Source organism: Phascolarctos cinereus, unplaced genomic scaffold, assembly GCF_003287225.1.
Source record: "Phascolarctos cinereus isolate Bilbo 61053 unplaced genomic scaffold, phaCin_HiC Scaffold_5;HRSCAF=322, whole genome shotgun sequence".
Taxonomy (NCBI): domain Eukaryota; kingdom Metazoa; phylum Chordata; class Mammalia; order Diprotodontia; family Phascolarctidae; genus Phascolarctos; species Phascolarctos cinereus.
In genome coordinates this window covers 39,534,100-39,606,188 of record NW_027555958.1, presented here as the reverse complement: position 1 = coordinate 39,606,188, position 72,089 = coordinate 39,534,100, and the positions used below count along the sequence as shown (strand labels likewise).

The 72,089-nt window shown below is 39.0% G+C and overlaps 2 protein-coding genes and 1 pseudogene across 2 annotated transcripts; 1 reads left to right on the top strand and 2 right to left on the bottom strand.

Moving 5' to 3' along the window:
* Positions 1-9,788: 9,788 nt before the first annotated feature.
* Positions 9,789-12,028, top strand: LOC110192269 (C-C motif chemokine 13-like). The gene is made up of 3 exons (XM_020963334.2): positions 9,789-9,931; positions 10,658-10,769; positions 11,359-12,028. The coding sequence occupies exons 1-3, from the start codon at positions 9,856-9,858 to the stop codon at positions 11,462-11,464; spliced, it is 294 nt and encodes a 97-aa protein (XP_020818993.1). The 5' UTR covers positions 9,789-9,855; the 3' UTR covers positions 11,465-12,028.
* Positions 12,029-23,949: 11,921 nt separating this feature from the next.
* On the bottom strand, positions 23,950-26,212 carry LOC110192197 (nucleolin-like; annotated as a pseudogene).
* A 3,345-nt stretch (positions 26,213-29,557) lies between these two features.
* Positions 29,558-33,172, bottom strand: LOC110192271 (C-C motif chemokine 13-like). Its single transcript, XM_020963339.2, has 3 exons — positions 32,744-33,172; positions 31,387-31,501; positions 29,558-30,096 (listed from the first exon to the last, which is right to left on the bottom strand). Exons 1-3 carry the CDS (start codon positions 32,817-32,819, stop codon positions 29,907-29,909), a joined length of 381 nt encoding a protein of 126 aa, XP_020818998.2. The 5' UTR covers positions 32,820-33,172; the 3' UTR covers positions 29,558-29,906.
* Positions 33,173-72,089: the final 38,917 nt, after the last annotated feature.

Here is a 72,089-nt window from a genome sequence, read left to right as displayed (position 1 = left end):
CTGAGTGTGGGAAGGGAAGTGATCTATAACAGAACTGGAAAGGCAGGTTGTAACCAGGTTGTGAATGACTTTAAAACCCAGAGAATTTTTAATTTGATCCTGAAGATAATAGGGAATTTATGGAGAGCCATGGTCAGATTTGTGCATTAGGGGGGGAAATACTTTAACCACTGTATCAAGGACAAATTGTAATGGATTGAGAGACCTGAGACAGGAAGACCAATGAAGAGGCTTTGGCAAATAGGTGAGAGGTGGTAGGGTGTGAACTGGGATGCTGGCTATGTGAGGAGAGAGAAGGGTATGGATGGGAGAGAGCTTGTGAAGGTAGAAATAAGATTTGGCAACTGACTGCATATGTGGGGTGAGGAAGAGTGATGAGTTGAGAGAAATGTCAATGCTATAAATCTGGGTAACCCGGTAAATAGTAGTATTCTTGGCAGAAATATAGAAGTTCAGAAGAGGTATGGGTTTTTGAAGAAAGATAATAAGTTCTGCTTTGGATATATTTAGTATGAGATATCTATGGAGTATCCAATTCAAAAAAGGTGACAAATTGTTGAGAAATTAGTGATGTGGCTCTGGAGCTTGGGAGAAGTGAATGGAACTGCATCTATAGATTTGCAATCATCCACAGAGAGATGATAATTAAAGCAATGAGAACTCATGAGGTCACCAAGAGTACACAGAAAGAAAAGATCATACTTTCCACACTTACGGGATATGCAAAAGATTAACCAGCAAAGGAGACTGGAAAGGAACAATCAGACAAGTAGGAAGAGAACCAGGAGAGAACAATGTCATGAAAATAGAGAGAACAGAGAGGATATGGGAGGGGAGATTGGCTAGCAAAGACAAATATAGCAGAGAGGATGAGAAAGAAGATGAAGAATGAGAAAAGGCCATCAGCTTTGGAAATCTGTCTCTTTGGAAAGAGCAGTTTTAGTGTAATGATGATGTTGGAAGCCAGATTGGAGACAGTTTAGAAGCCAATGAAAGGAGGGGAAGACGAGAGGACAAGTATAAACAGTGTTTCCCTAGGAATTTGGCTGATAAGAAGAGAGGTATGTGATAATAGCTTGAGGAGATATTGGCATTTTGTGAAGGTGCTTCAAGGATGGGGGAAGAGGTAGGTGTGTTTCAGGTAATGGAAAAGATTCCCACGCTAAGTTCTACTATTATTTGTGAGTTTTGATTGCTTAGTTAAAAGCATTTTAAACATCACCCTCAAAACCAGTCAGTCAATAAGCATTTAAGTGCCTACCATGTGCTAGGGGTTATACTAAGCACTGGGAATGCAAAGAAACTCATAGGACAGTGCCTGCTGTCAAGAAGCTCACAGGGGAGAAAAGGAGATAATGAAGTCAGGAGCCCAATTCTGTCCGAGCTCCCATGGTTCTGTCTGATCTCACTGCTTTTGATCCTGTCTAGGAAAACAATGTGCCTGTGAGAGCTAGTCATTCTTCTTCCCATCTTTCCCATCCAGTGATACAGAGGAAGAACCATTCTCTTTGGGAAAGGGGATTCTAAATCACTGTTTCCTCAGTTTGTAGTCAATCCCAGAGCTAGATGGCTGATTCTTCACTTCAGCAGATTCTTCTAGGGATAGACACCAATTCTATATATATATCAGGATAGATAGATAGATAGATAGATGTAGGGAGGGTCTACCTACCTCTCCTGTTATTATGCAGCCTCTTCTCTTGCAAAACTGGTCTCTCCTAGTTTTTTTATATCTGTAAATGGAGTAAATTATATAAATACATGGAGTGAAAAATGGAGTAAACTATCATTCTCCCAATCATATAGTGTCTTAACCTTGGAGTCACCTTTTACCCCTCCTTCTCCCTTAGCCCTCATATTTATCACTCATCAAGTTAGTTATGTGGATTCTATTCCCATGTTATCTCTCCTATCCACAGCCTTTTTTCCATTCCCCCTGTCAACATTTATTGACCCCACATCTTTTCTACAAACCTTCTTCATCTTTGGCTTGGATAATTGCAATAGCCTCCTAATAGTTCTCTCTACCTCCAGTTATTGGTGCTGGACTGGATTTCTTAATGCATAGTTGCCCGCTATATCTTGCGCCACTGCCTTCTTGGGAAGCAGAAGTGACTTTAGATTCTGGAAGCTAATAGAAGTAGAGCACAGGTCCTCATTGCACTATAGGTGAGAGAGTGGGAAATTTGAAATTGGAATGCTTGGATTCAAATCCGACGTCTGACACTTGTGACTTGTATGACCTTGGGTAAGTTAATCTCTCTGGGCCTCAGCTGACATTAAAGAAGATGCTTAAAATGTTAAGATGGTAAATCGTCTATATTGCTGCTGCAGCCTATGAAACATGGCTCTTTTCTATCTGACTTGCAGCTGAAAACTTCTGTGTCAGTTGTGTACACCAATTATGTCAAACTCAAATAGAAATGGTAGTTACTGACTTATACATAAGGATCCTTGTGGTCCATATTGACTAAGAAAACCACACATGTTTGTTTATATACGTATGTGTCAGTATACACAAATATACATATATACACATGCATACATATATACATATCAATGCATTAAATTCAGACAGGAACTACATTTTAATTTTGTTTGGGTTGCACTCAGGAACATTATGGCCACACAGGCTGTGTTTGACAACTCTGGTCTATGACATTAGAATATGAGCTCCTTGACAGCAGTGACTGTCTTACTTCTCTATTTGTAATCCTAGTACTTTGCATATCATAAGCTCTTAATATATGCTATTTCGTCCATCCATCCACCTACTCACTTATTCATTCATTCATTTAGTTTTCTTATCTGTGCAAGCAGCAGGTTGAACAAGATGTCCTCTGTTATACCATCCATCTCTTTCATTCCTACCCTTTCCAAGCTGTAAAAACTTTGAATATGGGCTAGGTTTGAACTACCATCTGAGGGTCAACATAGCTAAGTTTGAAGAATCTCATCAACAAAATATTGACCACCAGGTGAAGAATTGTACATGCAGATCAGCTCCTGCAGCTGTCTCTTTAGAGATGGTAGGGTTTCAATGTGCCATGATGTCAGGGCTACTGGCATTAGTGCAATTATAGGTCTTTTGAAGTTTTGAGGCATGAATTTTGATCATGCTACTTGCTGCTTAGAAATTTTTGGTGGCTTCCCATTGTTTCCTGGAAAAAGGCCAATATCAATAGCCTGGCATTCAAAGCCCTTCAACATCTGAAATTATTTCATTTGAAAAACCCTATCTCAAACTTCTCCCCTTTGGCAAATCATTGCTCCCCAAGCTCCTCCCACCCTCTCCCATCTCTGTACATTTATTCAGGGTGCTTTTCTCTATCTCAAATTCCCTTTTTCCTCAACCTCTCATTTTTAAAAAATGTGTATTTAATCCTTAATTTACAATTACATTAACATTTTTAAACATTTGTTTTTTTAAAATTTTGTGTTGCAAATTCTCTCCCTCTCTCAAAGCCCTTTCCCATCCTTTGAGAAGGCAAGCAGTATGATATTGACCATACATATGAAGTCATGCAAAATACATTTCCACATTAGCCATATTGCAAAAGAAAATACACAAAACCCCCAAGAAAAATGAAGTGAAAAATGTCTGCTTCAGTCTGCCCTCTGAATTCATCTGTTCGCTTTCTGAAGGGGGATAGCAGTTTTCATCAGGAGTCCTTTGGAATTGCCCTGTATCATTTTCTTGATCAGAGAAGCTAGGTCTTTCACAGTCGATTGTCTTTGTAGTGTTACAGTGCTCTCCAGGTTCTTCTCACTTTACTATACATCAGTTCATATGAGACTTTTCAGGTTTTTCTGAAACTATCCTGCTCATCATTTCTATTTCCCCCCACTTAATAGTATTTTATTTTTTCCAATTACATGTAAAGATAATTTTCAACATTCAATTTTATAAGATTTTGAGTTCCAATTTTTTGCTTCCTCCCTCCCTCTCCTCCCTCTTCCCCAAGAGAGCAAGCAATCAGATATAGGTTATACGCATACAGTCATATTAAACATATTTCCATATTAGTCATATTGCAAAAGAAGAATTAGAGCAGAAGGGAAAAACCACAAGAAAGAAGAAAAAACAAAAAAAAGTAAAAATAAAATGTTTTGATCTACATTCAGACTCCATAGCTCTTTCTCTGTATGTGGATAGCATTGTCCATCATGAGTCTTTAGGACCTGTTTTAGATCATTGTATTGCTGAGAAGAGCCAAGTCCATCAAAGTTGATCATCACACAATATTGTTGTTACAGTGTACAGTATTCTCCTGGTTCTGCTCATTTCACTCAGCATCAGTTCATGTAAGTCTTTCCAGGTTTTTTCTGAAATCTATTTGCTCATTGTTTCTGATAGCACAATAGTACTCCATCATAATTATATACCACAACTTGTTCAGCCATTCCCTAATTGATGGATATCCCCTCAATTTCCAATTCTTTGCCACCACAAAAAGAGCTTCTGTAAGTATTTTTATACATATAGGTTTGTTTTCTTTTAAAAAATCTCTGTGGAACACAGACATTGTAGAGGTATGCTGGTATCAAAGGGTATACACAATTTTATAACCCTTTGGGAATAGTTATAATTGTTTTCTGGAATTGTTGAATTAGTTCACAACTCCATCAACAGTACACCAGTGTCACAATTTCTCCATATCCTCTCCAGCATTTGCCATTCTCCTTTTCTGTCATATTAGCAAATCTGATAGGTGGGAAATAGTACCTCAGCGTTGTTTCAATTTAAATTTCTCTAATCAATAGTTATTTAGATTATTTTTAAATGTGACTATTGATAGCTTTGATTTATTCTTCTGAAAAGTGCAGGTCCATATCCTTTGACAATTTATCATCCAAGGAATGGCTCTTATTTTTATAAATTTGACTCAGTTGGTTATGTATTTGAGAAATGAGGTCTTTATCAGAGAAACTAGCTGTAATTCCCCCCAGCCCAGTTTCCTGCTTTCCTTCTAATTTGGGCTACATTAGTTTTGTTTGTGCAAAACTTTTAAAATTTTATGTAATTAAGTTATCCATTTTAATTCTTGCTAAGTAATTTGTTTGGTCATAAACTCTACCCTTATCCATAGATCTGACAGGTAACATTTTTCCCATGTTCCCCTAATTTACTAATGGCATCACCTTTTATGTCTAAATCTTTTATCCATTTTGACCTTATTTTGATATACAGTATGAATGTTGATCTATGCCAAGTATCTGCCTACCTGCTTTCCAGCAAGGTAGCAATTTGTTATCAAAAGGTGAGTACTTGTCCCCAAAGCTTGGATCTTTGATTTTGTGAAACGCTGGATTACTAGGGTCTTTTACTATGGTGTATTGTGTATCTAATCTATTCCTCATTCACCACTCTATGTCTTAGCCAGTACCAAACTGTTTTCATGATTACCACTTTGTAATATGGTTTGAAATCTGCTAGGCCTCTTTTCATAACATTTTTTTTCATTGATTTCCTTGATATTCTTGATCTTGACCTTTTGTTCTTCCAGATGAATTTTGTTGATTTTTTTCTAGCTCTATAAAGTAATTCTTTGGTAGAATGATTGGTATGGAAGTGAATAAGTAAATTAACTTAGGTAGAATTGTCATTTTTATTATATTGGCTCAGCCTGCCCATGAGCAACTGATATTTTTCCAATTGTTTAGATCTGTCTTCATTTGTATGAAAAATATTTTATAATTTTATTCATGTAGTCCTTGGATTTGTCTTAGCTGGTATATTCCCAAGTATTTTATAATATCTGCAGTTAATTTAAATAGAATTTCTCCTTCTATCTCTTCCTACTGGGTTTTGCTGGTAATGTATAAAAATGCTAATGAATTATATGGGCTTATTTTATATTCTGAGACTGTGCTAAAGTTGTCGTTTCAACCAGTTTTTAATTTGATTCTCTAGGGTTCTCTAAGCATACCATTATATCATCTGCAAAGAGTGATAGTTTTGTTTCCTCATTGCCTATTTTTATTTCTTCAATTTCTTTTTCTTATCTTATTGCTGTAGTTGGCATTTCTAATGTAATATTGAAGAACAGTGGTGATAATGGACATCCTTGCCTCACCCCTGATCTTATTAAGAAGGCTTCAAATTTATTGCCATTACAGATCATGCTTGCTCTTGTTTTTAGAAAAATGCTAGTTATTTTTTGAAGAAAGGTATCATTTCTTCCCATGTTTTCCAGTATTTTTAGTAAGAATGGGTATTGTATTTTGTTAAAAGTTATTTCCTGCATCTATTGATATAATTATGATTTTTATTGTTTTTGTTATTGATATGGTCAATAATTTTACAGTTTTCCTAATATTGAACCAGCCCTGCATTCCTGCTATAAATTCTACCTGGCCATAGTGTAGGATCTTTGGTACATATTGCTGAAATCTCCTTGCTAGTATTTTATTTAATTTTTTTTTGAATCAATATCCATTAGGGAAATTTGTCTAAAGTTTTCTTTCTCTATTTTTGCTCTCCATGGTTTAGGTATCAAAACCATATTTGTGTCGTGAAAGTAATTTAGTAGGAATCCTTTACCTATTTTTGTCAAATAGTTTATATAGCATTGAGATTAATTGGTCCTTAAATGTTTGGTAGAACTCACTGGTAACTCTATCTGGTCTTGGGGAGTTTTACTTAGGGAGCTCAACTGTGGCTTGCTCAATTTATTTTTCTAAGGTAGGGTTATTTAAATTATGTAGGGTTATTTATTTTATTTCCTTTTCTGTTAATCTGGGCAATTTAAACATTTGTAAACATTCATCTATTTCACTTAGATTGTCCATTTTACTGGCAATCTAAGTGAAATAGATGTCCATTTTACTGGCATACAATTAGGCAAAATAACTTCTAATAATTAATTTCATCTTCATCTTCATCGGTGGTGCATTCACCCTTTTCATTTTTTATGATGGTGATTTCGTTTCTTTTTTTTTCTCTTATTTAATTAAATTAGTCAATAATTTATCTATTTTATTGGCTGTTTCATAAAACTAGATTCTAGGTTTATGTATTAGTTCAATGGCTTTTTTACTTTTGGTTTTATTAATCTCTCCTTTGATATTCAGGATTTCCATTTTGGTGTTTAATTGGAGATTTTTAACTCATTCTTTTTCTATTTTTTTTAGTTGCATGCCTAATTCATTGTTCTGCTCTTTCTTTTATTGATGTACACATCTACAGATATGCATTTTCCCCTGCTTTGGCTGCATTCCACAAAGTTTAATATGTCATTTCATTGCTGTCATTCTGTTTAATGAAATTATTGATTGTTTCTATGATCTGTTCTTTGACCCACTCATTCTTTAGGATTTGATTATTTAGTTCCTAATGAATTTTTAATCTAACTTTCCAAAGCCCTATATTGAATGTAATTTTTATTGTATTATGGTCCAAAAGAGGTGCATTTAATATTTATGCTTTTCTGCATGAGGTTTTTATGCACTAATACATGGTCAATTTTTGTGAAGGTGGAATGTACAGGTGAGAAAAAAATTATAGTCCATTTTATTCTTATTCAGTCTTTTCCAGTGGTCTGTCATCTCTCACTTTTCTAAAATTTTATTCATCTCCTTAATGTCTTTTTTATGATTAGATTTATCTACTTCTGAGAGAGAAAACTGAGGCCTCCCACTAGTATAGTTTTACTGTCTTTTCCCACCTGTAATTCGTTTGGTTTTTCCTTTAAGAATTTGGATGCTACAGCATTTGGTGCATATATGTTTAGTATTGATATTGCTTCATTGTCTGTGGTGCCTTTTAGTAAGATATGGTTTCCCTGCTTATCTCTTTTAATTAGGTCTATTTTTGCTTTGTCTGAGATCATGATTGCTACCCCTGCCTTTTTTTCCTATCTCAACCAAGTACAATAGATTCTGCCCCCACCACTTATTTTAACTCTGTATGTGTCTCTCTGTTTCAAGTGTGTTTCTCACAAGCAACATATTGTTTGATTCTGGTTTTTAATTCATTCTGCTGTCTGTTTCCATTTTTAGCCCATCACTGAATGAACCTCCCTTCCAAAGAAATTCTTCCCAGACTCCTTGTAGTCATCTTCATCTAGATTTCTTGTTCTTTCCCATGGATTGATGCCATCTTTTTTTTGCTTGATGACCCTTGACTTGGGGTCACAGATTTAGCAGTAGAAGTATCCTTTGAGATTGTTGAATCCAACACTTGTCTTTTTGTTTTAGGCTGAAACCTATGATTTCAATATTATGGGAAACTCCCCATGAGGAAACTCCCCCAGAGATTTAGATTGGCACCTGCTCCACAATTTGGTCTTAGAGAGTTGCCCAGGGCACTAAGAGGTTAAGTAGCTCGATCAGTTGGTATGTGTCAGAGTTGTTACTTTAACCCAAATCTTCTTGACTCTGAGACCAGTTCTCACCTTCAAACTAAAGGCTAAAGACACTGAGGTCCAGAGAAGTCAGACGACCTGTTCAACATTACTTAAAGAGTAAGTAGGCAGTGCTGAGATTCAAATGCCCAGGTCATATGACCCCTGGCCATCCCACAGAGACTATACGGAGAGTCAAAGCACCCTCTTTATCCCAAGGAACTCGGCATGTACTGCCTTAGCTCCTCTTTCCCCCAGAGAGCCCTACATCTAAACTTTTTTAGAATAGGGAACTGGGGCATGCTTTTATTCCCTCTAGTGTCCAGGTCAGAGCTCTGCACCCAGTGAGTGACCTTACAGGACCTGTGCTGGTACTTGAAAGATGCTGGAGGGAATAGATGGTTAGAGTTCCTAAGATTATGGACCAATAAAAGAGATGTAAAGCCTTAAATCCTTCGGGCAAAGGGACATTGATGAGATATATACTTGTTCTCTATCTCTACTTCTTAAAATACTTAGTCCCTTTTAGAGATCAGCTCAAGGATTATTTCCTGCTTGAGACTTTTCCTGATCCCTCTAGTTGCTAGTGACCTCCCTTATTATTTTTTTGTACTGTATATGTTTATATATACTCAAATTGTCTCCTCCAAGAGAACCTAAAGCTCCTTGGGCAAGGTCCAGGGTCTATCTCATTTTTATTATTGTATCTTCAGCAACCACAACAGTGCCTGGCACACAGTAGGTGCTTCATAAATACTTGTAGATTTATTTTGTTCAGTGTTTCATATATTGGTGTGTCTTGTATCTTTGGGATGAGTTGGCAGTCAAGTACAATGTTACAAGAGGCCATTAGAACATTCCAGAAGCCCAGCTGCCAGTGCCTTTTTATCACCCCCAAATTGCCTTGTATTCTTTGTATATGTTTTGTAGATGTTTGTATGTAACTTTTCTGTCTCTTCTAATAGGATGAAAACTTTACAAAGGCAGGGATTGTTTCATCTTTGTGTACATTCACCTTCTAGCACAGTGTGGCTCAGAGGAGATGCTCAATATATGTTCGTTAATCAGTTGATTGAAAACCTGAGCTATCCTTTTAATAGGAAGAAGAAAAGGCGGAATGAAGAAGGAAAGGGAGAAAGATGGAGGAGAGGAGGAAGTAGCTTTCTCAGATAGAGCTTCCCACTGTCCCCTGCCCCCACATGATGTTTCCCACTACGCCCACTTATCTAAACTCAGGATCTAACTGCACCACAATCTGTACAGGATCTTTATCTGTCCCCTGCTGAGGGTAAGTTTTCCCCAGAGCTTTCCTCTACTCACAGAGAAAAGCAGTTTTCTATGCGGTCATTGCATCATAAATAGCTTCCTTTCCTTTTGTGAGTCCCCCCACCTCTGCAGGGATGGGCAGGGGAAACCCCATGTGCTGGATATAAATACCAAAGCCTGGGGAGATGGGGAGCCAGCAGAACTTGAAGGTGCATCATCTTGAGAAGCCACAGCTCACTCCAAGATGCAGCACATCTCCATGGTCCTGCTATGTCTGCTGCTTGTGACATTGGGACCTCAAGATAGCTTCAGCAGTAGTTGTAAGTATGAGGCTGATTACTTAGTCTTTCCTTGATCCTGTGCCATTCTTTAGAGAAGCAGAGCAGACCCCCATGTCTGGGAGACTTCCCCAGAGAATCTTTACTTAATTTCCAGGCAAGAAAAGGGCACTTCTCAACTTGGGTTGCAGGTAGATTGTGGGTGAGGGTCTATGGCAAACATAAGGTAGAAGGTATCACCTCCTAGTGATCAGGGACCTTTTTGGCCCATTCTCTCTCTAGGACTGATGGACTTAGAATTAAAGCTGGAAGGAAGGCTCTTAAGTCTTATTGAGCCCAACTACTTCATTTTACCCTGGAGATCCCAGAGGGGTTTGGTGAATTGCTCCAGTTTGCAAAGTTCTGAAGTGATAGAAGGGGCCACACTTTGCACAACAATGTGTCGCTGCCCTATTGGTATAGGTGGGTGGTAAGGATTCAGTTTAGTAGATTGGGCAGGCAAGTCCCTGAAGAGCCCTGGGGTTCCGAGGCCCTTGTCTCATCGGGGGAACATGTAGGTGATTTTCCCTAGGTACTTTCTCTTCTTCCTTTCAACTTTTCTATGGATAGAGAGGCTGATGACGTATATAGCTGCCCCTGTAGCCCTGCTCAGGCAATCTTCAAGCAGGGCACAGCCTTGGAGATTCCAAAATCATGCCAATGTAGCTGGTGAGGCAAGCAGGCTCCTTGGCAAGAGGCAAAGTACTGTCTTCTGGGGTTTCCTTACAGTGGTTGATTCGAAGCCTACCTGCTGCTTTGTCTTTCTGAAGAGGAGCCTTCCACACCATCTCATCAAAAACTATGGTATCACTAGCCGTTCCTGCCCCTACAAGGCTGTAATGTAAGTTTCTTGCCCCAGACAAGGTTTCACATTGATGGGGGCTCTGTAGATCCCTCCACCAGAAATGAAACTGTCCATGAATTAGGCACAGCCAGGAGAATCTCAGGGAGCAGAAGAAACATTTTAGCTGCTTAGACACTATGGGGGTGCCCTTAATTTAGAATCAGTCCCTCTGACCTGGGGCTTAATGGAATCAGAGCTCCAGATTATGTACTGGAGGGAGGGGACTGGGCCTGTCTGTTCCCTGCTCTGAAACATTTTACATTTAGGATTCTCTGAAGAGCAGAGGAGTCAGGGGAGTAGCTAAGGAGTTTTGTGGGAGAGGAAGATTCTTTGGTCTTCTGAATAGCCTCTGTGAAGTAGCCAGAAGTCAGATCATATGAAGCAGGAAGTGTGGTTCAGTGGTACAGGAAGCAGGTTTAGGGGTGATAAAGAAGAGGTGAGGTTCTTGCTTTATTGAACTTTGCCTCCCATCTATCCTACCTTTTTAGGAATTTGATCTCAGTGCCCTGTTAGGAATAAAGTCTCTTTCTATTAGACTTGTCTTCTGACAGTGGTCTTTGGGCTTTCTCTTTGTCTCCATTTGCAGGTTTACTCTGAAGAAAGGCAAAATATACTGTGCACATCTCGAAGACAAATGGGTTCAGGATTACTTGAAGAAAATGAAGAAAATGAACAGTAGTGGCTCAATTTAAAGCCAAATTTGAGGGCCACCTCCAATCAGAAAACTATCCCGATTCTACCAGTTGCTACTGTACTCCTCCTTCCTTTGTATATATTGTATGTTTAATTGTCTATGTCTATGTTGTGTCCCTAGTTAGAGTGTAAGTTCCTTGAAGACAAGGAAGGCTTCCCCTCCCCCCACCCTTTTTGTCTTGTATTCCCAGGACCAAGCACACTGCCTGACCCATAGCAGACAACTGACAAATGTTTGTTGAATTGAATTGAAAGCGGATATCCAACAAAGAGTGAAGACAATCTGGGCAGCCTAGAGCCCTGTTCATCCAGTATTCCTTTACTGACAATTTTGCTAGGCTCTGAAGCTTGAACTAGGTCTCGATAAGCTATTGTTATGTCTTATTTATTGATAGGTCTAAAACCTTTGATTTCTGTAACCCATCTATTTCTTGGACTCTACTTGGAAATAGAGGCATAGCCTCAGTTGGCCTCAAACTGAGCATCATAAGGCAACATAGCTGTGTTTGACTTGGAATAAATATAACTTATCTAAATTAAGACAAATAAATGCTCTAACTCCAGCTTCTTTGTTTTTTGTGACTCCTATTGGTTCTCAGGAACAGAAATTATTGGACTCTTCTGCTTTAAGCCATAGGTAAGAAGTACACATCTTCAGACAGGTACCCAACTCAGAAGGGCTGAAGGGAGGGTTACCTGGGTTACAGAATAAAAGTACACTCCTCTTTATACCATAAGGATCAAATACCAGAGACAATATCATTACTCATTCTTCTTGCCTGACTGGAGACTCCGTTCCTTCCAACGCAGCCTTGCAAACTCCTGTGGCAAACATAGACAGCATGAGACCAGAGAATTAGAATTTTAGAGTTGTAAAGAACCTTACTAAGTTTGGGGCAAATAATTTCCCTTCTCTGGGTCTTAGTCTCTTCACTTGCCAAAAGGTTTAATCTTGCTTATTTCCCAGATCCTTTTCAATTCTAACATAAAATGGGTGGATAAGTCCCCATTGTGACTATCCCCCACACTAGCTAGGTACAAATCTGTTTTGTTGCAACAGTCCACCACAGAGTCAAGGAAGAACCCTTGCAAGATTAAAATAGGCCCTGGGTCCTTCTTTACATCTTCCTTTCCCTCTAGGAATAACTGATGGATTGAGAGCCCATCTCCAAGATACTGTTCAGTGTCTTATGCAAGAATATAAAGAAAGGGGAGTATCTTTTATCAACTTTTCAATTGACTCATGTCAAGTTGAGTTATTTTGATGCCTTGTGTGGGGGCCTCTAGAAATGCTTTGCCAGGTCCAAAGCACTTTGTGGATCGGGATGTACTTAAAACCATAACTCATAAGCCCCTACCAATTTCTTTCTTTCTTTCTTTCTTTCTTTCTTTCTTTCTTTCTTTCTTTCTTTCTTTCTTTCTTTCTTTCTTTCTTTCTTTCTCTTCTCTCTCTCTCTCTCTCTCTCTCTCTCTCTCTCTGTCTCTCTCTCTCTCTTCTCTCTCTCTGTCTCTCTCTCTCTCTCTCTCTCTCTGTCTCTCTCTTTCTTTCTTTCACCAGCAAATCAGAGGAGACACTAATTCAAAGCAAAGGACATTTAGTCAAATAGCATAGCAAATATTGAAACAAGAAAAGATTCTCTTACTTTCCTATGAAAAACATACTTTTCTACAGGTGACCATACTACTAGTGTGGGAGAAAGTACACACGCTGAAGTTACATGTGACTCGGGAACATACATAAAATGTATGTTGCTTAGAAACACGTAGAGAAAGCACACACTTGGGGATATATGTAGACAGGGTTCCCAGAAGGTTGGTATAACTCATACTGCTGATGCTGCAGCGCCGCTGATGTTTTCTGGTGATGTCGCTGAGTTGCTCTCTATTTCTTTCTGTTGGGTGTTCGATCTCGGTTCTTGTCTGGACATTGACTCTCTAGTCTTGCTTACATCATCTTCTTGGTCTTGTGTACTTTGAGCATCTTCCCTGATGTCATCTGATGGACTTTGGCTATTTGGTCTCTTCAGGTCTATCTGTTGCTCTTTGCCACCATCTACTGGACGGCAGTGGCTAGAAAAGCCTGTGGCAGAGATAGCTACAAGTCCCAGCCAAGCAGCCCATACAAGTCCTCCAAATACCATAGGCTAAGATAAAATCTTTCCCGTCACCCTCCGTACTTAGTCTCTAGTCCCAGATAACATTGTCAGTTGGGATTTGGACATTTTTTGTAACTCCTGTCAGATTCTTGATTGGGAATGGAAAATGCTTTTCATGGACTTCCCCCTCCCAACTGCCCTCCCACAAAATTCACAGGAACTATTTAGGGGGCTGAGGTGCTAAGGTTCCCCTTATTGCTAAGATCTTCTTTGAGTGACAAGCCAATGAACCCTAGGTAAAGCAATCAGAGATTTTGGCTTCTGTAACTGGGTTACATTTCTTCATTTATTATGTGTATGATTGTCTACTTACACAAATTTTTGAGGTTATACATATAAAACTTACCACAAGAATGTTTTATCTCAGGGTGGAGCCAAGATGACGGAGTGAAAGCAGTGACTTGCTTGAGCTCTCCCCCAAACCCCTCCAAATACTCATAAAAAATGGCTCTAAACAAATTCTGAAGCAGCAGAACCCACAGAAAGACAGCGTGAAACAAATTTCCAGCCCAAGAAACCTGGATGATTGATCAGAAAGATGTATCACACTGGGCTGGGAGAGCAGCGCAGCATGGGAGAGCAGGCCGCAGCGAACCTGGAGCAGGCCTCAGAGGACTGAGTCGCTGGCAGCTGTGGAGGTTTCCAGACTCCTCAACCCAACAATGCCAAAGACAACTTAGAAGGTCAGTGGGAAAAATCTGTTTCTGTCGGTGCTAAGAAAGGAAGGCGGGGTCTCAGCTTCATTCCCCAAGAGCGTGGTCCTGGGGGGGGGCAGCTGCTTCCCGAGCTTCTGGCCCACAGACTGAGGGGGAATCCAGTGGCTGATCAGAGAGGGATTGCAGGGATCTCTTTGCCACTATAGAGGCAGGAATCTCTTGCTTTGCCTGCGTTTGTATCTGGGTCACAGTTCTGGGTGGCAGTGCTGGGGTGAGGAGGAACGCTGGCATGGTGGAGCTTGTAGTGGCTGTGGAGAGGAACCCCTCCTCACAATTACAGGACAGAAAGGAATACTTGTGGTCACAGGCCAGGAAAGGAGTAAACACCTGGCCCCTTATCATACCATCTTGCAAGAACTGAAAATTTACAGGTCCCTACAAGTATCTCTGAAAACAGCTGTACAAACCCCTGAAACTTGGGACAATACATTCTCCACACTGGAAGCAGACTCTTACCTTAACAAAGAGTTTAAAACTCAAGTAATTGGCTGGGATCATGAGCAAGCAGAGCAAAAAGAGTCAGACTATACTATCTTACTTTGGTGACAAAGAAGATCAAAATATACAACCAGAAAAAGACAACAAAGATAAAGCTCCTACATCCAAAGCCTCCAAGAAAAATATGAATCAGTCCCAGGCCTTGGATTTTGAGAAGCAAGTAAGGGAAGCAGAGGAAAAACTGGGAAGACAAATGAGAGTGATGCAAGAAAATCATGAAAAACAGGTGAACAGCTTGCTAAAGGAGACTCAAAAAGTACTGAAGAAATTAACACCTTAAAAAATAGCCTAACCCAAATGGCAAAAGAGGTCCAAAAAGCCAATGAGGAGAAGAATGCCCTAAAAAGCAAAATTGGCCAAATGGAAAAGGAAGTCCAAAAGACTACTGAAGAAAATACTTCCTTAAAAATTAGAATAGAGCAATTGGAAGCTAGTGACTTTATGAGAAATCAAGACACTGTAAAACAAATCCAAAAGAATGAAAAATTAGAAAACAATGTGAAATATCTCATTGGAAAAACAACTGACCTGGAAAATAGATCCAGGAGAGAGAATTTAAAAATTATTGGATCTGAAAGCCATGATCAAAAAAAGAGCCTAGACATCATCTTTCAAGAAATTATCAAGGAAAACTGCCCTGATATAGTAGAACCAGAGGGCAAAATAGAAATTGAAAGAATCCACAGATCTCCTCCTGAAAGAGATCCCCAAAGGAAAACTCCTAGGAATATAATAGCCAAATTCCAGAGTTCCCAGGTCAAGGAGAAAATATTACAAGCTGCCAGAAGGAAACAATTCAAGTACTGTGGAAACACAATCAGGATAACACAAGATTTAGCAGCTTCTACATTAAAGGACCACAGGGCATGGAATATAATATTCCAGAGGGCAAAGGAGATAGGATTACAACCAAGAATCACCTACCCAGCAAAACTGAGTATAATCCTTCAGGGGAAAAAATGGTCATTCAGTGAAATAGAGGACTTTCAAGCATTCCTGATGAAAAGACCAGAGCTGAATAGAAAATTTGACTTTCAAATACAGGACTCAGTGGAACATGAAGAGGTAAACAGGAAAGAGAAATCATAAGAGACTTATTAAGATTGAACTGTTTACATTCCTGCATGGAAAGATGATATTTATAACTCATGAGACCTTTGTCAGTATTAGGGTAGTTGGAGATAAAAAATTATATATATGTAGATAGATAGATAGATAGATAGATAGATAGATAGATAGATAGATAGATAGAAGGCACAGGGTGAGTTGAACATTAAGGGGTCATATCTGGAGAATAAAATTAAGTGATGAGGGAGGATTATACTCAGAGAAGAAGAAAGAGAGAGGTAGAATGGGGTAAATTATCTCACAAAGAAAAAACAGAAAAGACTCTTACAGTGGAGGGGAAGCAGGGGAAGGTGAAGGGAATGAGTAAATCTTATTCTCATAGGATTTGGCTTAAGGAGGGAATAACATACATTCAATTGGTATGGAAGTTTGTCTTACCCTACAAGAAAATAGGGGGGAGAAGGGGACAAGAGAGCAAGGGGATGATAGAGAGGAGGGCAGGTTGGGAAAGGGGGTAATCAGAAGTAAATACTTCTGAGGAGGTACAGGGTCAAAAGAAAGAATAGAATAAATGGGAGGGCAGAATAGGATTAAGGGAAATAGAGTTAGTTTTTCACAACATGTCTACTATGGAAGTGTTTTGCATAACTGCACATGTACAACCTATATTGAATTGCTTGCCTTTTCAATGAGGGTGGGTGGGGAGGGAGGAAGAGAGAAAATTTGAAACCTAAAGTTTTAAAAACATGTTTCAAAAAAAGTTTTCACATGCTACGGGAAATAAGAAATACAGGAAATGGGGTACAGAAGTCTATCTTGCCCTACAGGAAAATAGAAGGGGAAGGGGATAAGAGAAGGGAGGAGAGAAAGAAAAGAGTACAGACTAGGGGAAGGGATATTCAGAATGCATGCCATCTTGGGGTGGGGGGAGGCTGAGATGGAGTGAAAATTTGAAACTCAAAAACTTGTGGAAATGAATGTTGAAAACTACAAATAAATAAATCTATATTTTTTAAAAAATGGAATGTTTTATCTCCCCTCTTTGAAGAAGTAACTAAATAATGCATGAAGGTAATGTAGAACAAATGGAAAGAACATGATTTTGATCCAGATGACTTAGCTTTGAATCCTAGCTCTGTCTTAGTTCCTGTGTGACTTAGAGAAAATTACTTACCTCTCTGGATATGTTTCCTCACCTGTGAGAGGGTTGGAATAGATGGCTTCTGAGGTCCCTCCCAGCCCCAGATCTATGAGTCTATAATCCTGTGCCTTAATGATACACACATGGAACTTTTACAAACTCATCATTTACTCAGAAGACTTCCTGATTGGCTGAGAGTGAGCCCAGAATTAGAGGAATTAACCAATTCAGAGAGTCCCATAGAGGCAAATCTCCAGAGTAGCCAGGTAGTTTTCCAAGACAGAAGGTGCCATTGTCAGCTGGGCCCAAGAGGCAGTTAGAGAGGGGGCAGCCTAGATGGAAACAAGATAGGCAGAGCCAGGCCTTGGAAATTAGTCAAGGATTAGGTTACAAAACTTTGGTGCTAATGAGTGGTTTAAAAAAAATACTCATAGTACAGTATTTCTGAGAGTGTACAGTTTCTTTTCCCTTATAATTTTTCAAATGAATGGGTAATCTCATGGTCGTGGGTCTTCCCTTCAGTGATGAAGATAACAGCCCATATGTGCCTTCTCATTCTGTACAGTTCTTACTGTGCTTTTCTCTAAGTTCATCACAGGGTATCCTCCCTATATGCTGGGGTTCTTTGTCCTCTCCTTACACCACAAGGATACCTGCAGAATGCACAGGCTGCTCATTGGTTGTTCCATTTAAGCCCCTTGAGCAAAGGAATTGTTTTTTCTTGTATCCTCAATGCTTAGCACAATCTATGGCACTTAATCAATACTTGTTGGTTGGTGGATTGGAAACTTGCTATTGCCATGTTAACAGCCCATGTTCTTTTCCCAATCATGCATTTCTTGATACATTTATTCATTCTTCATTTGCTATAAATGCTAGAAATTGCAACCTTGAGGTATAGATTGTATGGAAAAAAGTCTGGAAGGGAAAGATATAAGTGGGTGAGACAAGGGTGGCAAGAGGCAGTGACAGTCATCCAATCAATCAATAAATAAGCATTTATTAAATTCTTATGATGTGCCAAGCACCAAGCTTAGTGTTGGGGATACAAAGACAAAAGTGAAATAATACTTGCCCTCAAGGAAATTACATTCTGATGTAGGGGAGACAAGATCAGTATTAGATTAGATTAGATTAGATTAGATTGCATCATATCACATTATATCACATCAGATAATATATTATTATATTGTATCACATCATATCATATTGTAATTTTGTACGTGTTCTCCATATAATTATATATACATATATTTATAGTATTTATGTATACATAAATAGTATATTTATGTGTATATATATACATACATATAGCATACATATATAGTATATATAGTATTTATGTGTATATATAAATATAAATATATATATGTATATATGTATATATGTATATATGTATATATGTATATATATGTATGTATATATATATATATACACATATATATACATATATATACATATATATACATATATATGTATATATGTATATATATATATATTTAGGTAGGGAATGTTCCAGCAGTTGAGTGCTGGTATGGGCAAGGATCAGGGAAAGCTTCATGAAGGAAATGGCACTTGAATTGGTTCTTCAAGAAAAGCAAGGATTTTAAGAAGTAGAAAGTAGGAGGGAATACACTCCAGGCATGAAGATGGGAGATTGAGTGCAGTGTGTGAGGAACAGCAACTACGCTGGATCACAAAGTTCTGTCTGGGAGAGAAGTAATGTGTAAGAAGACTAGAAAGGCAGGTTGGTGCCCAATTGTGAAAAGATTTAATATCTGATCCTAGAGAGAATAGGGACTCATTGGAGTTTGTTGAGTAGGAGACAGTGGCATAATAAGATATGTGTGATGAAAATCACTTTGGCAGCTAGGTAGAGATTGGACTGGCACCGAGAAAGGCTTGAAGCAGGGAGACTAATTATGAGACTACTGTGGAGGGGGGCAAGCAAGAAGTGATGAGGGATCAGACTAAAGCGGTGGCTGTGTGAGTGGAGAGAAGGGACATTTTAGAGCACTGTTTCGAAGATTGAAATTGTAAGATTTTGGCAACTTATTGGTCATGAGGAATGAGTGAAAGTGAGGAGTTAAAGATGATGCTAAAGTTTTGAATCTGGATGACTGAAAGGATCGTGGTACCCTTGGTAATAATAAGGAAGTTTGGAAGGGAGCTGAGCTTTTGGGGAAAGATAAGTTCCGTTCTGGAAATTTCGATGTTTCCAAGACACACCTTTGAAATGTCCAGTGAGCAACTGCTGATGCAGAACTGAAACTCAGGAGGGAGATCAAGGCTAGACATAGATCTGGAAATCATCTACAGAGAGATGGTAATGTAATCCTTGAGAACTGAAGATAACAGGAGAAAGGAGTTACACAATTAGAATTTTGGTACAGCTTATCTCTGACCTTAAGGAGCCATGTTTCCTCAGGGATGAGGCAGTTTCAGGAAACCTGAGTCCTTGGATAGAGGTTCACTTACATGGCAAGTTTAGAAAGTAGTGGGGGTGGGACCAATATGATGAATTAGAGGCAGCAGCCTAGCTGAACTCTCTCAACATTTCCCTCTGAACAACCTTAAAATAATTCCTCAAATCAAATTCTGGAGTGACAAAGCCAACAAAAGATTAAGGTGAGACATTTTTTTCCAGGCTAAGAAAACTTAGGAGATCTTCAGGAGAAGTCTGTAACATGAGAGTGGAGGCCTCTCTGGAGCATGCACATGCAGTGGAAGCAAATGTGGCCACAACAGCAGCAGCAGCAGCAGCAGCAGCAGCAGCTTCAGGAGCTCTCAGCCCAGAGATGGTAAGGGGGTTGAACAACTGGCTAGAAAAAAAAGATTACAAGGGACCTGTTGCAGGCACTGGGTATAGTTGGTGTTGATTGGCAACTTTGTTGCCAATATGTGGTTCTAGGTAAAAGTTCCAGAGTGGAGATGAGGCTGGTGGTCAGCCACAAGGGAGCAGGGGCCTTGTCAAAGTTCCAGGGGCAAGGAGGGCACCTGCTTCCTAGCAGGTGAATAAGGTCCTTTCCTGGGTAAAGACTAGAGCACAGGCCAGGAGAGCAGTGATCATACTTGTCCTTGGAACACACCATCTTGAAAGCACCAAAATCTTACAGATCCTCAGAACTAGCTCTGAAAATAAAAGCACAAAGAACCCCTTAAGCTTGGGACAGTGCACCCTCCACCTCCAATTTAACATAAAGTTAAAAAGTCAAGAAATGAGGTAAAAGAATAGGCAAACAATAATAAAGAACCAGAACATTAAAAGCTACTATGGTGACAAGGAAGATAAAGACACAAACTCAGGAGAAGACGTTGATGTCAAAACAGATGCAAGCAAAGTCTCAAAGGAAAAAAAATAGTTAATTGGCTGTAAATCAAACAAGAATTCCTGGAAGAACTCAGAAAGGATTTTTAAAAATCAAGCAGAACACTAGGAAAACATAGGAATAAATGGAGCTTTCCTTAAAATGATAAGTAGTTTGTTGTTCAGTCTTGGGGTTTTCTTGGCAAAGATTCTGAAGTAGTTTTCCATTTCTTTCTCCAGTGTGTCCATGTCCTCATATTACAGATGAGGAACCAAGGCAAATAGGGGTTAAGTGACTTGCCTAGCATCACATAGTAAGTTTCTGAGGATGGATTTGATTTTCCTGACTCCAGGCCAGTGCTCTATCCAATGCACCACCTAGCTATCAGGAATATTTATCTAAATCTATCTAAAATAAGTAGTTTCTATCTAAAACCATCAGCAAGCATTGTCTGTAATGAGGATAAGCTAGAAGCCTTCCCAATAAGAAGCAAGGATGTGCATTATCACCACTACTATTAAATATTGTACTAGAAATATAATATATACTATATTATAATATAGAATATATATAATATAGAAATATAACATAGCAATAAGAGAAGAAAGCTAAATTGGAGGAATTAGAATAGTAAATGAGAAAATAAAACTATCACCCTTTGTAGATGGTATGATGTTATACTTAGAGAATCCTAGTGAATCAACTAAAAAACTAGCTGAAAAAATTAAAAACTTTAGCAAAGTTGCAGGAAATAAAATAAACCCACATAAATAATCAGCATTTCTACATATTACAAACAAAGTCAAGCAGAAAGAGATAGAAAGAGAAATTTCATTTAAAATAACTGTAGATAATATAAAATACTTGGGAGTCTATCTGCTAAGACAAACCCAGGAACTATATGAACACAATTACAAAACACTTTTCCCACAAATAAAGACAGATCTGAACAACTGGAGAAATATTAATTGCTCATGGATAGGCCAAGCCAACATAATAAAAATGACAATTCCACCTAAATTAATCTACTTACTCAGTGTCAAACCAATCAAACTACCAAAAATTATCTTATAGAGCTAGAAGAAACAGAAACAAAAAAGTGCCCCAGAAAGATAAAATTTATAGTTCAGTTGACAAGCAGCAGGGTAATAGAGGAGGTGATATGGTATAGTGGAAAGAAGCGCTGAAGTCAGAGGACCTATGTTCAAATTCCACTTCTGTCACTTAATATTTGTGTGACTTTGGACAAATCACTTAATCTTCTTGTGCTTTGTTTTCCTCATCTGAAAAATGGGTAGATAGCTCTGACTTCCCTTTCAAAACTAGATGAGGGTTCTATTTATTAAGGACCTATTATGCTAGGCACTGTGATAGCATTTATATTTTTTTCTCCCAGGTGTAAAAGTGCTCTGTTGTCTAGACATCTCCAATGTCAAATATACCACCCCCCCTCCTCCAGGAAGTTTTCATCTACTTAAGACCAACCATTATCATCGGTGTAATCTCTAACTCAGCCTTCCCTTCAAAGAACTCTTGTGGCTTGGGCACAGTTTATCTGTATCTAAACTTAATCTTCTTGATCTCCCTATTTTAGTTCCAACTTCCTCTATTGTGCTTCTAACTATGTGCTTTGTGGATATAAACAAGCTTATTAAATGATTATACTCCTTAATGCCAAAATACACTGCTCTAATCGTGATCCACCTCTTACAATTAAACCTCTATTAGCAAATTGTCTGGGAACAAATGCTTGTTCGCCACCCCTTTCATTTTTTAAATGCTAAAATCCTACAAGGTTGTCCTTTCCACTGAGGAAACTAGAAGAAGTGTGCATGTACTCAGTAATGGGTTAGCAGGAGTTGAGGAAGAGGAGGAGGAGGAAAAGGAAGAAGAAGAAGAGGAGGAGGGGGGAGCAGGAGCCCTGGAGGACTACATTTTTCTGATATTATTTAGCTGCTCCATGTCTACTAGTCTTATCTAAAAACCTTAGTCTAAGAATCTTAAATTGCATTAATTAAATTGCACTTCTGGGAATAAGGAGAGGAGTGCTGCTGAAGAAACCCCGGACTGTTTAGAACACTTCTGGGGTGCCAGTCTCATTTCCAGGAACAATGGTTTAGTCATGTCAATGATAAGCGAGAGAGGGTCTAAACAAGGGCAATAAGAAGAATGAATAGATGACCTACAAAGAGATACTGAAGAAACAGGGGGAAGTTTGGTGGATTAATGGATGGAGCACTTGGCTCACACTCATCCTACATGCATTACCCTGGGCAAGTCACTTAACCTCTGTCATAATAACAGCACCTACATCACAGGGTTATTTTGAGGATCATAGGAGATATTTTAAAATACTTAGCACAGTGCCTGGCACATGGTAGATGCTTAATAAATGTTTATTTTTCTGTTTATCCAGGATAGGATTCAATTCAAGCAGCACAAGATAGTTGTCTTTGGGCATTTGAAGGGAAATCTGTCCCTTGGAAGGGGAGTAGACATTTTCTGTTTGGTCTCAGGGGACAGAACCATGAGCAGTGGGTAGAATTTAGAGGGAAGCGACTTATGCTTGATGTCAGGGGAAAAAAAAACACCCCATCAACTTCATAATGTTGAGAGCACTACAAATATGGCATTAAAAGGAAATTCTTTGTTTGGATTTATGAGGCAAAACTCGGAACAAAGAGAATTAAAAGGAGTTTATTAAGATACATTAAGGTGGCAACAGGTTGACAAACTGATCACTAGAGATCAGCAAAGGATTCAAGATGGAGCCAGCTTTTACTGATAACTTTTGTAATGAGATTAAGGCAATTCAGAGAAGCCCACCTCAGCAAAAGGGGTGGGTCATTGCATCTCAGCTCTTCTCCCCATCAAAGTAGCAGGTATGTGACAGGTGGGGGTGATTGGCTACATGATTGATAGCAGGTAATTCGAAAGCTGCAGACTGAATGATGCCTCTCCCAACACTGATTGACAAGTAGGGCTGGCAACAATGACTCAGAGTCAGCATAACTTTCAGTAATGGAACTAGTTGCCTTAGGAGGTAGTGAGTTGTCTCTCACTTTATTTTTTTTTTTCTTCAGGTTAGGCCCTTTTAATGTATGCTAAGACAGGCTACTGAAACAGGAACCAGGAGAAAACATTTACCTTTTTTGTTTACAGTCAAAAACAGGTGTAAAAATGGAACTACTACAGATATTTGTAAGAAAAGATGGTTTGGGGATATAATATTATAGACAAAAAGGTTAACTCCCATATCTATCACTCATCTCTGCAAAAAGTTTATATGGAACATCTGTCCAGTAGAACCAACCACTCTCTCCCTTGAAATGTCATCCAGGTTTTCCCAAGAAGACCTCTGGACTGCACGTTTGTCTTGGAATGTCCACAGAAGGCTCTGCCAATGATTGGATGACAAGATAAAACCTGTAGAGTCCATTCAAATAGCAGAGGAAAAGAAAATGGAGAATAAGCTATTCACCCTTCACCTTTTTTCCTTGTTTTCTTGTTGTTTCCACCTCCTTAGATACTACCCTGACCTCCAAAGTTTCCTCGGCCTCTGACATCAAGGCCCCCGTGGGTTCCTCTGCTACTTCCTCAGCCACTGATCCCACAACCACCAAAGACATTGGACTTGGCTCAGGCCACAGTTACTTTGTTTCCATCAATCTTACTATCTTCCCTGACTTTGTTCACAGCTTTAGGCAACTTCTGAGCTGAAGTCCACAAAACCAAACCTTATCTCCCTGTTTGTGACTGTCCTGGCACCAACAGAGCCATGAAAAGAATCTTTCAATGTTTCTTCTGTCATGTCTTTGGACAGACATTTGATGAACAAAGGATCAGCTTCTTGGGGCTGCATCAGTTTTCTTCTGCCCCTTTAGCTCTAGCTCAAGAGCCGTGCCTTCAATTTCAGTATTGCTGTAAGACTTCAAAGCTTCTTTTGCATCTTCCACAGAGGCAAATTCAGTGAACAGGTAAGTACTTTTTAGGTCAGCCTTGGCTGCTCTGGGACAAGCTAATCCATGTCTCCTCAAATACTTCCTACAGGCTTCCTCCAGTGGCACGGAAGGTAAGGTTATTCAACACCAGTGCCATTGAGTCTGCTGGCTTGCTGTTATTCCCACTCCAGGAATTATTCTTCCCACCTCTTGAATTCTCTTGACCTTGACTTTTCTCCTCTGTGTTGTCCAGAATGAATACTTGACCATCAATTTCAGTTCCCTGTTTCTCTTTCAAGGCCTTGTCCATGTCTGCTTTTATCTTAAATTCAACATAGGTAATTCCTTTGGGCGTCCACCCTTGGTGCAGACCATTCTAATCTCAATAACATCTTCAAACCCTTCCTTGAGGTCCCTCGGAATTACTTCATAAGGCAGATTCCTGATGAAGAGCACCATTAAATCTCAATCTTTTCTGCGTTCTTTTGCCTTTTCCAGTTTCACCACTGAGTTTCACATCCTCTAGTATGTCTTCAGTTGATTCAGACTCCACGCAGCCAAACTTCTTGGTGGCATCAATGCAGGCATCCCCATGTCTAAGACCATTTTTTACAAGGAAATCCTTGATGTTGATTTTTAGCTCAGAAGCACTTTTGTTGAAGTTCAGGTTACCAAGGAAGAGGTTGAACTTTGTAGATGCTTCGGGTTTCCAATTCTGGTTTTTTGGCTTTGGGGTCCATTTGCCCATTTCCTTTTTCCTCTTCTCTGGTATTTCTTTGATGGGCACTTCCTGTTATTCCTCCTCCTCTTCATTTTCACCTCCCTCCTTCTCCTCCTCATCTGATTCCTTGGGCAGCTTCATAGAAGTAGCCTTCCTTTGGTAGGAATCCATAGATTCTTCTTCAGAATCTTCCCCTTCATCTTTATCACTTCCACCTTCCTTCTCATCCTGAGTCATGTTTGGTTGGAGCTGCTTCCATTTTTGTGGTTCTTATTCTTCATCCTCATCTTCACTGTCCTCTTCTTCAGATTCATTGTCATTTTTCTTGGCTTTCTTCCCATTTGGCAATCCTTGGCATTCTTACCACCTGGCCACCCTTTCTTTTTGGTTGGGGGAGCTGCTGCTTTAGCTGGAGTAGCTCCCTTCTTGCCTGGTGTGATGACAGCTTTGGATGGGTTAGTCACTTTCTTGGCAGGGACCAGGGCTTTCTTACCAGGAATCATAAAGGCTTTCTTGTGGCAACAAAGGCTTTTTTGACTGTTGATACTTTCTTTGCTGGTGTAGCCACAGCCGCCTTACTCACCTCTTCTCCACTGCTTTCTTCAGTTTCTTATATGTCCTCATCCTCACTGTCTCCTGTCTCCTTTGGGGAAGGAGCCATTTTCTTTGGCTCACTTTGGTTTCTAGCTTCCCCATGGTGGTGGTCTATGACTAGGTGGCCGAGGGTACAGATTTGATGGCAGAGATCCAGGCAATGTCTCTGGCAGAGGAAAGTGTGGGGAAGAGTCCATCCCTCAGCAGCCTTTTGCTGGTGAGACCTCTCCTTAACTTTAAAGTGAAGGGGTTGGATTAGATATCCTCTGACATCCCTCCAGCTGTAGACAAACTTATACCCTTCTACCTACATGAACCTTTTCCTAGTCATCTTGGATGCTATTGATTCAACAATCCCTCCTCCACCCCAAATTACTTTGAGTTTATTTTGACACATTGTAGTAGGTTGGGAGCTAGCTTTGGAGTCAGAAAGACCTGAGTTTCAGTCTTGCCTACGTACAGTGGCTATGGGATTCTACACAGGTCACTTAACCTCAGTACCTTGGGCAACTCTTTCAGATGACCTTCGGTGGGAATCCATATATTCTTCTTCAGAATCCTCCTCTTCATCTTTATTACTTCCATCCTCCTCATCCTCAGTCATGTTTGATTGGAGCTGCTCCCATTTTTGTGGTTTTACATGGTTCTTATTCTTCAATTGCAGAGAAGGTGCCAACCTACACTGGTGGAAAGAGGTTTCTCATCTGGAAGTTCTCTATAGAAATGAAATCATAGGCCCAGTCCCTACAGCTATGGTATGTTTTGCATATATTTATATGTTTAGCACATGTAGGTTATGGAGGTCTCTCCAAAAACTCCATTCACAATGTCAGCCTACCTCTCTAGAGCTTGGCTGCTAAATCTCCCCTCAAAGTTCTTGGAGTATCCTTGAGAGACTGGGGAGAGGTTAACTTTCTGAGGCTTCATAAACTCCCACTGGCGTGTTTCCCTCCTGATGGTTATTAGGTATCAGTGAGTCAGTCAGATTTAACTAGCTTTTAGATAACAGTACTTACTAAGGTGGGATTGTTAGAACAATTGGCAGGAAATATTCCCTCCCTGAAAAGACTCTGACACATTCTCCTACAAATACCTATAGAAGCCAGGGGAGAATAGGCTTAAACTTGAGAGTGTATGATCACTCATAGGTTGTGAATGTCCTTTTTGCTGAAGATGTTTCCCATAGTTAAGCTGTAGTTTTTCTGCTGGGTTTCTTGAGGAGCCTTGAATTTGCTGTTCCTCATCCTGTCTAGTCTATCCTCAGCTCCCAGTAAAGACACTGCCACCAGCCATTATTTTCACAGGGACTCTGATGGAATACCAATGAAAAGTTCTAATCCTTCAACCTCTTGAAGTTTAAAACATTCTCGTCTGGCTGAGGTGGGAGGGGAGGTAGGGAAGGAGACCAATATTTTCCTCTCCCCTACTCCCCAAGCAATGCCTTCTTAGGGGCTTGGCTAGAGGCTTCCACCACTTCCAGCACTGGATTTCTTAATTACAGACTAACTTGCTGTGTTTATACAAGCCACCCAGGGTATTACTAAGTCCCCCCCAAAATCATAAGGGATCTCTGGTTGATAGGCAGGAGATAACCAATCCCTATTCACATCTAGTTCACATGTCTGATCAATTAATTCAACAGATACCTGTCTTCACCTAAAAAAAAAGAGTAACAAGAATAGCTAGGGCAGAGTGTGTGGCCCTCCACCCCTCGATCTTTCCATATACATACCCATTGCTTCCTTCTCTAGGAAGTAAACTCCTGGAGGGAAGATATCGCTTTATTTTTATCTTTTTATTGCTACCACTTAGCACAGGACCTGGCACATGGTACATTCTTTATTAATGCTTGTTTACTGATTGATAATTTGTCTGGTATGCTATAGATATATTTTTTTTCTCCCAGGTTTGTGTGTCAATCAAGTCTTTTCCAACTCTAAAATTCTGTGATTCTGTGATGTTTCCAACAGGAATAGAAATTATCCTGCCTTCTAATTCTTTTCTAGCCCTAACAACACCTAACATAGGATTGGACACACAGAAGGCACATATCCTCAGTAAATGAATGAATGAGGTTTTCCTCCTAGTGACTAAAATAAGGTGATGGTTTGAATTGACTACAAGTACTTGAAGATGGTGAAGTTCTTAACTCACATCTTTCTGAGTGAGTACAAATTGGGCATCTGAGGGCTTGGAAAGAAGATGGCATTAGTGGTTCTGGGGGTTAAGGGTTACACGGCATTGGGATAGGTGATTTCCCCATACATTGAGAACCGTGTGTGTGTGTGTGTGTGTGTGTGTGTGTGTGTGTGTGTGTGTGTGTGTGTATGTGTGCATGTGTGCATATGTGGTAGAATGGAGAGAAATAATCAAAACCAAAAGATAGGGGTAAGGGATAAATTTAGGGCAGCCTCCTAGCTTCCTAACCTCCATTTTCCATCCTCCCATCTCTCTTTTGAGATTCAGTACCATGTCTCCAACTCTACCCACTGGGCATTTACCTGCAGATGTCCCATCGGCACCTCAGACGTGAAATGTTGGAGACAGGGCTCATCTCCCTGAGCCCTCCCTTCTTCCTAACTCCTTCACTTCTTTTGAGTGCACCCTCATTCTTCCAGTCATGAAGTTCATGACTGAAGAATGACTCTTGACTTTTCAGTCTCTCTCATCCCACTTTGTCAAATCTTGATTACATTTCCTCCACCGTTCTCTCCACTCACACTCTGACCGCCTCATTACTTCTGGATTACTGGAAGAATTGGCCTAATTGGACTCTCTGCCTCAAGTCTCTTTTGTCTCCATGCAAGCTTAGAGATGATCAATACCACCAATGGGGTATTTGTAAAAGCACTTAGAATAGTACCTGCAAAAGTAAGCATTTTATAAATGCTTATTTTCTTCCTTCCCCTCCCCACAGTTTCCACAGTAATATTCCTTCATTGCAGGTCTAGCCATGTCACTGTTATGCTCAAGAAGTTACAATGGCTTCCCATTGCCTTTAGGATAAATACAAACACCTCCGTTGTCACTAAAGTCTGTCAAATTCTGTCTCATATATTTCCAGGCTGATCACATATGATGTATATAAAGCACATACATGTCATATACTCTACCTTCCAGCAAAACTGGTTTACTTGTTCCCCATATATAACTATCTCCCACCTCCATGTCTTTGCACAGGATGTCCGCTTCTCTCATGTCAAGAATGGTTTCCTTCAACTCTATTTCTTAGAACCCTTGGCTTCTTCCAAGCTTCAGCTCAAGGGCTATTTCTTCCAAAAGGCCTTGCATTTATGCATTGGTAAACATGCATATCCCTAGTAGAATGTAAATCCTTGAGATCAGGGACTGTCACACTTTACTATGTGGATCCCCAGTGCCCTGCACAAGAGTATAACATATGTTGGCTGATTGCTAAGTTTTGATTGATGTCATTCCTCTTAGCTCTGGAAGAGCAAATTCTAAAACCCATAGCACATTTACTCTGACATACCGAACTCACTTAATTTAAGGCTGATCTTAAGGTAGCTCAGGACTGAGAACTTCCCAGAATAATTAAGCAAGCCAAATACCTGAATGAAAAACTGCTTCCTGTTTCAGTAAACAGGATACAGGATCCTGAGGGCATAACAACATTTCACAACCAAGTGGAACAAAGCTCATCATTTCACTTTATGACTTATAATTTTTTTTACAAAGTCTAAAGAAGGATTTCTTAACATTTATGTATAATGAGCCTCTTTGGTAGTATGACTTTTATCCTGGTCATAGTTGGTTTGCCCTGAAACTGAGACAGCTTCAATCAATTCAAAATGCCACCAATATACTTCTTTATTTTTAATCCCTGCTCTCCCCTCCACCCCTTCACCTCGGCACCCTGCCACCCTGGGTAATTTATTTTCTACACACACACACACACACACACACACACACACACACGAAAAAGCAGTTACCAGGTTTTAAAAACGAAACTTTATTTTTATGGCAATTCAATCACCCTATCGTAGCCTCCTTTTCCGTAGTAACATTTTTCCAGACAATTCAAACATTATTCAAACAGATTCTTGTCATTTTTCCTTGAGGTAGGGAGGAGAAGAATTTCCCCCATTTTGCAAGGAGTCACCTAAGGCCCATTGAGGTTAAATGACTTGCCCAAAGGTTGGTTACAAAGAAAAATAAATAAAACTAAACGCACAAATATTTATGGCACATAAAATTAAATAATAATAATAAGAGTAAACATTTAAATTATAATAAATGTCTCAGAGAGCAGCTATGGAAAACTGGAGGGAAATAAATTATTCTTTACTCCTGCTTTGGTGTGAGGTCACATTGGTGTAAGAGGTCACATTGGGGTAAGAGGAAGTGGTTAAGGCCTTCATGGGCTTCATGGTCTTGGCTTTCATGTTGTCTAGGTTCTTCATAAGATGCTGGACCCACTGATCCTTTGGATTAGCACAAAGGTTGAGGCCACGTTTGGTCACAAAGCTGTGGAGGAAAGATTTTATAAGAGCTTTTGTTGAGTATCTTTGTGTATTTAGCCAATGTGGTTGAATCATCCTACCCTAAACCTGCTCTCCATCCCAATCTTGACACACTCCCAAACTGGGATAGGAGAAGGAGGTACATCAGGAGCTGCTTTCAGGAGAATATGATGCCCGTTCCTGGTAGAGCTATCCTGGCTCTTGGGATAGTTTATAGAGTTATCCCTACAAGTGGGGAATAGGTGCTTATGATGAAATGATGAGTAGTAACTGAGATAATTCATACATTGAGCTGGAATGGATGGTTGGGGATCAAAGGAAAGAGCCAAGCAAAGTTTAGAGACCTATACACTGCATCCCCTTGTGTCTGTCCACCAGCTACCACTGCCCACTTGCATGCTGTCTCATTCCAGCTGTAGATCCAAGAATCTTTTTGTTCTTCCCTGTCTTCCTGCATGTGAAATCAATAAATCTCAGAGTTGTCCTTTGGAGTTCCTTATATGGAATGATAGAATTATGGAATGTCAGAGTGGAAAGAGACCTCAATGATTATCATCTCTCATTTTTTAGAGGAGCAAAATGAAGCTCAGAGAGTAGAAATGTTTTGCTTAAAGTGACTAGAAGACAAAGTGGGATGTTTACTTCCCTGGCAGAACAGGCCATAAGCCTAGAGCTAAAAGGGTCCTTAGAGACAATCTTGTCCCAACTTGAGGAAACTGAGATCCATGGAGGTTAAATGACTTGCCCATTGTCACACAGATATTCAGCATGGGAGCTGGAATTTGAATCCAGATCCTCTGATTCCAGAGCCAGTATTCTTTCTGTTCTACCATTCAACTATGGATGATATTTCTGAAAGAACACCAAGTCAAGAGTCAAGAGACTGGGCTGTCCCACCAAATGGCTGTGAGGCTTTGGACAAGTCATTACTTGTCATGGACCTCATTTTCCTCGTCTATAAAATGAGGAGATTGGACTGGAGAGTTATCCTCTGCGTATCATTCCAGTTCTTGTGTTTTATGGTTCTAGTATTCTACTCTTGACTCAGATTTGTTAATGTCAGTCTTTTTGATTGTGTCCCATATTCTTTTTTTATTTTTATCAGTAGACTCAATTACATGAAAAGTACTCTAACTAGTTCTTACGTCCAAGCACACAAAGTCCTAAATCAGCTCTACTTTCACTTCCCCAAATGCCGAAGACTGATTCAGCTTCTGCTGCCCCACTCCTTTCCCCCCTTGTGCGTAGTCAGTGCAGTACTGTGATTAGGATGTCGTTATATGCATTAACTTACATCACTGCTTCCTTGGCGCACATGCTGCTGGTCTTCTTATAGCTGACCAGGAGTTTCAAGGGGATCTTCTTGTTGGTGTACTCAAAGCAGCATTTTTCTGGAGTATAGACGCCATCTAAATCAATTGAGGGAATATTTGCAAAGCATTTAGCCCAGTTTCTAGCACATAGTAGGAGCTGAATACGTTTGTTCCCTCTCTCCTCCCCTTTGAACAAAGCCCAAATGAGAAATATTTAGGATGCTTTATTTTTCCCCTGAAAGGTGAGTTATCCAAGAAAGGGAATCCAAAAGAAGATAAGGTACAAAGATCAAAACCCTTCATTTGCAATTCTGTGCCATGCTACTCTTCTCTCTCCCCACCCCCAGTCCCTGGCCACACCCCCGCTTCAGATCCAAGGACAAGAATGAGTCCCAGGGCGAGGCTGAGGATGATACACTAAGGGTGTAGGAGGGACATGATTCATGACGTAGTTCAAGCTTTTGTTGCTCCATCAATGAAATGGGGAGGCTTCATAGTAATACTATCCCATTTCTACCTGACAAGTTTCTGCAATGCAATTAGTGAGTTGAGATTCGGAGATTGAGAACTTTTGACACTTAGTTATATGTTCTTTGTTATCTGAGACAGCTAGTTGCACAGAGGATAGAGCCCTGGCACTGGAGTCAGGAAGATCTGAGTTCAAATGCAGCCTCAAAAAACTCACTAGCTGTGTGACCTTGGTCAAGTCACTTGACCTCTGCCTGCCTCAGTTTCCTCAATTGCAAAACTGGCATAATACTACTCCCTACTTCCCTGGATTTTTGTGAAGATCAAATGGAATAATTTACAAAGCTCTTATCACAGTGCCTGATACATATAGTAGGCACTTAATAAATGCATGTTCCCTTCTTCTTCCCTTTTAGATAAGTATCTAGTGTTGAAATTTCAATAAAAAAGCAACTGTACTATAACTGCTAAAAAAAAAAGTCAAGTTAATTCAATGTCAAGTTTAAATTCTGGACTTTCATGCAACATTTTGCAAAAGTTCCTGGGGCTCAGCTCTAGAAATGCCTTCTCCACACACCAGAGGCTTTCTCTTTGAGAGGGTCATCCATCATGGTAGGGGAGGATGCTGGGGTGGAAGCCATGCTCAATTTAAGATGGTGTGATAGGAAGGGCTTGAGACTGGGAGTTAGCAGTCTTGGGGTCTAGTTCAAACTCCACAATTAACTAACTGTTTCCTTAAGAAAGCCATTTTCTGGCTTTTGGTTAAATAAAAGGATTCCATGAAGTTAGAGGCCCTTCTGATATTTAATGAAAACAAGATGAGGGCAGGTATCAGGAGGGATGGGAGGGAGGAGAACCAAGTACACTTACCTGGTATGCCATAGACCTGACAGATGAAATAAGCAGTGAGGAGGACCATGGGCAGAACGGCTCCAAAGATCTTCATGGCACCACGAGGAAAGAAGAAGACTTTGGGATGATGTTCAGTAGGTTCTAAGGTTGTCTGCCTTACTGATCATTTGGCTCTCTTTTCCTCCCTTTTAAAGGGAGAAGAAAAGGGCTCTAGAGGGATGGGGGGGGTCATCTTTAGGGCTGTCAATGGTGGAGAGACTCCTACATCTGCTGAGCAGACAGCATGGATCTGGGGACTTTGCCAGGAAGTGACAGAGGAAATTTGTGGTTTTGAGTTATGCATGGTTTCCAAGTCGGGGCTAAGATGATAAAGCCATAGGTGGAAAGAGCCCTGCCCAAGATGACTTCAGGAAGCGAGCTCCCAAAGCTATTCTAAGTGGCCTAGCTTTTTCAAAAATCAAACCTCTTCCTCAGAAAAGGAAGGAAGCAGGGACACCAAGGTCAGAAAGAGGTCTGTACAGATTTGAGGATCTTTCTGCTCCTGCCCAATGTTGAAGAGGAAGCCAGAAACCTCTGGGTGAAGAAAAAAGGAGATCCCCCTTGGAAAGAACTTTGGCCTCTGTTAAATTAATCACCAGTCCTTAATGTGAAAATATGTTTAACATGATTGCATATGTATACCCTATATTAGATTGCTTGCTGTCTTGGGGTGAGGGGTTGGGAGGGAGGCAGAAAAATTTGGAACTCAAAAATCTTACGAAAAATGAATGTTGAAAATTATCTTTACATGTACATGGGAAAAATAAAGTACTACTTACTAAATAATAATAATAATGATAGTGATAATAAAGGAATAAAATAATCACAGTCATGTAGCATTGCCAGGCTAATGGACAGTAGTGAGACAGAAGAGATGGGGACCTTCTTCCTTCCCCAGTGAGCCCTCTCCAAGAAATAGCTGAGATGATGCAGAGGAGATTCTGCAGTAGCACGCATAGGGTCAACCACACTACCAATGCCTTGGGTATATTTTCTTTGTTTTCCCCTTAATGCTATGTGCTCTTTCACCCCTGCACAGTTTTGCTTAAGCTGATCTCTCTTCCTGGATCCTTCCCTTCTTTTCTTTACCTATTAACACTCTACCAGCCTCGAAGGCTTAGTCTAAGTCTTATTTTCTCCACATATAATTCCTTGAATATTGTAGCCAGTCTTAAAAACATCATTCTGAGAAAGGGTCCATAGGCTTCACTGGGTATCTAAAGGGTTCCAGGAAACAAAAAGCATAAGAATGTGCTCTCTCTTAATGATCTGATCCATTCTCATGGCCTCAGCTTTTATTTCTATGTAGATAATTTATAAAGGCTTACATCAAGTTTCAGTTTCTCCCCAGAGCTCCAGGTCCATATTCCTAATGACCTGTTGACCATATCCACCTAGATGTTCCCCCTAGTATTTCAAACGCAATATGTCACACACTAAACTCATCTCTTACCCCCTTTCCTAAACTTTCTTATTCTAATTTCTTTATTTCTGTTGAGAGCACCGCTATCCTTCTGGTCATCATGCTTATAACATCAAAGTTCTCTTTCATTCTTCCCTCACCCTCGTCCCTGACATTTAAGCAGTCCCTTCAATTCTACCACAGCAATCTGGCTTGCATAATCCCTCTTTAGCTCCTGACGCAACCACCTTATTTCATGCCTCCTCTACTTTTCACCTTGCCTTCCTATCAGTCTCCTGTTCAGTATATGCCCTTTAATTGATATTTCCCTCTACTGCCCAAATTTTGTCTCTGATTGTGCCACTTTACCTGAAAGCGTTCAGCAGCTCCCCATTCCTTACTGAATAAAATATCAACGGCTGTTGTCATTCAATGGCCTCCTCTGTCTGGTTGTAATGTACATTTCTCATCTTACCTTTCTCATTACACTCATATTATAAGATCATAGATTACAGATTTAAGGCTTTCTGAGTTCTACCCCTTCTCCATTTTATAGAACAATCAAATAAGAATCAGAGAGTGTGAGTGACTTTTTGAGGTCACAGAGGATGTTTGTGACAAAACTAGGATTTCAACCCAGGTGATCTGACTCCAAATCCAGCACCATTTCCATAGAGCCACATTGCCTCACCGACATGATACCTGTTTGGACTGCTCCCCACCTCTTATTCTCATTCTATTTTCTTGAAGCATTTTGTCTTACTTAGAAAACAATGTTGTGTAAAATAATGAACATTGAATATGGAGGGAGTATGGGAGAAGAGGAATTTTAAGGTCCTTTGCAGCTTTGATTTTCTTTGCCCATATGGTTTGTGGATTTCATAGAAGAGAATTTCTATTTCTGTTTCGTAGTACCATAACAGAAGCAGACTCTAAGCCATGTGCAATGAGTAGAAACTTTTCTTGGCTCTCACTTAATGATTTTTAGAAAATCATTGTTATATCATACTCAGAAACTGTAGCAGCATCATTGAATGCTGACTGATTACTCATAGAAGTGTCTACTGTTTCAGTTGCCTTCTCCATTGGTGATGGGGTATTTTCTCAAGTGTTCAGCAAACATGGCTGCCACTGCCATACTTATCTCATTCCCCACCACTGGGGAAAGGGCCGCCATCTCGCTGTATTTTTATTTCTCTTGGATTCCACAGGACAATGCTTGACTGCTTTCCAGGTAAGTTTCTGCGGGATATAGTACAATAGTTGATGACTATCATTTTATACAGGGGTAGAATTGGGTGCTGGGAAACCATATTAATGGAAGGAACAAAAACCATTTTGCTAATGTAGCTTCACATGTTGCAGAATTTGTGAAATTTGAAATAAATCAGTGGCTTTAAGGAGTTCTTTCTAAATCTTGATGTTTCCTTAGGACTGCAAGAGATTGGAGCTCCTTTAGGGATGAGTAATGAGTTTTTTAAAAAAAAATATATAGCCTTATTGATATCTTTTGTTCTCACATCATCTAAATTTTAGCCTATGTTCCTTTTGCTTTTCCTTCTCTCTCTGAGAGAGCCATCCCTTATAACAAAGAATGTTTTCAAAAGAAAAGGGAGATAATTAAGGTCACCAATACCAATCAATACCCTTTAAAAATTAAAATTATTATTATTAAACACTATTATTTTAAATATCATCAAATATTAAATAATTATTAAATAACAATTCTTAAAATTATTTTACTTTTAAATTTTTTATTTCAAAAATGAAATTAAAAATTAAAAATTAATATATGTATATATATGTATGTGTATACCCCCCCCCCCACACACACACAATGTTCTACATCTGTGGACACCCTATCTCTTCAAAGGAGTTGAGGGATATATATTCTCATATCTCTTCTCTGGGGCCAGATTTTTTCTTTGTAAGTTTGTGATATTTCTAAAAACTGTTTTGTGGTTGATTTCTTTCCTTTACATATTTGTAGTCATTGTATGAATTGTTTTCTTGGCTCTGCTTACCTCTGTCTGCATCAGTTCATATAGATCTTCCCATGCTTCACTGTATTCATCAAAATTTGCTGTTTCTTACAGTATATTAATGTATGAAAATTTGTTCAGTCTTTCCCTAATAGGTGGCATCTACTTTGCTTCCAGTTCTTTACTACCACATAAAATGCTTATGGGGATCCAGGCGGTGCCATAGTGCATAGAGTGAAGGGCCCAAAGTCAGGAAGATTCATTGTCCTGAATTCACATCTATCCTCAGACACTTACTAGCTGTGTGACTCTGGGCAAGTCAATTAACCCTGTTTGCCTCAATTTCTGAAATGACAAACCAATCTAATATCTTTGCCAAGAAAACCCCACGCAGGGTTATGAAGAGTTGGATGCAACTGAAACAATTAAACAACACAAAATTCTGCTATAAATAGTTTGGTGTATATTATATTTGGCTGTATTTCTATCAGAGACCTTCAGTTATAAGCCGAGCAGTGGAATCCCTGGATCAAAGAACACGGACATTTAGCCATTTTATTTGCATAATTCCAAGCAGTTTTTTCAGAGAGGTTGTATTAATTCTCAGGTTCACCAACAATGCACTAGTAGTATGCATTTATGCCCTCCAACATTGACTATTTCCATCTTTTGTGTTCTTCGCCAATTTCCTGTGTGTGAGGTAAAACTATAAGGTTGTTTTGATTTGCATTTCTCTTGAGGGAGTAATCTTCCATATAATTGTTAATAGTTTGTAATTCTTCTCTTGGGGAGTGTTTGTTCATATCTTTTGATGATGTGTCTATTAGGAAATAGCCCTCTGTGTGTGTCTCTGGATGTATGCCAGTGTCTATGTGGGTTTGTTTCTCTCTCTGTCTTACTGCCTGTCTTTGTCTCTCTGTCTGTCTCTATTTCTTTGTCTCTCTGTCTCTGAGAGAAGAAATACTTAAAAATCCCCTTTTTTTGGTCATGAACTCTGCTAGATTTTCTCTGCTAGACTTAGTGTTGAACACCATTAGTAAACATATCGTCTCTGTTCTATGTCTAGCTTAATATTAATGATGAAAATCGTCACATAAAATTATCTCTGTTGTCATATTTTTCATATAATTTTATATGATTTTGACATGTGCTTGGCACACAGTTGAAAGTCTTTACGGTAGACTTTTTTCCTACTTAAGTGACTCTGTGTGTGTGTGTGTGTGTGTGTGTGTGTGTGTGTGTGTGTGTGTGTTTGTGTGTGTGTGTATTTAATAGTCATCAGGCAAGAAATCCCATGGATCTTTTATTCTTCACATGTTTTTATCACCATGTTTTGGAAGCAATGTGACCCACCACGGTACATCATTTTTGAAAATAAGCCTGTTCTCTTTTGTTCCCATTGTTAAATTGGCCTTTAATCCTTTTGATTATTTTCATAAAATTTGCATATATAGAGGCAAGCAAGCAAGTTTGCATTAGTTCATCTTCTCATGGACCATCCTTCTTTGTTGAATGGTATTAAGGTCTATGAGTGCTTTTTTCTGTATTTTCAGTGATTCCATTGAATCAATAACTTTGAAATAATAACTTCAATAAAGTAACAATGTAAAAAATTCCATAAAATTATTAACTTTTAAAGAATATGTCAAAACTCAGCAGGAAGAGATAGAAAGAGAAGCTAAACAATATAAGGGAAGCTAAGCTATCAAGACATGCCCAGGACGTATGCAAATATGACCATAAAACACTGTGTTGACATAATGGAAGACATCATTGGAGAAATAGTCACTGTTCATGGTTAGACTGTACTATGTTCTTATTCTTATTCTTCCTCCTTCTCCTTCTCTTCCTCCTTCTCCTGTTACTATTGTTGTTATTGTTGTTACTAGACCGTGATTTCATTGGTGTAAGGATTTCCAGGTGAGGAACATCTACCAAAGCAAATTGGCAGGATCCTTGCAATATATAGTCTTAGTGAGTTGCCTGTGGCTTTAAAAAGTTAACTAAATTGCACAGTGACACATAGCTGGTAAATGCCAAATATGAGAATTGAATGAAAGTTTTCCTGACTTCGATGTCAGCTCTCTATCCATTGAACCATGATGCTTCTCTTAAAATTAAAATCATGCCATCTAAATTAATTTAATTCATTTCTAAACAGTTAGGTGATATAGTGGATTGAATGTTGGATCTGGAATCAGAAAGATCTGAATTCAAATCTTGCCTTAGATACTTACTAGCTTTATGAACTTGGGCAAGTCACTTAACCTCTATTTGTTTCAGTTTCCTTATCTGTAAAATGAAAATAATAATAGCACCTACTTTCCAGGGTTGTTGCGAGGATCAAATGAGATAATGTTTGTAAAGTGGTTTGCAAACCTTGAAACACTACATGAATTCTAGTTGCTGTGGTTAACTATATGCCAGTTAAACTACCAAAAATTAATTTATGGGATGAGAAAAAATATATGAAAAACAAAAAGGCAAAAATCTCAAATGAAGTCATAGGAAAATAGAGGAACCAAGCAGGAGATAGCATTATCACAACTGTATCCAAATTACTTGGTAATGGTTTAAAAAACAAAACAAACAGAAAAGCATATTAGTGGAATAGTAGAAAAGCAGGGCACAGACCATGAACTACTGGGGAAAAGGCTCCTTATCAATAATAATTGCGCTGAAAACTGAAAAAAAAAACCCCTCCAATTTGGCAGAAATTAAGTTTACAGCCAATCTTATATTTTATATTTCAGTAAGTTCCAAGTGGATATGTTACATACATACATACATACATATATATATATATATATATATATATATATATATATATATATATATATATATATATATATATATATAATCATATCAGAAAAAGAGGAGAAAAGAAATAACTTTTATAACTATAGCCAGAAGAAAAATTTACAATCAGAGAATAGGCAGCTCACTAAAAACAAAAAATGACAATTTTGATTATAAAATATTACAAGGCTTCTGCACAAATGAAAGCAATGAAACTTGATTTTTTAAATTGAAAATTGTTGATTAGTGTGGGAAAGAAAATCTTTGCATCAAGTATCTGTGATAAAAACTTGCTATCAAATGCACAGAAGCAATTTTTACAAATATATAAGATCAAGGGCAATTTCTCAGGCAATAAGTAGACAAGGGAAGTTAAAATCAAAAGAAGAAATATGAGCCATCAGCTACCATGCCAAAGAATGCTACAAATTACTACTAACAAAAGAAATGCAAATTGAAAATTAAAACCAACTGTGAGTTTTCATCTTATACCTCCAAAACTGGTGAACATGACAAAGGACTGAAATACTCAGTATTGGAGGGTTTGTGGGAAGGCAGGAATAATAATACGTGGTTTGTGGAGGCTTGAAGATATAACAGTAAAAGTCTCAGTTATCTTTGTATGCCTGATCGGCTCAATTACACAAACCCCTATTAAAAGTCTACTATGCAGAAGGAATTGAATGAGGCACAGAAGACACAAAGATAATAATAGCAGCCATTCATAAATTAATATCAATATTATTAATAACATAATATCATTATAATAAAATAATGTCAAGAACAGTGCTTTGAGGTTTACAAAGTATTCACAAACACTTTCTCACTTGATCCTCACAACCACCCTGGGAGCTAGGTGACATTTTTATTCCCATTTCACAAGTGAGAAAACTGAGGCAGACAGAAGGGAAGTGACTTGCCCAGGGTCACACAGCCAGTAAGTATCTGAGGCCAGATTGTCATTCAGGTCTTCCTAACCCCAGGTTAATTTGTGCACTCAAAAAGCTTATTTTCTCTTCAGTAATTTTTTTCATGCTTATCTGAAATGAATGTTCCATGCCAAATCAGCCTTATTCTGTAGCCAATCTGTGGAGCCTCTGCTCTCTATCATTGCAAGGCTTTGAAAGTTGCCAAAATATGTAGCCAAAGGCTTTTCTGGTAAGGAGTAGTAATTAAAAGACCTATGTGTTATCTGATTCTTACTCTCCATTTTGGGTTTTTAAGAGTCCCCTTAAAACAAACAAAATAATTAAAAACAAAAAACTTTCTCTGACCAGACAGCTTGGCATGTTGATTCTATTTCTTAGAATAGTCACAGGAAGCTGGGAAAGTCCCAGGACCACAGCAACACCATGGCCAAGGACCAATTGTGCAATCCAGCTGGACAGTGCCTGTATTTTATAGAAACGGGAAATTCTTACAGCAGCTGGTGGTACAACTCAATTCTCTCAAATCAGCAAGTAAGTGTGGAAAGTGAAACTGAACTAGGTTGTACTGGGCATAAGGCCACTCAAGTTCTTAATTCTGCATGACAGATTTATCACTTCATTCCACACCATTCATCCCAATATTTACTGTAGAGAGAACAATGATTTGCATTTCTAGTGGGAAGGAGGCAAGGGTGTAATGGAGCCAACTCTCGCTGACCCTTGGATTATTTAATGTCAATGTGGGTACTTACCCCTTGGAAAGCAAAAGCTACAGATCAGCATGTGATTTCTTGTCTAGAATTAAGAAAGTGATGGAAAGGGACAGCTAGGTGGTGCAGTAGATATAACAGCAGCTCTGGATTCAGGAGGACCTGAGTTCAAATCTGACCTCAGACACGTAACACTTACTAGCTGTGTGACTCTGAGCAAGTCACTTAGCCCCATTGCCTAGCCAAAAAAGAAAAAAAAAAAGAAAGTGATGGAGAAGATATTAACAATACAGATTAAACTTAAAAGTATGTCTTGTGATACTGGAAAACTGATTGTTAAACATTTATCAGTATACCTCTGGATATAGAGCAAAGGTTGACACCTCTACTAGGCCCCTTTCAACTGTAGCTCCATCTTGATCCAGAATTGATTTGCATGGCAACAAGGTAGAAAGATGGAGATTTGTTTATAGCATCTTTGCATTTTTGCTAAGTGGAGTTCTTAGGCTGATTTGAAAGGCTTCATGTCTCCAACTCAGGTGTAAGATACGGATTAAAGGAATTTTCATACCATAACTGATGAAAGAGTTTGCCCACATGGTGTCATTGATAGACATTAGTTCAATCCTGTTCAAATGTGAACATATGGGTTTTGGGGAGGCCCATGGTGACTTTGTCAGTTTGTGTATGATCCATTGAATGGAAGTGCTGAGTTAATGCCTCAACATTTAACTACCAAAAATGAGTGAGAGCCACTGACCCAACCCTGATATACTCTGAGAATCTGTGATGTCTCTGTGTTTATGTCCTATCCATTACTCAAATGGCTCCTTCCTAGCTGAAAGAGGACAACTCACTCAGAAAAGGATGATAATATTCCATAGCAAAGTCTTTGTTTGCCAGCTTACTCTTCAATTCCAGGTGGCAACTTTTTCCTTATAATTAATTTGTATTGCCTTGTTATTCAGTCCTTCCATTGCAGGAGGTCCTTGAATTTTATCTCTATTTAGTGACTAATTTCTAGGTATTTTTCCTTGCTCTAATCTCTGCAGGGGTGCTAGAATGTGGTTCAGATGCATGGAATTTACAGACTACCAGCTGGGCTTAGTATACTTCCTATCAATATCTAATAAGTATTTTGTATCATCCCAATTCATTCACTGCCCCACCCAATTGTTATTTTTTAATAGAGGTTCTTAACCTGGAATCTGTGAACTTAAAAACATATTGATAATTATATCATTGTTGAGTCATTTCAGATGTATCTCTAATACTTCATAACCTCATTTGAGGTTTTCCTGGCAAAGATATTGGAATGGGTTGCCATTTCCTTCTCTGGATCATTTTATAGATGAGGAAATTGAGGCATACTTGCCTGGGGTCACACAGCTATTAAGTGTCTAAGGCCAGATTTAAACTCAGGCCCTTTTGACTTTAGGGCTGGTACTTTACCCATTGCACCACTTAGCTGTCCCCATTGATAACTAACTATACTTCATAATAATTAGTTTCCTTTGCAAGCCTATGTATTTTATCCTGTGCTTTTAAAAACATTATCTTGGGAAGAGATCCATAGGCTTGACTAGGCTGCCAAAGGAAGGTATGACACAAACATACAAAATTAAGAATTCCTGCTTGATTGCTTCATCTTCAATGTTATCAGGCCCATCAAACATAAAAAATCCTCAGCAAGAACTTGATTCTAATGCCTTACAATAATACAGTAAAGTTTCAATATCCAACAGTTATTAAATATTGAAATATTAATTGAAATTTGAAATAAAATTTGAAATGAAATGAAAAATGAAAATTGAAATAATTAAATATTAAAATAACTAGCAATACTAATGCACATAATAAGCAAAACCATGTAATTTCAGAGCAGCAACATTGTATCTTCCTCATTAATAATAAATATCATATAAAATATATCTTCCCATATCTGTGGCATTAAATTAGGAAATTAATGTAATTTTAGTGTCCAATAAAATGTAGTAGTTCATTTCGCAAGGGGATTCCTATCAGGCAAAACAAAATAAACAAAAACTATTAATTTTCACAGATTTCAAGGGTTTTTTAATTATAGCAAAATGATATAATTTTGAAAAGACCAGTGAGTTCCCTTTAAGTATCTTTGAAAAAATTCACAAAATCAATTCTTGACAGGGTCCCCAACACTGAATCACCAAGAGTCATTGATAATCACTTGGCTAATCTGGTTATACTCTGAGGATTTTGGGTCTGGCTGTTCTCAACTACAATAGGGAAGTTAGAAGAGGGGGGTACAGAAGGAAAGACACCGAATTTCCATTTGCACATGTTGAGCTTGAGATGATTGTGGGACATTCAGGTAGAGATGCCCAGCAAGCATTTGGAGATCTAGGGCTAGAGCTCAGGAGGTAGTGAAAGCTAGAGGTGAGAGTTAATAGAGCATCTTTTCACTTACCTAACTTTGCTGCTTTGAGCTAATATATCATCTGGTTTACCTGATACAGGTGGGGATTTATGCTTTAATTTTACATCATTGTTGATCTGCAAAATGTAACAAATGTAAGATAACATTCTGGGGGATTTATGTGTGAAGGGAACCATTGGAATCACACATATATAGAATCTTTACAACTCTGAAACTGTCCACCCTAAATATGGTAGTACCTAGGAAGCATAGTAGGAAGAGCAATGCATTTGGAGTCTTAGGACCTGGTTTCTAATCTTGGATCTACTACATATTTCCAGTGTGACCTTGAGTAAGTTAGTTCCCTGATTTGGACTCCAGTTTACTCATCTGTAACATAAGAGAATTTGGCTAGATCTGCAAGTTCCAATCTAGTTCTTAATATATTAATCAGAATTCTGGAAAGCTTTTCTTTCTAATCCCATTCCACCCAAACTCCCCTTCAGATTTAGCTGTAAAAGAGAAAACTGTTCCTTCCTTCCTTTCTTCCTTCTTTCCTTCCTTCCTTCCTTCCCTCTTCCGTTCTCCCTCCCTCCCTTCTTTCTCAAAAAGTAAGAAGAAATTGCTCATTAACAATTCAATATTGACCTGTAAAAATTCCTCATTCCCCACCATTTATTTGCTTGTTTTCTTATTTACAGCGCATTGGTACAAAAACTTTTAAAATGTATGTAATCAAAATTGTCAATTTTACTTCTTGTGAACCCTTCTATCTCTTGTTGGATTGTGAACTCTTCTCCTATCCATAGAGTCGACGGATAATTTCTTCCATGATTCTCTGGTTTGTTTATGATGTTTCTGTCTAAATCATGAGCTCATCTGGAGCTTGCTTTGGTAAAAAGTGTGAGACGTTGATTTGTACCTATTTTCTGCCAGGCTGCTTTCCACTTTTCCCAAACATTTTTATTTGTTTGCTTGCTTTTGCCTCAATAGCTAAAATCATTGGGTTTTTCAAACAATTACTATATTCATTTGCTTCTGCATATTGTATACCTCATTTCTTTTACTAATCAAACTCTCTATTTTTAATCCAGTACCAGATAGTTTTAGAAGAGGCAGAGGAACTAGAGACTAAATTGCCAACATTCACTGGATTGTAAAGAAAGCAAGGGAGTTTCAGAAAAAAACAAAACAAAACAAAACAAAACAAAAACCCAAAAAACATCTACTTCTACTTCATTGAGTACACTAAAACATTTGACTGTGTGGATCACAATGAAATGTGGCAAGCCCTCAAAGAGATGGGAGTACCAGATCATTTTTATTTGTCTCTTGAGGAACCTGTATGTGGGCCAAGAAGCAATAGTTAGAACTGAACATGGAACAACTGATTGGTTTAAGATTTGCTAAGACTGTTTAAGACTGGTTAAGACAAGGCTGTATGGTGTCACCTTATTCATTTAACTCATGTACAGAGTACAGCATGCAAAATGCCAAGCTGGGTGAATCAAAAGCCAGAATGAAAGTTGCTGGAAGGTCAAATACTGAAGCCAAAACTACTCTGATGGTAGAAAGTAAACAAGAAATAAGAATCTTTTTAATGAGGGTGAAAGAGGAGAGTGTAAAAGCTGACTTGAAGCTTAACCTAAAAACAAAAAACAACTGGTTTGAAGAGGGAATCTATTGAACAACTGAACTAGTACAAACATAGTCAAAGGAGATTGTAATTAATGTAAATACAAAACCTCAAAGTTAGAACCCTAAAGCCAGAAAATATATCAATGATATTTATCATTGGAATTTACAAGTATTGGTATTGACAAAGAGGAAACATTACTGGGTTAATGTTTTATGAATGTTTTTTATTGACAACATCATGAAACCTATTAAATTGTCATCTTGAATATATACCTTGAAAGAGTATGATAGTAAGATAAGAAAATTTTCCAGAGAAAATTTGATGGTTTTAATAAGCAAAAACAAAATTTAACATGTCTGTAACATCAAGAGTGTTGCCTGTACAGTATTTAGTCCATTACAGAATTACTAAATGTAAAAAACCCTCATTTAATAGGAAAAAAATATTAATTCTACTATACCTATTTATATGATCAAAGCAATGCTTGGTAAAGTATACAGAAAGCAGTTTTGAACAGTTCCATTTGAAGATAATATATTGGGATAGCCCATATATCTCTCAATTGTTCTGAATCAATACTGAAAAACAAAAATCTTTCTATTTGCCATTGCCGGCGGATGAAACAACAAATTTGGTTAAAGATGCTCATCTGATCACATCAAAACAATATGTTATAGAAACTTATGTTTGGAAAGATGTTACTGTATAACTCAATTGATGGCTATGCCACACCAAGAACAATTTGGATATAATTTATAGATTTTAAAAATGAAAATGACATAAATCAGAAAATGGTATCGGAATCAGCAGTGATGGAACACAGTTGGTTACAGGATGAAACACAGACTTATAAGTCTTAGTTTAAAATGTGTGCCTCCCTCCCCCACCTCAACATACAACTTGGACATATTGAAATCCTCATCGATAATCATTTGTATCCAGAAATTTGAGTGCAAAGCTATATGTATTTTTTAATTGTTAAAAGAGTAATCTTAAAAAATGCCTTTTCATTGAAGAGGAAAAAAAGGCTCTGAAAACCTATGTAACATGGGGGAAGAGAATAGGGCATTTCATATTATTGTAAAATATCACTTTTTCATTCAAAAGTACTTCAAAAGGTATTTGAGCTAAAAACAGCTCCCATTCTTCTTAATGATAATAATAAAGATGAAGTAAAAACATTGTCATAAAAATTTCCCTCTAAAATGTGCCTATTGGGTGGATACTTTTGAAAAACTTAGTTCTCTAAATAAATCTTGGGTACAAGATCCTCAATTTCATTTTCTGACCTAGAAATGTAAAGCACATAAATCCAAAGTGACTGTATTTCTGGGAAAAATGGAGCTATGAATAATATTTGAATACTGAGATACTCAATTGAATCTTTGATGTCATCCCTTTCGGAGTTCCCTCACAACCCACCAATGCCTTTCCATCCAATTCAACACTCACCCATGTCCTTCCATAAGTACACCATAGGAGTCCCACCATCATGTTAGAATTCTACTTCAATTTCTGTTGACATTGGGAGGTATAGCACTCTAGCTATCAGTCTGTCATCCCCTACCCTTGCCACATGACCATCTTTTCTTTTTACACCCTTCCTTGCTGACATCTTTTACTTCTATTCTTCAGAGTTCCTCATTAGTTATATATTGCTTCCTACTCACTCCACCCTAACACCTTGCTGCTGCCCTATGTGGTATTCACTTTTAATTCTTCTGTGACTCGTATTCCATGTGAATTGCCACATAACAATTAAAATGTTGTTATGAAAAAAGACAGAGCTTCAAAGAAGAGATATATAAGAGCATTGGCTCCCACTTATATGTAGAGATGAGAGACTATGGGTGTGAAAAACTTAATATAATGGCATTTATGCTTTTTCTATATATTAGTTTTGCCCAACTTTCCTCCTTTTAAAAATTTTCTTTATTGTAAGAGATATAAAGCAGTGATAAAGAACCAACCTTGAAACTTGGAGACCTGGGTTCAATTTCCACCTCTCTGTGGTGCAGTAGATAGAGTGCAGGGCCTGTAATCAGGAAGACCTGAGTTCAAATCTGTCCTCACACTTACTAGTTATTTGTGTGACCCTGGCTGGGCAAGCCACTTGACTCTGCCTCAGTTTCCTCATCTGTAAAATTTGCTGGAGAAGGAAATGGAAAACCACTCTAGTATCTTTGCCAAGAAAACCCCAAATGGGGTCATGAATAATCAGTTAAAACTGAAACAATTGAACAACAACAATCAGTGCTGGAGATAAATATGACTATAAATTGCAAATAAATTATTAATCTTCATCAGTAGGAGTTTCCACATCCATGAATTCCCTATACCAAAGAAGTCCAAGGCCCATCCCTTACTCCTACCCCTCTTGTAGTAGGTAGATGGCACAATGAATAGAATACTGGACCTGGAATCAGGAAGACCTAAGTTAACATATGGCCTGACATATACTTTCTATGTGATGCTGGGCAAGTTACTTAATCTTTGTCTGTCTCAATTTCTTTTTTAAAAAAATCATATTTATTTTATTTTTAATTTATGCAATAGGACAAACATTTCTATACCACTGTATAATAAAAAAGAGGATTACACATGAAACTGCAAATCTGTTATGTATAACTTGCTATTCCTTTTAAATATATAATAAAGTTATTATGTAAATTTATTTATTTTTCTTTTTACTTCCCTCCCCTTCCCATCCTAGAGATGGCTACCATTAGACACAAATATGTGTGTGTGTGTGTGTGTGTGTGTGTGTGTGTGTGTATATATATATATATATATATATATATGTATATATATATATATATATGTATATATATATATGTATATATATGTATATATATATAATATGTATATATATATATATATATATGTATAATCATTCTATACATCTAGTTATCAGTTCTTTCTATGGATGTGAAATGGAGATAATAGCAACACCTACCCCCCAGGTTTGATGTGAGAATAAAATGAGATCATATTTGTAAAGTACTTTGCAAACCAATGCTATCTAAATGCAAGTTATTATTATTATTATTATTATTATTATTATTATTATTATTATATGGAATGGCTCTGTGGGATGAGTGGAGGTAAAGGATGCACTAAGAAATGTAGGTGTTATAAATAATATCGGTAAGAATTCATGTTTTTAAAAGATAGGCCTTTCTTTCTGTAGGAAATTTGGGGTCATAAAAGTAACTTAGGAACTCATACCTATGCATGATGTGCAAATCAGTGTAGACATAATAACTATTACTCCTAATACTGACTCTCCCTCCCCTTGAATGGACCATCTTTCCCTATATTGACCATGCTTTGCTATATTGATCTTCCTAGTCATATTATAGCAGAATTAGCACTTGTTGTAGAGTCAGAGGATGTCCTCCTGGTTCCACTATTTGCACTCTGTGTGGCCTTTGCCAATGCATCTCACCTCACTGAGATTAACTCTGTGAAATGAGTAGGTCTGGCTAGATGAGGTTTCTGGGCTCTTCCATTTTAACATCTCAAGGAAATTGGATATTACAGTGTAGAAAGTTTTAAATCTGGAGTCAGAGGACCCGAGGTTGAATCCAAGTTCTCCTGCACAGTAGGTGTGACATTGAACAATTCACTTTTTCAGCGAAAGGCTCAGCTTCTATAGCTGTAAAATCAGAGGGTTGGTCTTGATGATTTATTAAGGTGCCTTACATCTTTGTTTCTGACCCTGAAACAACACTCTCCTTCCCTCTACCCACCTCCACTTTCACATTTCTTTTTTAAAGAGGAAACCACTTCCTTCCTTCCTTCTTGGGTATGAGTAATGTTGGGTTTCTCACGTGAAGGAGAAGCAGTTGCTTTGCTGAATTACAGTTTCGGTTCTTTGTAATCAGAAGGTAAATCTGCAGATACAATGAATGTTTGAAGCGGTTTTATCCTGAAATTTTGTATTCACCTAATAACATTCTTCTAAATATGTCCTCCTCAAGCTCTAGAAGAAGTTGGAGAGCCTTAGAATTGACTGGAAAACTTCATAGAAATGGATTCTCCAATAGTTGTGGTTGTTTGTCCTTCATTCTTGAAGAAGACCATGACATCAAGAAGGTGATGCCATGACTTGCACATGAATTGGATTTAAGTGAGGGAGGTTGTGCAAAGTCACCAGTTTCACTTTATCCTCCAGAGCCACCTGGGTCCAGTGGCAAGATATAGATCAGGAAGGCTGGAGGTGGCTCCCAGGTGCTTAATAAAACTTTATTGACTGACTCACTGAAATCGCTGAAGAAAGTTGGTAGTTACATTATGATGCATCAGTCATATTTGGTTATATGAATTTTATGACTGACAATGATGGTGATTTGTACATTTCAGTTGTCCCTGATCAAATCAGGCAGCCTGGTGGAGGAGGCAGTTCCAACACCAATTCATATATGTGACCTGGGACAAGTCATTTAATGTTTTTGAGCCTCAGTTTTCTCAGCTGTAAAATGGGGATAAGAATAATGCCTACTTACATTGATTGTTGTATTATGAGAATCAAATGAGATAATGTATTGATGGCACTCTGCAAACCTTAAATCATTATATCAGTTTAAATTATTGTAAATTAAAGAAAATGACAGAATTGCCTAGGAAATGGTTATGCTTATAAAATATTAGTGTGGCAAGGAGTGATAAACATGAGGAATTCATAGAAACATGAGAAGATTTGCATGAACTAACACAGAGCAAAATAAGCAGAACCAAAAAAAAATACACAATAACCATAACAATATAAATGAGCACACTAACGGGAGGTTAATCTCTGAGACATGGAAAACAAATAAAGGTCCTCAAGAATAGATAATGAAACATACCTTCTTTAAAGGTGGGGTTCTACTGGTACAGGACACTGAATACAATGTCAGAAATGGTCACTGTACCAGATCTTTGTGGTTAATTGATTTTCTCTGTCACGAGAGAGAGCAGAATGTGGGGAGGGTTGTAGTGGTTGAAATAACCAGGATGTAAAAGACAAAAGGCATTAAACTATTTTTAAAAATAAAATTATAACCAGCATGGAACACTTTGCATATACTACACATGAAGAATAAATTATATGGTGGGGCCATATCAGGTTTCACTGTAGAAAAATATTTTTTTAAAAAATCTTTTAAAAATCAATAAATACTCTTTAATATGCAATCTTAAGACACTTTTACATTTTTCAGTAAACATGATAGTGTGAAGAAACTATCAAAAATAATGAATGTTGAGTAATGGGATTTTCTCTGTTTTTCTAGTGTATTGGAATAAGAAAAAGATATTCTTTACTTTTTTCAAAACATTTTTTGAGAAAAATATTATTGATACATTTTCTTTATATATTACCTTTATTTCCCAATACAGGGTGTCCCATTACAGCATGCCATTTTAAGTTATTTAAGTTATTAAAGTTTGTGATATCCTGTATATCCTTTCCTCTGTTTCATGAAGAGAATCATCCATTATAATCATGATTTTTCAATAGAGAAACAACAGTTCAGTAAAATTAATCAATATATTGATAGTCTGACATAAATACAGTGTTCCATACCTGTAGTAACTAACTTCCTCAAAGAAATCTGGATTCGTTCTCTTATCTCTTGGCTAAGATTGAGCCTGGTAATTACCTTTACACAGGATTCAGCTTTGATTTTGTTTTACTCTTTCAATTTTCATTGTTGAATTCATTGTGCATATTGTTTTTCTGATTGTTGGCTTTGATTAGTGTTAGGTCATATCTTTCTATGCTTTTCTATAGTCTTTTATATTAATTAATTCCAATGGTGCAGTGATATTTATGTAAGGAGTGCTCCAGTGCTCATAGCAAGTACAGGAGACTCTATTTGCTGCCAAGTGAGGTGTTGGTGAGCCAGCTTCTGAAAGTAAATGACGACTCTAACAGAGGGGCTTTTCTGCAGTTCAGGGAATTCACAGTGCTCTGTGATTGTTGCCTCACCACCTGATGGTGAAGAAGAGACTTATGATTGGTCGCTGAACTAAAACTGAGAGTACATATAAAATACTCCAACAGAGAAACTCAATCTCACTTTCCTGGTGGTGATTAAGGGAATAAATGCTATAAGCCTCTATGTTGTGAGAGAGGCCTCAGGACCTCATTTCCCCACTTGTGATGATAAGCAGCCATGGCCTTGCCATTTCTTCTCTCCCTGTTGTGTTTATTCTCTCCTTCCAGTTGGTCAGTTAATAAACATTTAAAGTGCCTACTATGTTGCAGGCACTGTGCTAAGTTTTGGCAATACAAATACAAACAAACAAAAAAGAAAGAAAGAAAGAGAACCTCTGTCCTCAATAAGTTTACAATCTAATGGGGGACAGGGAGAAGACAATACACAAAAGGAAGCTGAAAAGGGAGGAAGGAGGAAGAAGGAAGAAGGGAGGTACCATCATGAAAGGGATGACAAAGAAGTCCAGAAGAATATAGCCTGGTGAGAAATGAAGACACTGCCAGTCTGGGTTGTTTCCCCAATAGAATGTAAGCTTATTGAGAACATGGGCTGTTTTATTTTTGTCTTGTATCCTTATCACCTAACACAATCCTTGGCATGCAATAGGGTGCTTAATAAATGTTTAACTAACTTCTGGTTACTTTTGACAAGCAATGTGGAAGCTATAATCAGTGACCCTTGCCCTTTGAGGTGGATGAAGAAATGTTTTTATTTTTCAACATGATAAAAGGAGGAGGAAATTTCTGAATTTCCCTTTTTGGGTAGTGAGTTTGAAATCTGTAGCCAACCTTTGGCAGAACACTGAAGTCACCATCCTGGGGACCAACTTAGTAAGATAACTGAAGTATACTCTATGTCCATACATGATCAGTGCTGAAGGGGATGGAAATTTATGAATGGGCAGAAATGAGAAAGATAAATAGAGAACTGTAAAAACCACAAGCAGAAAAAATAGATGCTGGAAGTTCTCTGAAAGGGAAGCAGAGATACGTGCTCTGCTGAGGCAGTAGAGATAGGAAGGATTGGTTTGCATCCATACATCCTAGGAAAGAGAATAGGTCTCAGGGACAAAATCAGCTCTAGTACTTACTATTGGTAATGATTCTAATCTTCAGACTTTTCCTGACATTAAGCCTAAATCTTCCTCTCTGCAACTTCTTCTCATTGCGCAGTATCTGACAAATAATAAGTGCTTAACAAATGTTCCATCAATCCATATATCCATCCATCCATCCATCCACCCATCCATCCATCTGTCTGTGTGTCCATTTGTCTGTCTGTCTACTTACCTGCTTCTAGTCATGCCCACTGAAGCCAAGAAGGGCAAATCAAGTGTGTCTTGTCAAGACAGTCTTTCAGATAGATGGAGACAATCAGAGCCTTATATATAGCCTTATACAGCTTAGTTCCCCTCAATCTATCACTCACTGTATGCCTTGATCTCAAGGTTCTTTACCATTCAGTTTACCCTTCTCTGTGTACTCTTGAGTTTTTCAGTCCCTGCCCTAAAATGTAGCTTTTAAAGCTGAATACAGTGCTCCCTTATATAGTTAGAATTTTGTCTCCAGATGTAGGAGGACTATCAGCTCTAATTTGTGACACTATGTCTCTCACTGAAGCCTAAGAAATCACTAACATATTTGCCTGTTGTGTTATATTGAATCATATTGAGTTTATAGTCCATTAAAACCTCCAGATCTTTTCCACATGACCCACAACTATCTAGATTTAAGTTCCCCATATTATAATTTGAAAGTTCATTTTTGGAACTTCTATGTAACACTTTAACTTTATATTTGTGACTTGAGGTTTCCAAGAACTTCCCCACCTACATTCAGCCAACCATTTGTGCTAACTCAGCACTTGGTCTCTTTGGGGATAGCAACCACCCTGGATGTTTCTTGCTAACTATGTAGGACAAGGTGCTAAAAACATTGCACCGTGACATGATGAAGCAATTCTTTCATTGGCCAATGAGTAGGAAGAGCCACAGATGTAGAGATCTAGGGAATATTTGAAGGGAGTGATCCACTCTTACTTGTCTCTTCCTGGCTGCAGAGTGAGAGAATAGGGTAGGATGAGGGAAAGTCAACTGTTTTACCCCTGTCCAAAGTCAAATGATTAATATGGTGTCTGTTCCATATCAGAGCTAGATTGGGCAATTGTCTAGGTAAGCTTTACTCCGGATGTCAGAGATGCCTTTCCCATCTGATGTTCCTTCCCCAAGGAAAGGAAAGGAAACATCAGTATCAGACTGGACTTGTCCCAGCTAAGAGGTAATCTTGTTATTTCAAAGGGTCCAAAGATCCTGGATTCCATGTTTGGAGCTGAGTGAATGCAGGGGTTGTTTCTGCATTACAGAAGATGACTGCCTACAAAAGGCTTAGTCTAAGACCTGCCCTGGCTTTCCAGATGATATAGACCAGGGATTTTTTGGACAGCACAAAGCAGGGGCAAAATGTATTATACTCATTCAGCAGTCCAATAAATTGCTTCACGTATTGTTTAAATCTCAACCTCTGACAAGAGTACAATAGTTCTTACTGAGGTATGCTTTTACAGTTTTCTATTGACATGTGTTATGGAGCTGTTAGTGTTAAGTATTTTTTTATTTATAACAAATATATACTTTTCTTAGTGCAGTTTTCATGGTACGTTGAGAACAGCGGCTCCCTTTGTAGAGACTGTAGACATGAATAAAAATTTGCTTTAAGTAATTTTTCCATGAAATTTCCAAAGAATTTTTCCCCCACACAGTTGGAGATGCAATAAGCCAGGATGTGAGAAAGCATCCCAGCCCCTTTCAGTAGAGGTCGGGCTCCCCCAGGACTGAACCCATTTGCTAAGTTTGTGGTTCTAGAGTAGAGGGGCTACTTAATGGAGAGGGAGAGGGTGCAATGATCCAGCCTCCTTTGACTCAGCAGTGGATCCAATAGTTAGAATCCCACTAAATGTCATCTTAAGTTTGCTTGAATATTTTAGCTTTTAGGGATCTTTTTAGATCCAGACTTTGTCATCCAAGGAAGTGTGATACAATAGATAAAACACTGAATTTGAAGACCTAGGACAAATTACTTACCTTTTCTGAGCCTCAGTTTCCTCATCTACAAAGTGAGGGGCTTGACCTAGGTGGGCTCCTAGTTCCCTTCCAACTCAGGCTTTTGCTCAGAGGTGCTCCTTTGGATTGTAGCCCTCTGCCTGCTTGGAAAGCCTTAGGAAGCTGACACATCCTGGGTCTAATGTCTAAGTTGAGACTTAAACATCAGAACATGAAGCAGTTTGCAGGCCTGCTCTCTAGGTGTTTGCTATTTCACTTCAGCTTTGCACTGATCACACACTGCCCTGACAATTCCATCTAGCTGCCCGTATTGTCCAGGTGCTACCAATCAGCCTAGGTTACAGCTTTTATGATCTCAGAGCTACTTGACCCACACAGGAATAACACCTGGTTTCCACTGATGATAAAGGTCATTTCCTACCAAATGGAAACTCAGAGATTTAAGTGCTTTGTGTAAGCCGGGGTCCAAACCCAAGTCTTTGTCTTCTAGTCTAGACAGCTAAACATCTGGGCACATGCCATGTGTCTTTATTCTTTCAGACTCTTTTAGTCTCCAGTAAATAGGGAAGAAATACTTCGGAGCAGGGCCAATTCTTTGCAACTGTGGATTCTCCCCACCGGCTGTAACACTAACCAAAGGAACTGCTTTGGCATCTGAAATTTTCACTTCTCATCATGCAACATTTTGCAGAGGGGGGAAAATAATTGCATAGTAGGAACTAGATCAGCTTTTGTTCTTTCTAATCCAATCATGCCATTACCCTTCCCAACACTACTCTCCTCTTTTACTTAGACAGCTTAGCTTAGTTTTGTGATAAGCAAAGAAAATCAGCATTATTAACTCTTCCTTCCTCCATACCCCCTCTCCCAGCTCTCTTCTCTCCCTCCTTTCTCTATCTGATTTTCTCTCTCTCTATCTCTGTCTTTGTTTCTGTCTTTTTTCTCTCTCTCTTTCTGTCTCTGTCTGTGTCTGTGTCTCTGTCTCTCTCTCTTTCTGCCTGTCTGTCTATCTGTCTCCCACAGACTGTTGACCAGTAAGTCACAAATCCAACTAAAGCATTCTGAGGTCTTTGGTCCATTTATTTGTTCTCTAGGTTCTCATTCAGGGAAAGAAGTGGGGCTTCCTAGGATAGCTGATGACTGAACTTTGCAATACAGGCTTTAGTTGATGACTCTAATGCTATTTCATCATATGACTTCAGGCAAAGTCCATCTCCCTCTCTGTGAGTCCATTTTCCTGTAAGAAGGTGCCATCTCCTTGGAGCCAGAAGGGATGAACTGGTCTGAAAAGTAATTCAGAATTTCAATGCTTCAATGGACCTGTGATTTGATATAAATGTGGCCATTCTCTCTAAAAAGGGCAAGTTACAAGGCTTTCTCAGCACGTGTGATTTTTTTGTTTACATCTTTCTACTCACACCCACACCCACACCCACACCCACACCTGTTCTCACACCTACACACACTGTGGTCATTTCTAAAGCCAATAAAGCTCCCTAGGTTAGAAAGCCTGTTGAGGCTGGATGGGGAGGTGTCAGGGAGCAAGATACAAAAGGAGAGTCTAACCATTGTGGCAGAAGATAGGAGAAAAGATGAGGACAATGTGAATGGACGATGCTGGAGCTTAAGTAAGGTGAGACAGACTGTTAGATGGAGGGTCTGAAAGCATTGGCCCCTCCAAGCAAAGCAGACAGGGAGAGAGAGAGGGGCCCCACCCTTGACTGGGTGACAGCCACTTTTTGAATTCAAAACATGCGGTGAGCCACATTCAAAGCCTTAGGAGGTTTACCACGGATGGGCTGTGGCCAGCTGCCAGAGGTAAGTCACAGAAGTGGTGAATATGAAAATCACACACACACACACACACACACACACACACACACACACACACACACACACTGCTAGCTCTCCAGGTGTTCGTTCAGGCTGGGGTGAGGATACTTGTTACAATAACTACCTGCCTGAAAGCTTTCTGAAGCAGTTCACTTTCCCTCCTGCTTTTCTTTCTTCGCTAACTTTGCAGTCAGAATCTCTTTGTGGAGATAAACCAGGTGTGTGTGGTGCTGGGCCAGTGTCAGGGTGTAGTAGGAAGACTGTGATTATTCACCAAAAATAAAAATAAAAATAAAAAATTGTCCAGTCCTCATTTGATGCCTTGGAGGAAAGAGAGTGAAATTTTGGAGGAATGAAATGTTTCTGTCTTGGTGTCACAGGATTTTAGATTTAGAGTTGGAAACAACCTTAGAGGTCATCTTGTCCAAACTCCTCATTTTGCAGATAAGAAACAGGCCCAGAGAAATCAAGTGACTTGCCCAAGGTCAAATGGGTAATAAGTACCAGAAACAGGCCTTCTGAGTCCATATCCAACATGATTTTACCATACCACATTGCCTGTTCATTGCCCTTGGGGCTTTTAGTTTATCCACTTTTGGACATTTTGGAAATTCCCCAAAGAAAAAGCCTAAAAGAAGTTTTGCAGATCTACCTTCTCCTGTGGAACCATGAGAGTAGCCAAATCAATTGGACTTGTGGCCTAAGATGTGGTTTGTGTAGAGGTTTCTGGAATGGCAGCCAACATTCTAGGCGCTCTCCAGCCAGAATTCTCTTTGCCACCTTCTGGGAATTTCCAACAGAGAGACAATTTGGGAATTCCCATTCTCTTCTCTCCAACTCCTTTCTTCCCCATCCCTACCACAAGAGGAGTGATAGAGAGTCTCTTCTCTGTCATCTGACTTAAAAGGTGAGAAGAAGGTCCCAGAGGAACTATGCTTCTCTGCTTATTCCCTTCCCCTAAGATGTTGTACATACGACTTTCTAAACGACAAAGTATCCTTCACTTTCAAGGAAAGATTTCATCACCTGGATTACAAATATGAGATTGTCTGAAATGAGATAACATAAAGAACTCAAAAAAATGGTTGGAAGGGTATTCCTGTGTGACCTTAGATAAGTCATGTAGTTCTTTTGGGATCATCTTGCCTCCTTCTCCCCCTTCCCTTGGGCCTTATATTAGATTTGATTCAATTTAACAAATATAGTGGGAAGAATATTGTTTTTGGAATCAGAGGACCTAGGTTCAAGTCCCATGTCTGCTACTACCTATGTGACCCTAAGTCAATTCTCCTGCCTGAGTCTTAATTTTCTAATTTATAAGCATAACTGTAGATAGATAGCATTCCAGATGTGCCAAGTGTATACAGGAGAACAAATTTTAATTCACACCATAAAGTGTTCTGGCAACAGTATATTCTCCACCAACACCTAAGGGTTCAGTATCTTGCTCAGACTGTTAAGAGTTGAAGTTATGAGGAAGGATGAGCTCTCCAGGTGAAGGAGAAAATGGAGAAAACAGAGTAGAGGGTTAACATTAGAACTGTTGACAACACCTCCAATGAGAGGGAAGAAGATAGAAAGGAGCCATTGAAAGAGAGAGAAAAGGAATGGTCAGAGAGATAGAGGGGACATCAAGAGAATGTTGTCTTAGAAGCCAAAGACGAAAAGAGCTTCTAGGAGTAGGAGATGTTTAGTGGACTCTGGTACTATAGAGAAGACAAGAGGGATGCAGACTTTGGATTTGACCCATGATGTCACTGATGAGTTTGGAAGAAGTTGGAGTTGGCAATGGAGTTGGTAAGAGGGGAGAGAGTCAACCAGATTGCAAGATGTAGGGAATTGAATGAGTTGTCAGAAAGTAAAATCAATGAGTATACACCTTTGAGAAATTTTTCAATGCAAAGAAAGAAAGATCAATAGTTCAAAAATGGAGTAGTACATAGAGTGCCCGACTTAGAGTTAGGAAAATGAGTTTAAATCTCACCTCAGACACTTCTTAGCTTTATGCCTTTGGGAAAGTCACTTAACCTTTGCCTGCCTCAGTTTCATTATCTGTAAAATGGGGACAGTAAAGGTTGTTGTAAGGATCAAATGAGACAACACATGGAACATGCTTTGGAAACCGTAGAATAGAATTTAAATGCTAGTTGTTATAATAATAATGTATTATATACCATATATTTTATACACTAACATAATACTATAATATATATTATTGTTTTAAATACTATTTTATCATTTGAATAATAATTATAATTATACAATATTAAATATAATCACATAAAATGTAATGTCAAAATTATACTTTAGACAATGTGATATATAATATATTATAATCTAATATATGATATTATTTTACCAGCTATCATTTAAATACCATTTTCTTATCTGAGTAATAATGATTATTATATTATAATATAAATGGTATAATCATTTAGTATAATATTTTGTTTCATATAATGAAATATTATATTATATGTAGTATATTATATAATGTTACAATGTAATAATAATAACAAGACATAGGCAAGGGTGGTTTTTTTAAAATATTAAGTAAACTGTAGCATATCTGTAGGTTCAGTTGAAGGAGCCAGTAGAGAGGGTTGGTTGAAGATAAGGGCAAAGAACCATGTTTTATCTAAGTTGGCACAGTGCCTTCTGTGCCTCAGGAACTTAAACAAATGTTTATCAAAATGGCACTGCAAGAGAAAGGGAGTGTAAGGGATAGAGTAGGGTCCCAGAGCACATGGAGAGCATAGAATCAAGAGCATGGAATAAAGAGGAGGGAAATTACTTGTTCCTCTGAGGCAAGAGAGAAGGTTGGATTAAAAAATGAATTGGAAATAGCAATGAGGAGCAAGGAATATGCTGACCTCTTTGCCTCTATTTGGAAGTTGACAGAGATAGGAGAAGAATTATCTTTTGTTTAAGAATGTTGGGTGGTAGAGGAGGGACTGGTATCATTGTGGGGAAGCTAGATTTGGTAAAGATGGGCAATTGAAGGACTGAGAGCAGAAAAATTCAAGAATTTGGGGGAAGTCTGCTTATACTAGCAGCTAGTAGAAATGTGGCATGAGCCTGAGGAGGCTGAGAGCTAAGCCAGCTAGAACATGACAATGCGAAGGGGATGGTTTCTAGTCTAGTAGTGTTACAGGATCACAGATTCAGTGTAGGAAGAGAACTTAGGGGTCTTCTAGGACAACTACTTCAATTTACAGATGAAGAAACTGAGGCCCAAGGAGGTAAGTGACTTACCTAGACCTACCCAGGTAGTAGGCACAAGACTTGGTAATCAAACACAGGCCCTTTGACTTTTTCATTAAAAAAAATCCTCACATTTATTTGATTAAAGGAAAATAAATTGAATGGCTTAGGAACAATTGTAAGGTTCAAAAAGTCGCCAGATTTATTTTAAGACTTCTAGATAGAGCATGTCCTTGCTACCTCCTCCAGCTTTCTCCATGGACCACAGTGATACATTCTAAAGCCTCTGTCTACACAGGAGATTTTGAACATCATTCTATCTGTTCTTCCCCTAACCATTGCCTTTCATGCCTGGATGCCAATAGGACTTGTTACCTGGGTGGTCAAAACCATTTTGCTGCCAACATTTCAGGAAACAAAAGGCATGTTTTCCTTTCTTCTTCATTAGGAGTAATGGGCAGTATCTAATCAATTAACACGAATTAATGCACCCTAAATATTGTAGCAACAGAACAGTAATACTTGCTTTTAAGAAAGTGCCAAGATTCAAGCCCTGCAACAGCTAGAGAGAAAACTACCCATCTGTTGGGAACCAAGGAAATTTTGGATGCTGAGAGCATTTCCATATGGGCTAAGTGAGTCTTTGAGAATGGAAATCTTCCCAAATTATGTCTGATCTCAACAAATCAAAAGGAAAAGCTCAAGTTTGTCATAGATACACAAGGATTCCTTTTTTTACCCCCTGATTCAGCATTAATACCAGCCCCCACTTCCCCAAACACTCAAGTCCATCAGTTCCATGTTCTACATTTGGTAAAGCATCTCTGACAAGGCAGGGTTGACACCAATAGACAGGGAAAGACAGATTTATGTGCACATGACAATTTGCCCTCCCATCCATTCTATGAAATCTTATAAATTAGTTTTAAAAGATGCCCACCTATCTACTCTATCCCTTAACCTCTATTAGAATGTCTCCAAAGGGTATTAAGAGGATTATATAAGAAAAACAGGTGACCTAGTAGTAGATTGTTTTTTTTTTGTTTTGCTTTAAAGAAATATTTATTGATGTATTTTTTACATCACCATACATTTCCCTAGCAGCCTTTCCCCTCTTCCTCCCAGAGAACCATTCCGTATAGCAAATAATATTTTAAGACAAAAAGAAAAAGAAGATGAAAACAATTACCTTAACTTATCAATATATAAAAAAGTATAAAAATATGTGTGAAGCATTGCTGGGCCTCTCGGAGTGTCTCATCATATGTCTTCTTCTGAGCCATGCTTATTTTTTATAATTTTGCATTATTGAATTTGATTTTTTTTGGGCGGGGGTTAAGAAAGTAACCGTAAGGGAAGGTAAAAGGAATATACTAGTATATAGAAAGGAGAAAAAAGGAACTGGAACTTAATTTTTTCATTAGTAATGTGTGTGAGGAGAAGAATATACAAAAATGGGGGAAGGGATACGGGTGAGTTGAAATCAAATGAACCTCATTCATTTGAAATAGATAAAGGAGAGTTGAACACACACATATATAGTTTATACATTAAACTCAATAAAGAAAAAAAGATGGACACAGAGAGAAGAGAAGTTAAGAGGGAGTCAAAAGAGTGCTAAACAGGAATGGTCCTAAGCAAACAAACTTCCTGATCCTGAGGGAATAGAGTTAAAAGGAAAAACAAAGAATTAAAATGTAAGTCAGGCACCCATCAATTAGGGAACAACTGAAAATGTGGCATGAATATGAAGAAATATTATTGAACTGTAAGAAACGACAGAAGAAAATCCTGGGTGGTATGAATTGATGCAGAGTGAAGTGAGCAGAACCAGGAGAATGTTCTATATAAAGATGGCCATGTAGTAAATCGAACCTTGAAAGACTGAACTTTGATGATGAGTGCAATGACCAACCTTTGTCTCTAGATGGCCTATGATAAATGTTAATCACTTCCTGAGAAAAAGATGATGGAATCAGGGTAATAAAAGAGACTTGTATTTTTGGACATGGACACTGCTGACTCATTATTTTAATGCATATTTGTTACACAAGTTTCTCTCGTCTTTGTTTCTGTTTAACTCTTCCTCTCCCTTCCTCCATTTCCCCTCTCCCCGTTTCCTTCTCTCTTATAGTCAATACTTGTCAGAGGTGAAATTTGTTTTCTTGCTCTTCTTTGCTTCTTTATCTTCCTTGCTTTTCAGCTAGCTCTGATTCCACTCTACCACACCCTTCTCCTCAAAAAAGATGAGGAAGGTTTAAAAGGCTTTACAAGGTTTTAAATATCTTTGAGAAAATGTCTTTTTATTTCAGGTGACTGTGTGAGAAAGTTCTGTGTCTGGAGCAGAATCAAGACATTTCCCACCTGCATGACCCAGGGCAAATTATTGCACATATATTTTATCTCTCTGAGAATGTTCCTTCATCTGTAAAATGGGAATAACGATAACCTCTAACTGGGCTGCTGTGAGGATCAAATAATGCATTGTGTATAAAGCGCTTTACAAATCCTACAGCGATGCACCAACATGAGCTACTGCTGTTAACCATCATGTTTGTGCTATAGTTATCTGCATTTCTTTCTCCTCCCCAATCATATCATAATGTCCTTCAGGGTAGGAATTATCCATTCTTTTCATCTTTGTATGCCCAGCATGTAACATTGAACCTTATAGTTGTGGTTTAATATTTTTTGAACCAAATGAGATTGAATTGGCCTTGGGCAAGTCCCACCCCCTCTCTGGGGATGTTTCCTTGTCTGGAAATAATGGGGGTAGATAAGATTCTCCCTGTAGTCTCAAAGATGATATGATTCTGTGATTTCTAAGAAAACCCAGGCAGGTCCCAGACATGAAGCTACAAGTCCTGACCTCCACGCTACATTCCATCCATTGAGCCTGCTGACACTATGCCTATCATCTGATCACCAGCCTAGTTAAGTTTGAGAGACTCATCACCAGTGGATGACTGGTATATGCATTTTTCAGCACCAGTAATTTTCATTGACCATATATTAAGTCACAGAGGAGTTGTGACTGGTGGTGATAAAGGGAATATCCAATTATGGATACTTACAGTGTTTATTGAGTCAGGCTCTTTGATTTAGTGCTGGAAGGGACCTCAGAGGTCTTCAAGTTCAACCTCTTCTGATTGGATGATTTAGAAAACTGAGGATCAGTCTGCTTAAGTGGCCTACCCACCCAAGGTCACTTAGCTAGTGTCCAAGATGGGATTTGAAGCTGAGACTTTCTGACTCCAAGTCCAATGCTCTGTTCATCACACCCTACTGCCTCCTCTGCTGGGTCATTCTGCCAGGCACTATGCTAAGTACTAGAGATACAAAGAAAAGGTGAAATTGTTCCTGCCTTCAAGGAATTTACATTCTACTCATGAAGCAAGAACACATTTTTTGTTCGGCAGTTTCAGTAGGGTCTGATTCTTTGTGACCCTTTTGGGGTTTTCTTGGCAAAGATACTGGAGTGGTTCGCTATTTCCTTCTCCAGCTCATTTGACAGATGAGGAAACTGAAGTTAAGTGACTTGCCCAGGATCACACAGCTAGTGAGTGTCTGAGGCCAGATTTGAACTTAGGAAGATGAGTCTGACTCCCAGCCCAGCACTCTATCCACTGCATCACCTTCCTGCCCCAGAATATTAACTCCAATTTATCCTGTCCATAGCTTACTTTTACATGCTATCTCCCCAATTAAAACTCCTCCAGAGCAGGGACTGACTGTCTTTTGTTTTTCTTTGTATACCTAGCACTTACTTAGCATAGTACCTGGCACACAGTAGGCACTTAATAAATATTCACTGACTGACTGATCTAACTGTACTAAGTGTGTGACCCTGGGCAACTTTTTTTTTTAGGCAATTGGGGTTAAGTGACTTGCCCAGGGTCACACAGCTAGTAAGTATTAAGTGTTTGGTCTGTCTTCAGGGCCAGTGCTCTATGCACTGTGCCACCTAGCTGCCCCCTGGGTAACTTTCTAAAAGTCCTAGCTGTAGATTAGGTGTTGTTCTTTATTGAGGGAGGGACATTTCAGGTTCAGTCTGAGTCTGTTCATTGTAGGGTGAGCAGGTTCAAGATGCCACTTATCTAGATTTGGGGTAGAATCATAGAATGAAACCACCTGAGCAACTCTCTGTTCCCTGAATTTGTCCTCCTCTAATAACTTCTGTTCAATTGCACAGACTCTTCTCTGTATGAATATACTGCCTTATTATCCCTACTTATTAAAATTCTACTCTCCCTTCAAGGCTCAGCTGAAGTGCTACCTATGCCTTGAAGCCTTCTAGAATTATGGCTTATTTCTCTTAGGATCATTATTGTTACCCTCTGTTCCACACCTGCTGGAAGTGTTCTCTCCTTCCTCAACCTATGTTATTTTGGTTCTAGATTTGTCTGGTTATCATTTTTGTTCTCATCACCCCCCCCATCTTGTATTATACTTATAGGTGAACATGACATGTCTCCTCTAGTAAATGCCTTGAAATTAGGGATATGTCATTGTAACTTAGTAATGTTTGATGAATTCTTGAATATGAGCATGTTGGAGAAGAAGGTGGCTTTAAAAATCACCACCTTTACAGTGGAGCAAACTGAAGCCCAGAAAGCACAGTGACTTGCCCAAAGACACTGAGCAAATTTACAGGAAAGATGGGATTAGAAAATGAGTGTGCTGACTCCTAGTCCACCCAGGGAGTTGAGGATGGGAGTAGGGGTGGAGGCTAGGGTGGAGAAGCATCTGGCTGGCTCTCAGCCATGTGGAAACTCCATTATCTTCACATGGCTATTGCAGGGAAGTTCCTTTCATGAACTCCAGATGAATTGGCTCCCTCCACCCTTCCCCTGACTTGGAAGGTCAGCTATACATTGCTAAGTCTCCTTCCCCAAAACAGCTGCTTATTCTTTCTGTTCATGGGGTTAAGTGAGTTCAGGGTATAGCAAATAAACTCTGGCTCTACTCTCTCAGGACCAGGCAGGCTCCTTCTGTGCTCCCTCCCCTGATCTAGAGTACCCTGAGGGGTTTTAACTCATGCAAATCTCACACAATTCAAAGATGCACCAGCAAAAGGGTTTCTTTCTTTTTCTGTCCTCCCTAAAGTCATATCCACTATCCCCCCACCCCTACTCCTGCCATTAACATGGTGGGTATCAAGTATAGAGCTGTGCCTGCACCAGGTGCAGTTGGGCATTTCCCCAAGGAATTCAGGAGAGAAGGGTAGAGAAAGTTATCACTTGATGATATTTGGCCCAGGGATAGGAGTGTGGAGAAGGTGAAGTGTCAGCCACTCTCCCTGATCTGAGGATATTCCTTGTCCCTTCCATTGAAGCATCTGAACCTACAGGTACTTCTGTGGGTAATCAGTAGGTACTCAGTTTTGATGATGATAATGATTAAAACGTAAGGTCCTTTACAATAGAGACTTTCATTCTTTGTGCATGTACCTCCAGTGCATAGCTCATGTTTAATAAATATTTGTTGATTGGTGAAGGAATTTTGTGAAAGCTCAGAGCAATCTCTGCATCCCATAGACATGGTTTGGGGTAGACTGCCTACCAAAATATGAATTTCTGTCACTGAAATTCTGAAGTGTCAGAACCATAGGATTTCAGTCAGAAGAAATATTAAGGTTCATCTAGTCCTAAGCATTCATTTTACAGAGGGGGAAACTGAGGTTTAGCACAGTGCTTGGCATATATGAAGTGCTTAAAAAATGCCTTTCCCCTTGACTGAAACTCAGAGAGGAAAAGTGAGTTGATCAATACCTTACAACAAGTCAGTGGCAAAAAAACAAAAAAAGATACGAGTCAGGATTTTGACTTGAAGCTGACTCCAAGTTCAGAGCTCTTACCACTATACCACACAGTCCCCTGAAAAAGGCACTGAGATACACAAGAACAGGATTAGAATGGTGAGTAGAGGGCAGTCTTACTTTACTGAATTGTTGATCATGTGAAGGGGAGTAATATAAAACAGAAAAAAGGCTGGAATTAGATTTGGAGGGCCTTAAGTGGGCCTTGTTATGAGGTTAAACTTGATTCCTTGGGCAACAGGGAGCCCCCCATGCTTTTGAATAGAGGAATGGCAGGTGAGAGCAGACTTGTGCATTGGAGAGATTACTGCAGTAAGAGCATTCAGGATAAAGGAGACATGCTGACTAAACCAGCTAGGAGTCTCTATGATGGTGGAAGTGAAAAAGAGATAAGGCCCCCAAACTGGAGATACTGGAGTTGTAATAAAAGTGGAAAAGAGGGGATTGTTACATCAGAGGCAGACTTTGATACCAGGTCTTCCTGACACCACATGAAACACTCTTATCTGCTGTGCCTCAATATCTCTGTAGGAAGGTTTGGAGCATGCAGAGACAGAGGCAGAGACAGTGACAGAGACAGGAGGAAGACAGAGAGATTGAGATAGAAAAACAGAGAGACAGACACACAGAGAAAAGAGAGAAACAGAGAGACATAGACAGAGAGAGGGAGACTAAGAATATGGCGCAGCTATCAAAAAAGGGGTTGGAGATACAAGATTTGAGGGACAAAGATGAATTTAGTTTGGGGCATCTTGAATTGGAGGTGTTGACTGTTTATTCCATTGGAGTTAAGAGAAAAGAAAAATCTGTGTTCCATGCGATACCTAGGAAAGGTTGAATGGAGGAGGCTGGGAATGAAACGGTGCTCAGATGACCTATAGGATTTGAATAGGTGGAGGGGAGGAGTAAAGGCATCCCAAGCAGAAGAAATATCATCAGTAAAGACCTAGAGATCTGAAGAAGCACATATGTGTGCGCGTGTGTGTGTGTGCATGTGCATGCATGCACATGTGCAGGGGACCATGGAGAGAAAATTTTTAAAGCATATTCAAGGTCTTGTTAGTTTATCCCAGTTCAGACTCCCTCCCCCTCCCCCTCCACCTCTCCCTGCCCCACCATCCATCCATGCTCCAAACCTTCCTAGACAGACATTGGGGCATAGCAGAGAGAGTATTTGATGTGGTTTCAGGAAGACCTGGTATCAAAGCCTGCTTGTGATGTTTGCTAGCTGGGTGACTCTGAGGGGCTTCACTTGTCTAGCAAGTTTTCTCATCTGAAAAATTGGAATGATAGTAAAAACAACTACCTCACGTGGTTGGGAGTCAATAAGATCAATGTATGAAAAAAGTGCTTTGCAAACCTCGCAGCAGCATTATATATGTGAGTCATTGGGATTATTCCCTTACAAGCGTTTAGTCTTAGGGGGGAAGAGGGTCTGTCACTGTTTGTCTTCATTGCCCTGGGCATCAAGCATGACTAGGGACAGCCAGGGGCCAGGCCCTGAGTAGGAGAAGGCCTCCTTCCTTGACAGGCTTGGCTACTCTTGCATAAAAATTGCTGCTCTGACTCAAGTTTCCTTCCTTTTTCCCTTTTCTGACGAAAAAAAAATAATTTTAGAGAAAGCTTGGTCTATAGTTCAGGAAGCTGTAGTCAGCTTTGCTATTTTCTCTTACCACCCTCACCCCACCCCCAAAGCCTTATTGTCTTAGCATCAACATAAAAGTCATGCTGAGCCCCAAATTACAGCTTCCTAATTTTGTTTCTTAGAAAACTCCTCAGAACCTTGCCAGGTACTCGGTTGGTTTAGGAGTCTCCTCACTATACTTTCCAAAAAGATATTCCCAGTGATAACCTCCCTGTCTCCAGCACACTCTATTACTCCCTATAAAAGAGGTGAAAAGATGGCCAATCAGGGAGGCAGAAGAAAACTTGGAAGCTTTTGAACTTGGTTCTAGGGCTTTGTTTCCACATGGCACATGAAGGCCTCTAGAGCTGGTTTTTTTCCCCCTATTCCTTATTGTTGGTGCCCTCAGCTGGCAGTTCCATGCCTTCAACAATTAAGTGTCCTTAGTCCTTTTCTCTTCTCTTCTAAGGGTGGCATAGGATGCATTCATAGAATATGAAGGGACCTTAGATATCTCGTCCTCTTGTTGTACAGCTGAGGGAACTGAAAGAGAAGAGGAAGGAAGAGGAGAGAGAGAGAGAGAGAGAGAGAGAGAGAGAGAGAGAGAGAGAGAGAGAGAGAGAGAGAGAGAGAGAGAAAGAGAGAGAAAGAGAGAGAGAGAGAGAGAGAGAGAGAAAGAGAGAGAGATGGCCAAGGTTATGTAGCTATTAATTGAGAGAACTAGAATCCGGGTCTCTTAATTCTCAGTCCAGGGCTCTTTACATCACAGCATTCTTGTTCCTTGGAAATTGTAAAGGTAGGAGGCAGGAAAAAGGGTGGTCCTACTGGTAGTGGGAGGTGTTGGGCATATAGCCCAGCTAGTCATTCAGTCAGGGTTCTGGATGGGTACTGAGGCTCTGAGCCCCGTTTTTCATCTCAGGGGCTTGTGGGTCATTTTCCTTGAGGACTTCCTCTTCTTTCTTTCAATATTCGTCTTATCCAGGGGCCTTAGGGAAGTTCAAGGACTCTTAGACTCAGATTGCAGCCAGTGACCTCTTGGTCTGGTTTGGCCAGAGTCAAACTTTGATGTGCCTATGATGCCCTCCCAGGCTTCTTAGGTCCTGATCCTTAACCATGCTATGGGTGGGGTGGCTGATGGCTTCTGCAGCTGCCCTATAGCCCTGCTCAGGCAGTCCCCAAGAAAGGCCTAATCTGGGAGATACCTACATCACCCCAATACACCCAGTGAGAGGAGATGACTCTTAGGGAAGTGGCAAAGTCCCAAATGTCTTCTGGGCTTCCCTCACAGTTGATGATCTGAAGCCCACCTGCTACTTTGTCTTCCTGACGAGGCATCTTTTATACTATCTCATCAAAGGTTAACTCTTCCTGCCCCTAAAAGGCTGTGATGTGAGTTTCTTTCCCCAGCCATGGTTCCACACTGATGGGGACCTTTTATTCTCTCCACCTGAAATGAAACTGTCCGTGAATGAGGGACAGTCAGGAGAATCTTAGGGCACAAATGAGAATTTTATGTTGCTTAGTAGAAAAAGGCACTAGGGGGTGCTCTTGATTTAGAATTGGTCCCTCCTATCTGGGGCTCAATTGGAGCAGAGCTCTGGACCAGCACTGGAGCAGGTTAACAGGTGCTAGTTCTGTGTTCTGAAGTAATTTACATAAAATACTATGGGGGGAGGACACAGAGGGGTCATTACAGGGTGTACCAAATTCTATCAGACATCAGGGTGCATTGGTTCTCTGAATAGTCTCTGTGGGGTGGCCGAGAATGAGAGAACCTCAAATTTAAAATCTAAACTGTGTTTTTTAAATTTTATTATTTGTTTGAACTAGGATAAGTAACAACACTTCTATGAGCTTCTTCCTATAAGAAGAGGAGATTAGACCAGATAACCTCTAAGGTCCCTTCCAGTTCTGAATCAATGAGTGTATGCACTTAAGACAGATGGGCTGGTAGCTCAGAAAAAGATAGTATGGAATAAGACTTTCTTTTTCCATCTACGTGGCCCTATACCATTCTATAAAGTGAGTGGGAGTTCATCAGGGCTGATTAGGGGAACCGTGGAAGAGGAAGAACTCATGAAGGGCAGCTCAGGGAAGATTAAATTGTATTGAGTCCAGGGGACTTTCTTCTCTCTCCATCAGAGATCTGTTTTCAGTGGAGAATCAGGAATCAGAATTATGAATCAGGTCACAGTGTTCATTCAGATACTGGTCCTTAACTTTCCTCTCTGTCTCCATTCACAGTGAAGACCAGGGTAGAAAACACTGTGAGAAGCTTGAGGACAGGTGGGTTCAGGATTTCTTGATTAAAAGTGAAGGCTCAGAGGATTCTTGGATCCCCTTAAAGTTCAACACGAGAGTCACCTTCTACAAGAAAGCTATTCCAAACCTCCCTTGCTAGTGCCTTCCCTTCAAACTATGAGTGCCACCATTCATTGTTCTATGTCTGGTTGCTCATTGTTCTTTTATTCATTCACTTATTTATTTAAGGCAATTGGGGTTAAGTGACTTGCCCAGGGTCACACAGCTAGTAAGTGTCAAGTGTTCGGTCTGAGGCCAGATTTGAACTCAGGGCCTCCTGACTTCAGGGCTGGTGCTGTATCCACTGTGCCACCTAGCTGCCCCAGTCACCATTCTTGGTGATATATGCAAAAGAATTTCTTTGTTTCTTAGAATTTTGCAGCTGCAAGTGTCACTTTTCCTCTGAGGAATGTAATTGGATAAATATGACTTGCTAGGAAAAAATATATGAGCACACACATTTATTTATATTGTACATTAAATTCACAATGATATTAATAGTTAAGACTTTTCTCCCACTGTTAGAACCTTTGAGTTTTGGAAGTTTTTTTGTCTCTTCTCCTATAGAATCTAAGTTAGCTTTCATATGCAGAACCCCTAGGGAGAGAAGTATTAACACCTCTGACAGAGACTTTTTAATATTATCTGGAAAGAATAGCCAAGGCCATCCCACTGGCACTGTCCAGAGGACACAGAAGCGGAACTCCCTCAGAAGAGGTTTGCCCATATGAATTAGCCTTATGTAGTTTTCAGTGCTTTAGAATTTCTTTTGCTTTCATCCTTGAAATGAGACAAGAAAATCTTCCCTAGTTTATCCAATTATAACTTTATGGATAATAGTCCTCATGGGCTCAAGTTTCCTCTTAGCTTTTGAGATTATAGAGACCTTTTATTAACCCCTTATTAGCTGCTCTTTAGGACAGGTGGGTGGTGCACTGGATAGAATGCCAGGCCTAGAGTCAAGAAGACTCATTTTCCTTAGTTCAAATGTAGCCTTAGACATTTACTAGATGTATGACCCTGTGCAAATCACTTGACTCTGTCTCAGTTTCCTCATCTGTAAAATGAATTGGAGAAAGAAATGGCAAACTACTACAGCATCTTTGCAAATAGAACCCCAAATGAGCTCACAGAGTCAGACACAACTGAAAATGACTGAAAAATGACAACGCCGATCTTGAGTAAACTGGGATATATTCCAATCCCATGTTTTCATTCCTCTTAACCTATTACTGGGCTCACAGATCCCAAGCCGTAGATATGGAAACAGAAGGAACTGATAACATTTTGTGCCCCACTAATCATCCTCCAATAAATACCAAAGAGGAAAGTTTATTTTGAACATATATCAGAGATATATGTTTTTCTGTACAAAAGGAAAAGCTTGGAACAAGGTCTCTCATCACCACTCCAATCTAGAGTTAGATTTGGAAGACCACAGTGCTTCCATCCTGCCTTTAGCCAAGCCTGGTATAGTAGAAAGGTAATAGGATCTGCAGTCTAGAGAAGCCAGGTTCAAATCCCAGCTCTGCCAATTACCTTTGTGATTTTGGGGAGGTTGCTTAACCATTGTCTGTGCCTCAGTTTCCTCCCACTAATCTCTAGCAGCTCTTTTAGGTTTAACTCCATAAGCCTGTGAGAAATTACTCTAAATTGAGAAAAATATTATTTTCTTATTATATTAATAACCTTTTTTTGTATATGTGATCCAAAGATCCTCTTTTTGGTGTAGAGTTCTTTCTCTTTTTACTTCCTGACAATGAGACATTCTCCTTAATCTTGGGGGATCTCACCCAACTGGGAGAACTTATTTCTGATTAAAAGGTAAAGAGAATCTAATCTAGGTGAATTCCAGCCCATTGTTCAACTCAGGTAGGACTGGGTGGAGAACAGATTCTTTTTGTATAGACTGCTGGAGGTGGAATGACCTGGAAAATGATGACATGATCAGAGTCACATCCCCCAACCCCTCATTATAATAAGCCTACCTCTCATTATAATATTCATTCTCTCATTAATTGTTAGCTAGTTAGAATTGATTTTTACCCTCAGGGACACCCCCTTTTCCAAAGGTATTTAAACATTCAGCAGTCTCTCTGAAGGGTATTGGGCTTCTGAAAGAACCACTGACCTCAATTTATTGATTATCTGCTATCCTAAGCAATAAATTGATTATTAATTACTGAGAGACTATGTCTCTCAGATTTTTCATTCATTTCAAGCTCTAATAAATTTCATTTGGAAATGTGCATTCTGAGTGGATGTTCTCCTTTTCTACAACAGATGCTGAGATAACAACCACTTATTGGTTAATGTCTTTGACACAAAATATAGTAGTCTCCTTGTTTTGAATTGTCTTGAACTCCCACAGACTGCGGAAAGGATCATAGTGAGGCTTGAGCAAGTCATTTCACCTTTCTTGTCCTCAGTTTCCTTGTTTGGAAAAAGTCGCTGGGTAGCTAGGTGGCACAGTGGATAGAACACTGGCCCTAAAGTCAGGAGAACGTGTGTTCAAATCTGGTCTCAAACCAGACACTTGACATTTACTAGCTATGTGACCCTGGGCAAGTCACTTCACCCCAATTGCCTCACCAAAAGAAAAAAACAAAAAACAAAAAAAACCAAGTTGCTGAGGCTAGATTGTACCTAAGATACAGTTACCATATTATATATATATATATATATATATATATATATATATATATATATATATGTGTATGTGTGTGTGTGTGTGTATAGATATGTATATGTATGTATGTATATATTTCTATGACACCTCATTGCACCCTGCAATTTCCTGAAACATAGGCTCACAGATTTAGAGCAAGAAGGAATTATAGAAGCCATCTACTTCAACCATGTTATTTTACAAAATGAAGAAACTGAGGCATAGAGAGTGATTTGCCCAAGGTCATGCAAGCAATTTCAGCTTTTGACCTAGCTAAATTCTCCATTTCCACATGCATATCTGAGATGTTGCAATTACAAATCAGCTGTGTGAGCCTGGGCCATTGCTTAATCTTTCTGAGCCTCAGTTTCTTTAGTTGTAAACTAAAGGAAATGGGCAAGACGGCATTTGCAATCCCTTCCAGTTCTATATCTATGATCCTATGATGATTATTTTCTTCCTAGTTTCCACCTATCAATCAATGTACATTTGCTAAGCAACTACTAAGTGCAAGGCCTTGTACAAGGCACTGAGGTTACAAAGACAAAAATAAAATTGCCTCTGCCCTCAAGTGTCTTACAATTCACTCAATTACTCAATATTTAGAAAGAGATGGCTGGGTGGATGGATGGATAGGTAAATGGATAGATAGTTGTATGAATGAACAGTTGGATAGATGGATAGCTACACTGATAGCTAGATGGAAGGATAGCTAGATAGCTTATATATATATATATATATATACATATATATATGTATATGTACATATATATATGTATATATATATATATATATGGTGTATATGTGTGTGAATGTGTATATCTCTATATCTATATATATATATACATATATGTATGTATATGTACATATATATATGTATATATATATATATATATATATATATATATATATATATGGTGTATATGTGTGTGAATGTGTATATCTCTATATCTCAACAGCAGAGCAGTGATTAATATGT

Bases quoted from the DNA above. Each gene is read 5' to 3' on its own strand.
- LOC110192269 (XM_020963334.2), top strand. From the start codon at position 9,856: ATGCAGCACATCTCCATGGTCCTGCTATGTCTGCTGCTTGTGACATTG. The intron at 9,932-10,657 runs GTAAGTATGAGG...GTTTCCTTACAG, and splicing joins AGATAGCTTCAGCAGTAGTT to TGGTTGATTCGAAGCCTACC. The intron at 10,770-11,358 runs GTAAGTTTCTTG...CTCCATTTGCAG, and splicing joins TGCCCCTACAAGGCTGTAAT to GTTTACTCTGAAGAAAGGCA.
- LOC110192271 (XM_020963339.2), bottom strand. From the start codon at position 32,819: ATGAAGATCTTTGGAGCCGTTCTGCCCATGGTCCTCCTCACTGCTTAT. The intron at 31,502-32,743 runs GTAAGTGTACTT...CAATTGATTTAG, and splicing joins TCAGGTCTATGGCATACCAG to ATGGCGTCTATACTCCAGAA. The intron at 30,097-31,386 runs GTAAGTTAATGC...TTTCCTCCACAG, and splicing joins TGCGCCAAGGAAGCAGTGAT to CTTTGTGACCAAACGTGGCC.